The 72089-nt window shown below is 36.5% G+C and overlaps 3 protein-coding genes and 2 pseudogenes across 3 annotated transcripts in view; 2 read left to right on the top strand and 3 right to left on the bottom strand.

Annotated features, from left to right (window-relative positions):
• Positions 1 to 35262: 35262 nt before the first annotated feature.
• On the bottom strand, positions 35263 to 35378 carry LOC141604244 (5.8S ribosomal RNA; annotated as a pseudogene).
• A 601-nt stretch (positions 35379 to 35979) lies between these two features.
• On the top strand, positions 35980 to 40081 carry LOC141600400 (ubiquitin-conjugating enzyme E2 22-like). Its single transcript, XM_074420636.1, has 7 exons — positions 35980 to 36238; positions 36899 to 37018; positions 38116 to 38260; positions 38838 to 38915; positions 39089 to 39201; positions 39290 to 39393; positions 39468 to 40081. The coding sequence occupies exons 2-7, from the start codon at positions 37016 to 37018 to the stop codon at positions 39775 to 39777; spliced, it is 753 nt and encodes a 250-aa protein (XP_074276737.1). The 5' UTR covers positions 35980 to 36238; positions 36899 to 37015; the 3' UTR covers positions 39778 to 40081.
• Positions 40082 to 41049: 968 nt separating this feature from the next.
• On the bottom strand, positions 41050 to 43554 carry LOC141600399 (calmodulin). The gene is made up of 2 exons (XM_074420635.1): positions 43339 to 43554; positions 41050 to 41656 (listed from the first exon to the last, which is right to left on the bottom strand). The coding sequence occupies exons 1-2, from the start codon at positions 43412 to 43414 to the stop codon at positions 41283 to 41285; spliced, it is 450 nt and encodes a 149-aa protein (XP_074276736.1). The 5' UTR covers positions 43415 to 43554; the 3' UTR covers positions 41050 to 41282.
• A 23486-nt stretch (positions 43555 to 67040) lies between these two features.
• On the top strand, positions 67041 to 68114 carry LOC141602151 (cytosolic sulfotransferase 8-like; annotated as a pseudogene).
• Positions 68115 to 69737: 1623 nt separating this feature from the next.
• LOC141600398 (uncharacterized) overlaps positions 69738 to 72089 on the bottom strand; it is a 2913-nt gene continuing 561 nt past the window's right edge. Inside the window, exons 2-3 of the mRNA XM_074420634.1 lie at positions 71487 to 71611; positions 69738 to 70221 (exon numbers count right to left, since the gene is read on the bottom strand). Of these exons, the coding sequence (XP_074276735.1) occupies positions 70015 to 70221; positions 71487 to 71611 (332 nt within the window). The 3' untranslated portion in view covers positions 69738 to 70014. The remainder of the gene's footprint in view (positions 70222 to 71486; positions 71612 to 72089) is intronic.

Below are 72089 nucleotides of genomic sequence, written 5' to 3'. Positions count from 1 at the left end.
ACCCTCTTTGAAATGAATGAATTGACATACCCCTCCTTCACTTTGGAGTTCATTAGCTCCTTGAGGGAGTATAAGATTGAGACTCGAGAATATGTAGAATTCCGTCTCGAAAACAAGACTAGAACGATGCTCAAAGGTGAAATATTTGGGCTTACATACCATGACCGGTTCTAAATGAAACCATTTGAATTTGATGCCAAACCAATTTAGCTAGCTATCTCCGGTCGTAAGTTCACTACCTTCAAAGAGTGCCATGCCTTGTACATTCATCATCCGGGTATAAGGTATTGGCACAAGTTCGTGGCAAACACTTTGATTAGTAGGAAAGAAGCCAATCACTTGACGTAATTAGACTTTGTTTAACTTGAGTCTTTCTTGAATGTTGGCGGGAAACCCAAGAGCGATTATAATGTTCTTCAACTATTGATAAAAAGATGGTTGGAAATTGAGAATGGGAAAGAGGGTGCGGTCTTTATTGTTAATGGAGGCTTGGTGACGAGGTTGGCAAGACATTTTAACCCGGATTTCAACAAGGATAACACTTATAAAGCGGTTAAAGGAAGCCACCTTCTTGACATGAGCAACATGATTCACAAGTTTCAATGGATCAAGCATGATAACTTGGACCATAAATATGAGTGGCTCATCAAGGATGCCAAGTCCATTGTCTTACCGAGTACGATTTGTCGCATCTCTACCCGCCGGACCAACTACCTCCTCCCCGTTTCCGAGCAAGCCGAGACCATCATCAAACAACAAAAAAAACCAAGAGAAGAACCCTCCTCCTCCATTGTTACACCGCCTTATCCCTTTGCCTACCAAGAATTCAAAGCTAATGGTGCTATGGCGGGCAATGACTACTTGACGCAACTAATGCAACACATGCATAGAAAAGCTCACAATGACCGGGTGAATGCATATTACGCCCAATATCCACCCCTCCACCATCTTGCTAGGCAAGGACTCCTTGATCCTTCGAGTTCTTTGCCGGATTGGGTGGATAGGAAAGTGTTCTTTCCTAATGCTTCTCAGGATGAAGAAAGGGATACAAGGAGAGAGGAGGAAGATGATGATGAGAGCGGGGAAGGTAGGTAGTCTTGCCAAGATGATGAGGAAGAATATCAAAGTTCAAATGAAGAGAATGATGGTGAAACCTCCGGTTCAATGGAGGTAGATGATGATGATGATGATGATGATGATGTCACGATGAGTGACAATTGATATTCCTGCAATTAAAGCCAAACGAACCAAAGTAGAATATTCGGGGCATTTCGTAGCCTAAAACTACGGGAATTGCATAGAAATACGTACATAAGAGGCTCAAAAAGACTATATAAAATGCACGTATCAAATCTCCCCAAACCAAACCTTTGCTTGTCCCCAAGCAAATTATATGCAACTAACTAATGGAACGGAATAAAACTCAGAGCTAGCTACAAATCGTCTACTTAAACCAATTTAATGCAAGCAAACTAATACTTATAGCAAAAACTGTCAAATGCAAACGAGTTGTAAGATGTTTATAATAAAGTTGAACCGTCGACCTTGCAAGACCTTTGATAATGGACTCTCACGGGTCACTCTTCTCTCGTGAAGCAAAGGGTAAGAAATTATATGTAAGAGAGGAATAAATATAGTCGTTCACCTAAACTACGACGAACATAAACATGCATGCAATGTAGTATGATAGACAATTCTAGCTACCGTACACATACATTCCAACCAAATAAGGTCCCGTCACAGCCGAGGGCTTACAAAAGTATGGAAAAGTGAGGCAATAGGTAAGAAAGTCAAAACATTTATGGGAATGTGAGGTTAATAGCTAAGCTAGCATCCTAACAAAACCAAATAAAACACATCCGCTTCTTAATCCATCAAAATTAAGCACAATGCCCTTAGTTTGGCATAGAAACTCACTAAACCGTATATCAAATAACTACTCATAAGATATAGAATAAGAATATAGGAGCAAAAACCGTTAACAATCAAATTCTTTTTTCTTTTTTTTCATTTCTTTTTCTTTTCCTTTTTCTCGGTTTTTTTCTGATTTTTCCTTTCTTTTTTTTTTCTTTTTCAACTTCTTTTTCCTTCTCCATATTACCAACTCCCGATAATCAATACAAACCAAATTCGGCTCAATAAACAATATACCGCAAAAATCATCACTAAACTAGCTTGACAAGGCAGGCTATGTTTGGGATGTAGTTAAGGGTCAAAAGGCAAATTTGGTTAAATGTGGAGTTAATAGGTAAAAACGGAAGAAAAGGGATATAAGCACCTCCCTGCATGTGACACAAACCACTAACCCGAATGTATACAGGCAAAAAGCAATTGAATTTCATACTTATGCATTTTAATGATACATGTTATGCAAGGAGTAACTACTCACAATCCTACATGAACTGGTCATGAATGACACCAGTTTTAAGGCTCTAAAACTTAGAAATTATAAGTAGGTTGCCAAAATTTCAGGTCAAGTCTATTCGTTCAGCTAAATTTTAACATTAACTCGTAGATTATGCAATAAGACAAATGCTAAAAGAATATTAGTTTATGCAAGGCTTAAGCAAAAAGACTAAAAGTAGTGCAATTTCATCATCGAAATACACCGTTCCGACTCAACCTAAATGCAAAAATAAACGTGAAATTTCTGATTTTTTTCGAATTTTATATTTTTTTGAATTTTTCAATTTTTTTTTGAAAATAAAAGACAATGCAAACAAAAATGCAATAAACGTGAATGCAAAACAAATGAAAATGCAGACTCAAAGGATGCATTACCCTCCCCAAACCCAAACGGACAATGCCCTCATTGTCCTCCAGCATACACCAGCAGAATAATAGGGGAAAGGGAAAAAATACAACCAAATGCAAAACAAATAAAATAAAACGAATGGAGATGAAAAGAAAAAAAAAGAACAAAAATACTCACAATATGAACTTCCCCAAACCAGTCAGCAAACTGGGGAAGTGAGTAGTCAGCTACTACTCGTCAGTACCCTCCTCGTCAACCACCTCGTAGGTAGGGTCCTCCTCATCCTCTCCTCTTATCCTAGCACGACCCTCAGTAGCAAGCTCAGCCCTAAACCGCTCCTCCCTCTCGGCCGTGTCCTCCTCACTCTGAGGCTCAGGATACCCTTCCGTCGGGTACCGGTAAAAGAAAGGGTGTGGCCAGCCAGCTGGAACAGGACGACCTCGCATCATGTGGTACTCATAAAGAGGGAATAAGGCAAAAGCCTGACCCTGCTCCATACGAGCCACTCTTCTGCACATATCCAAAAGAAGCGCATCACGACACCCTTGGTCCATGACCTCAGGCGCCTCAAAAGTAGGAGGTGCAATAAAATTAGCCGGTAAAGCCGGCTGAGGGACAGAGGGTGTAGTTGTTGGCGTGGGCGTGGACGCGGACGCAGACGTGTGCCCAGCCTCTGTAGGTCGAGACCCCTCTCCGACTTCCCTAACAGTGGGGGAAGTACTCTTCCGTTTCCTAGAAACGGTAGGGGTGAAGTCAAGGAGGTAAGAAGGTGGTGGTAGTCTACCCGTCATAGTAGTCAAAGGTAAAAGACGGGGTAGAGAGTGTGAAGGTAAAGTCACGGACGGGGAAGTGCCTATCTTCCACGTCCGATGGTTAGCTGCCAGCCAGTTCATAGAAGACATGACTGGAATGTCGATGACATTATCCTTATCTAAAAATTTAAGACCACGGGGAAAGTCGGGGAAAAGACGGCGGGCTATGCGACTCACTAACCCACCACAAGCTATCGTGCCCGATGATTTTGACCCGGCAACGTTAAAATGCTGAGCCGTCAAATAGGCGATGTTAAAAACAAACGGGGCACCGCTATCGATGTTCAGGTACCCGGCTAAAATGGACAGCTCAGTGTTATTAACGTTGTTAGGCTCATGACGACCGAAAATGGTTTCTCCTAGCAGACGGAGAAAGTAACGGGCTGGGGGTAAGTGGACGTGAGAATCATGTCGCTGGCCGAAGGGAGTGTGTGCAAGTGTAGGCCAAATCTGAGACACGAGCTTCCTAGGAGGCTCGAGAAAACCGTCACTAACTATACCCAACCTATCCCCAAACTCAGCTAAAGTCCAAGTAAAGGTGGTGTTAAACAGTCTGAAAGTAATGCACTTGCTCCCATGGTCAGTCGCATAGGCCGCAGGGTGAAAAGCAAAAGAGCTGATGACTTCTAAGGTCGATTGTCGATAGGTAATCTCTTTCAAGGTGGCCAATCCCGACATTCCCGTCCCGTTGAGCAGCTCAACAACGGGCTCTAAAATTCCCAATTTCTCTAAGGAAGGTCGACACAAGAAACGGGTCGATGTCATATCACATTCCATCAAATTTAAAAATCGAGTGCGATGGGACGGGGATATAAATCGTGTCTACTGAAACTCAGGTAAAGTCTCCGTGGAAGTGTCAGCATTGTGCCTAGCAGCGGCACGTAAAGCAGCAGCACGAAACCACATACTCGTCCCAGAACGCGAACCAGAAGCAGCTGCAGCAGTAACAACGACAACAATAGTAACAGGGGCAGCAGGAACAGTAGTAACGACAACACCGGGAACAAGGGTAGCAGTCGTGGTGACAGCAGCGGGTGTCGACTCCGTAGTAGTGGTAGCAGTAATAACCACCGCAGCAATGGTGGTAACAGCAGGGACAATGGCGGTAGCAGGGGCCACTGTCTGAGACGGGAGATTTGGTTGAGGGGTGGGGAAGTGTCGAAATAAATTGGGGGTAATTGAAAATTGCAAATGAACAAAAGTAAAGGGAGAAGAAAACTCCCTCATGTATTATGCGTCCAATCTACTCGATCGAGAACTTTGAAGTTGCTCGATCGAGAACTTTCATCCTCATTTACTTTATCGAGGGCTTTTTCTACTCGATCGAGAGCCCCACAATTTTGCCTGCTCGATCGAGAACTTTAAACTACTCGATCGAGGTCTTTTTCTTGGACATTTGCTCGATCGAGCACAAAAAGTGTTCGATCGAGTGCTTTTCTCTTGGCACGCTTCCCGGATGATCATCATATTCCCATAACCTGCAATTTACGCAAAAATACTTCCCGCAAAAATACCAAAATAACAGTACGCAGTCTATATTCGTCCTAAACTAATTAAACTAACGTCTATTCCTAATGTCTAAATGCAATAAAAATGTCTAACAAATTCAAAATTACAAATTGTTTTTACAAGCCGAATAGCACTACGGCTCATCTTCCGAACCACTTAAACAGCCCGAAAGAGGGCTTCTGACTGGAGGAGGTCCCTTCAGCATCGGTAACCTCCGTCTTCTTTCTCCAAACCATTGAGCCTTCGGAAGGAGAATACCACGTTTTGTATTTCGCATCCTTCCGCTTTCCTTTGTCATGCTTCTTCTTTCCATGCCCCTTATGATCAGCGTCATCAAAGCTAGGTTCCAACTGCAACGCGCCAAGTCCAGCAACAGGATCTCCATTGTCCATTCCGCCAGGTCCTGCAGAAGCAAAAACAACAGAATGGTCCCCCAATTTGCTCCCAGACTGGGCCGGAGGTGTCATAACAGCAGGGTATAACTCAATAACAGTATTCGAGAGATCCATGTCGGAGTCAATAGAGGGAATAGCATTGCAGGGCATGACTTGAATGGGTGCCCTGCGAACACTGGACTAGGTGAAAGTCAAATCCTCCCCACCCACCTGAAAGGTTAGAGTCTTAGCCCCGACGTCGATTATTGCATTTGCAGTATACAAAAATGGTCTTTCCAAAATGATGGGGGTGTATGAATCTTTGGGTATGTCTAAGACTACGAAGTCAACGGGAATAAAAAATTTCCCGATCCTGACAGGAACGTCCTCTAAGACTCCTAGTGGCCGTGATAATGAACGATCGACCTTCTGAATGGTCATGTTGGTACATTGAAATTTCGTCAAACCAAGTCTCTTTGCGAGAGACAAAGGTAAGACACTAACACTACCTCCTAGGTCACACAACGCATTATCAATTAAATAGGTTCCAATATGACAGGGGATTGAGAAACTACCCGGGTCAGCCAACTTTGGTGGAGTCTTATTCTGAAGAAGTGCGGAGCACTCCCCGGTTAAAGCCACCGTCTCAGTCTCATCTACGTTCCTCTTTCGTAAAAGAATTTCTTTCATGAATTTCGAGTAAGAGGGTACCTGGGTAAGTAACTCGGCAAACGGAATGTTGACTTTAAGACTCTTCAAAAGATCAACGAATCTAACGAATTTGTGTTCCGCTTCCGTCCTCCGTAGCCGTCCCGGAAATGGAACCTAGGGTCTGTAGGAATTTTCTTTAATTGCATAATTATCGTCTAAATTAGATTTAGACGATAATTTATCATCCTCAGCATCAATATTTCTCGATTGAGTACCAGTACCACTCGATCGAGAGCTTTTCTCATTCATTTTACTCGATCGAGCACTTTAGGTTACTTGATCGAGATCCCTATTTTCTGCACTGCTCGATCGAGCGCCTAATTCTCCTTGATCGAGTACTTCCTCAGCAATTCTGCTCGATCGAACATCAAAAACCGGTCGATCGAGTGCATCTCGTGAATTAATCACACTTTCGTCAAAAGACGACTTTTCATGAACAACAACTTCAACTCCTGGTCGTGGCAAGAGCTACTATAGTATTCTTATGACTCAATTCTTTTGACTAGAGACTATTCGCCCAAGTTGGCACAACTCCTGATTAGCTTTGATTTATACTCTACGATTTCGTAAATGAGGTCAAACTGGGTATATTTTGGGTTATGATGGACTGTGGCTAAACGAAGGGAATAGGGCGATAGGAATTGTCCACCCCTTGTCAGGGTTGTTTGAAATCTCAAGGCCACTCGAGGAGTAGTTAACCGGAAATGCGTGGCCACGCTCGGAAGGTATCTATGGTAGATAATTCCGGATTAGCGATTACTCTCCCGATCGAGGAAACCACTCAAGATATGATCAAATGTAAGTACGACTTGCAAGACACCTTGAATTGAGTGGGAGATTGTAATAAGACAAGAGAATTGGTGTCGCACACTTGTCTCGGACAAGTGGGAGATTGTTGGAAAATGTGTCCTCAACAATAGTGCGATCACATGATTTAATATCATAATTAAATCTCATATAAAGAATACGTGAGGGATGATTTATTATATAATCAACTGATCGTCATTAATCGGTAATGATTGGCTGACTAGAGTTTGACATTACTGTCGTGTGACGGTGGTGGTCAGTTGATCCTTTAAGGTCACACCTAAAGGACAATTCCCTTAATGGATAAATTGATTAATTGTATGACGATACAAGGTAATCAATTCCTTAAAAGTGAACAATTTACTTGTGAGAGAGAATATTGATATCTTATTTTAATGGGATTAAATAAGATTTATTTTGGTGATAAAAATGCTTTATTACTAAAATTGCTTATTGTTTGAGAAACAATAGAGATAAGAATGAATGGTTAATTATAATTACAAGATGTTGTGAATTATAATTTTATGACCCATTTTATTTATGTGATCAAGTATCACTAGTCAATTTGTTGTATATAATTAATTTGTAAAATGATATTTATGTGATAAATATGCATTAAATTAATTAATAACATGTAAAAGACTACATGTGACATATTGTGTGACAAATGACAAATTGACAAAATAAAATGGTAGTCCATATTATGGAGGATGGACCGAATGGAGGGAGTAGTGAATCTAGTGATGGTGTAAGATTGATTTATTTTATGATAAATAATCATAGGCTTTGCTTTTGTAGCCTTACACCTATCTTACATTTTCTTACATACCTAAACATTGTGAAGACAAAAAGGAGAAAAAGCAAGATGCTCTTTTGGCTCCTACCACCCGTCCACACCTCTCCATAAGAGGACTTTTGTCCTCATTTTTCCTACACCTAATTCATTCACATCTACATGCAATAATTTGCTCATCCTTCTCTCTAGTTTTTTTCTCAAACAAGATTTTGAGATTCACAAGCATTTGTTCATCCATTCTAATATCACAATAACATTACTAGTGTAGTAATAGTAATAATATTAGAATCATTTTAAGGATACTAGTATAATAATCTAGTTAATTAGTATACTAGTTTAAGGGTAAGTCTTGGGTGCAATCTAAGGAGGATTTCTATACTTGGGATCTTGGAGGATCATCCATCACATTAAGCTTAAGAACAAGTGAAGGAAGGTGACCTTACTTGTTCCCTATATTTCGAACCATATAGCAATGTAAGGGACATTGTTTTTCTTATAAATCTTTCATTTTGTTATGCATGCACTAGATCTAAAGAACATATAATTAAGAAGTTAATTAGTTCATCATTAGAGGAGTCTAATAATAGGTATATGAACCTAACAAGTGGTATCAGAGCATAAGGATGTTGCATGCATAATCGGTTATTGTTTTTCCGAGTTAAAAAGTTAACATATAAAACTAAAAATTTGTGATTTATAAGTATAAGCCACGAAATCACCATGCATGTTATATATTCTGGTCCTAAAATATTTTTAGGTCATTTTTATGATTTATGGAAATTTATTACTCATTTTAATGATTTTTGGTTGTTTTATTACATTGTTATGACTAAAATGGGAATTAAAATGCTAAAAATAGTTAAACTAAGTTTCTGGCCTTGAAAATTTTATATGACCTCACATGCATATTTTACAAGTTGTGTGTAAAATCTCATATTAATTGGATTAATATTGCATGATTTATGATTTTTTATGAGATAAAAATGGATTAAAAGAGCTTAAATGGTTAAAAATAGTTATACTTCGAATTGGGCCATGGAATTTTAATATGTTGTCACATGCATAATTTACATAGTGTATATTTCGAGATTAAGTTATATCATTTAGCATGATTTATGAATTTTTAGAGTAAAAATGGCATAAATATTGACTATTTTGGCATAAATACCTAAAACGTATTGCATGGCATGAGAAAATTATTTTAGGTTGCATAAATATCCCACTAATCAGATCTAAAGTTATAAAAATTATTGGATTAATTTTCGGATACTTTAAATATTTTATGAGATAAAACCGATAAATTGCAACTATATTGTCTCAAAATTAATTCGAAAATTTTAACCATGATTTTTGACATTATGAGTGTCATGGAATTATTTCAGAATGTTCAAAAATGTAAAATTCAAATTTTGAAATTTTTATAATTTAATTTGGATTTATTTCATAAATATTATGATTTTAAGGTTAAAAATGAGCATAAAATTAAATCAAGTTGAATTATCGCCAAAAATTGAGTGATGACTAATTTTTGAATCCTAAAAAGTGTTAGGATAATTAATTTGAGCTTAGATGTGATTTAAGTGTTAATTAGTGATTTTAAAAGGTTATTATCACGCATTTCCATAAAACCGGGTTATATATACGATATAAGTTAAATAGGGCGATTTGGCAAATCATTTGGCATGATAGGTACATATTATAATGCTGTATATTTCAATTGTTTAATGTCTTTTATTTATATAATTTTGAATTATTTAATTTTATCTTAGTATGGCCTTAGTTTTAATCGATATTACCCGTAATGAAAGGGAATATTGATTCGGTTGTAATTTAATGTGATCTCGCATCACTTTTATTTTTATTAGTTTTTCAATTTTACAAATGTATAATAGGCATAGTTTTGTATTTTTATTATAATTTGTAATTATGGAGTATCTTCAAAGACGGTGCCATTCGGAAAGGTGATCCGACGAAGACGGTGTCTTGGGAGGCGTGCCAATTGAAGATTCAAGGGACCAAAGGAGTTGGTTTCTGAATATGTAATAGATTATTAGATTTTCTATTTAGGAAGGCCATACTAGGAATTTTATTTATTGCTTTGCATTTCTTTTAATATGTTACATGCATTGCCAAATCGCCATAACAACACATGCATATCATATCGAGTCATCGACCGTGTCAATTATAATTATCGTAGTTCACCGCTTTAGTTCACTTAAAACGTGATAGATAATAAATTGACAAGCCCTCTCACATATAATAATTGAGAAATAGCCTTAAATAGTAGAAACCCATGAAGTACCAATTTCATAAGGGAGTTGAGCCGGCTTTACCGTAATACAAACCTTGTTACATTGGCGAAGTGGGGTAGTAAAATGTTATTACATCGAAATTTGGATTGAGCTCAACGGAAGTATTCGTGACCGTAGTCGCATGTGTTCCGGGCAAAAGATAAGAATTAGAGTAATTTTTATCGACCGAGAATTCTAAAAGTAGAATCGATTAAGAGGTTAATCCACCGAGTTATATTAATAAGGGATGACTCGGCTTACCGTACCCGTATTAATATGAATTTGGATCTCGGAATCATTTATGTTAGTTGGGTGGAGGTCACTACATAGATGCTTAAATACTTGTATTAAAATATACGAGTACTATAAAACGATAGATGTTAATTAATTCCTTCATTTCCTATTTTGTAGTCAAATTTGTTTTATCAACCGCAATGGCAACTCCAATCACGTCCGCATCCGCTAGTTCCACCACGCTTACGAATGTGTCATGGCTCCGATCCTTCATGGATCGATGTAAGTTAGAAAAAAATGGGTCTAATTTCGCCGATTGAGACGCGCAACTTCGCTTGGCCGTGGAGGGTGACGACAAGCTTCGTTACCTTACCGAGGCATCTCCCACCGAACCTAATGCTAGGTCCACCGCCGCCGCTAGGTTAGCCTATGAGGTTTACCAAAAGGAGTCCGCCGCGATCAAAAACGTGTTGATCTTTGCAATGGAGGCCGAACTCCAACGAAGTGCTATAAAGATTAGCACCGCTCATGAGATCTACATGAAGCTTGTGAACATGTTTTCACGAGCTCCTAGGGTCATTCAATATGAGGCGGCTTCCGCATTCTTTGATCTTAACATCAAGGAGGGCCAAAAGGTGAGCCCTCATGTGCTCAAGTTGATGGAGCATGTTGAGACCTTGAAAATGCATAAGGTGGAAATTCCCAATGAACTCGTAATTGATCGAATTCTTCATTCCCTCAACAAAATCAAAGCATATGTTCAATTCCAGGTGAATTTTAACATGCAAGATAAGAAAGTTTCCCTTGATGAGTTGCACAAAATGCTTGTGCAAGCCGAAAGGGACATGGGGCTAAGTGTTAGCACCACCAAAGATGTGCTCAATGTCAATCGTAAGAGCAAGGGAACCTTCAAGAAGAGCGGGAAAAAGGGGAAGAAGCGAACTCCCAACAGGAATATAGCTAAAGCTTGTGAGGCTAGTACCTCCAAGCCCAAATACAGTGCCCCCACAGGGGACAAGTGCCACTATTGTTGTGGTGTTGGGCATTGGAAGAGAAACTGTTCCAAATACCTTGGCGACATCAAAGCTGGAAAGGTTATTCCAGTAGGTATATAACTATCCCTATCTTTTATGTTTCAATCTCAACCTTGGTATGATGATACAAGTTGTGATGATTACCCTTTTTATTGTAAATAGGGCCTTCTAGCAAGGACAAAGGCAAGGAGAAGCAAGCCTAGAGGATCATGAGGGAAGCTAGAGTAGCCGACCGTTGATACGGTCGTTTCTGTACCAAAAATAAATACCTAGCTACTACTAACAAAAGTCAGCGGTAAGTAGGGTCGATCTCCACAGGGAGGCGGTCACTATTCACTTGTCTACTCGGTCTGTCTGATGTCACTAATGAGGGTTTTGAATTGTTTAACTAAACTAATAAGATTAAAAGGGAATAAGAGAAATTAAAAAAGAGAGAGAGGAAACTAGAATTTCGGGTCATCAATGAACGTAATCAATTGCAGCTAAGGTCACAGATTAGTCGATGTGTCGGTCTAAGGAGCAATGAATATCTCCTTTCGGTCTCAATTCGCCCTAAAATGCTATTAGCTTAACTTTCGCCCTCACTAAAGCATCTTATTGTTCACTGCGGGTCTCACCCCTTCCAACCTTTCGGTCTAGGTCAAGGCTTACCAAGGTTAAAAAGGCTAATTGCATCGATTCAACTAGCAAGATACAATTATAGCAGCGATTAACAACATAGACAAACAACTACGACAAATCTATAAACCTAATTAGCAATTAACATTAGTCCATTGACTACCCTAATCCTAGCAAGAGAGATTAGCTAGACATAAATAAATAAAGAAATAAAAGCAAAGGGAAGAGGAATAAACATTAAATAAAATGAGAGAAAAGGGAAAGAGAATGTTACAGTGGAAAAGATCGGAAAATAGAGAGAAAATAATATCAAGCAGTAACCAGAGGAAAGTAACGTATATATGTGTCCAAGAGAGTTACAAGTGACGTTTAACCTTCCTATTTATAAGAAAATAGGATTTATTTGACCTAATGACGAAATAAAACTAAAAAGCCCAAGCCCATACGCGATTCCACTCGATCGAGTGGTTTAAAACTACTCGATCGAGTAAACCTGAACTCAAACCATTCAATCGACTGAATAATCTACTCGATCGCATAAACTGATAAACACTAAATAGACATTGTTCGATCGTGTAAAGAAAGTGTTCGATCGAACTCTTATTTGATCTAAAACCACTCGATCGACCAATAAAGTACTCGATCGAATGATATCTAACTTCAGCAGCTCAAAATCTCGTTAGTTTCAGCTTTGACTTGTCTTTTAGCTCCCGAAATGGCTTCACGCATCCCAAGACAGCTATATTTCCACTCCAAATTCACTCTTCCTCCAAATGCATGCAAAACGGACGGTAAAAGGCTCGATTTCACTACTTTATGGTCCATTCCTGCAAATAAGACAAAACAAACCAAAGTAGCATATTCGGGGCATTTCGTAGCATAAAACTACGATAATAGCATAGAAATACGTGCATAAAAAGGCCTAAAAAGACTATATAAAATGCACGTATCAAATCTCCCCAAACCAAACCTTTACTCGTCCTCGAGTAAACTAAATGCAGACTAATGGAACGGAAAAGATAACTCAGAGCTAGCTACAAATGCCCACTTAAACCAATTTAATGCAAGCAAACTAATACTTATAGCGAACAGTCAAATGCAAACGAGTTATAAGATGTATATAATAAAGCTGAACCGTCGACCTTGCAAGACCTTTAATAATGGACTCTCACGGGTCACTCTTCTCTCATGAAGCAAAGGGTAAGCATATATATGTAAGAGAGAAAGAAAAATAGTCGCTCACCTAGACTACAACCCACATAAACATGCATGCAACTAATATGATAGACAATTCTAACTACCGTACATACATTCCAACCAAACAAGGTCCTGTCACAGCCGAGGGCTTACAAAAATATGGTGAAGTGAGGCAATGGGTAAGAAAAGGCAAAACATTTATGGGAATGTGGAGGTATAGGTGATCAAGCTAGTACCTAAACAGAACCATATGGAAAAATATCCACTCTTACTCAATTATAGAATTAAGCACATGCCCTTCATTTGGCACAAAACTCACCAAACCGAACTGAAAATACTCCTCAAATGATAATGATAAAGCATAGGAGCAAAAACCGTCTCAACAATCAACATATTTTTTTTCTTCTTTCGGTTTCCTTCGAATTTTTCCTCTTTTATTTCCAACTTCTTTTTTCTTTTCTTTCTTTTCAGGTCTTTTTTTCATTTTTCAATTCTTTTTTTCATCATCCTCCTTTTATTCATAAATTACCAACTCCGAATCAATATAAGACAAGCCAAACTTGGCACAATGAAACATGTACCACAAAAGCATACATTATACTAGCTTGACAAGGCAGGCTAAATTTGGGATGTAGCTAAAGGTCAAAAGGCAAATTTGGCTAATGTGGAGTTTATGGATAAAAATGAAAGAAAAGGGAATTTGTAAGCACCTCCCTGCATGTGACACCAACCACTAACCCGAATGTATGACGGCAAAAAGCAATTGAATTTCATATTTGTGCAAATTAATGAACATGTTATGCAAGGAGTAAATACTCACAATCCTACATGAAACTGGTCATAAATGACACCAGTTTATATGGCTCTAAATCCTTAGAAATTATAAGTAGGTTGCCAAAATTATCAGGTCAAGTCTATTCGTTCAGCTAAAATTTAACATTAACTCGTAGATATATAAAAGACAAAGCTAAAAGATATATAGTTAAATGCAAGGCTAAAGCAAAGAACAATTGCAGTGCAATTTCATCATTGAAATCTATCGTTCCGACTCAACCTACATGCTAAAATAAACGTGATAATTTTTTAATTTTTAACATTTTTTCAATTTTTATGAGATTTTTCAATTTTATAAAAATAAACAACAATGCAATACGGGAATGCAATAAATGTGAAAACAGAAATGCAATAAAAACAATATGCAGACGCGGATATGGATGCATAACCTCCCCAAACCAAACTGTACAATGCCCCCATTGTACCAAAACATGGAAAGGAAATGCAAACTAAAAGAGAAAGAGTGTAGATGCAGAAAGCTTACAAGATTGCGCGAATAAGGGACCTCCCAAACCAGTAGGCAACATGGGAGGTCGCTTACATACCGCCAAGTATCGTCGTCAAGAAGCAAATCTAAGCAAAAACACTCGATAGCACTCAATCGAGAGGATTTAGTGGTCGATCGAGTGAATTGGGCACTAAAACATTCGATCGAGAAGAATAGTGGTCGATCGAGTTGTTCTCTCTTTTGCAGGTACTCGATCGAATGGAATATATGCTCGATCAAGTAGATTCATCAGCAATAGTGTTCGATCGAGTTACAAAAGTACTCGATCGAGTCTCCTTAATATATACCTGCAAAGAACGCAATAAAAACAACCCGCAAAACTAACAAAGCAAGCATACTGATATAGTTTACGGTACGGAGACCAATTATTACAACTAAAATGAAATAAAATGCAAAGTTTGAAAAACAACTAAAAATAAAATCTCTCCGGGTTGCCTCCCGGGTAGCGCTAATTTCAGACAGGTCCCAGCTCGACCTTCTTTTTCATCCAGCTGCTCCAATCAGTCACAATCAAAACAGCTCAAAGCTCTTAGCATGAGATCATATATCTGTGCATGTGCTACACAAGAGCATAAGTAGCACCATGATATAAAAATAAAATAGGAAATTGAAATATGCGACCGTTTAAGCCTAACAAATTTCCTATGATAGCTCCTAAATTTGTCAATAAAATAAAGGAGCATGGGAGCAATTAATAATCTAGGGTTTCGTTTCAAATTAACGATTTTGCGACGACAAGTACGGTGAAAAACTATTAAATTGCTTGTCCAGCTAAGAGGGGGTATAGTATTAAAATACAAAGCATGAGTCAAATGAGGCGATGTACTATTTAAACAAACAATAATAGAATTATCGTTAACTGCCTCGGTGTGGTCGCTCTCAATGATAGAATCATCGACAAAGGAAGATATTACCTCTTCCGTGTTAGGAGCAATCACTGACTCAGCTGCCTCCTCTGTGGAAACCGCCCCGTAAATCGCAGCCTCAAGCGCATCTAGCTCGGCTTTGAAAAGGGAGGACTCACCATAACCGTTGTCATCATCAAAATTGTCGTCTAAAACGAACCCAAGTAACGAATCATTGCTCACGCTGGCCAACTCAGTTGATCGAGTAGAAGCGGTACTCGATCGAAAGCTTTCTTCCTGATTTTCACTCGATCGAGTGCTTTGAACTGCTCGATCGGACGGTTTTTCTGGAAATTCACTCGATCGACTAATATATGTCACTCGATCGAGTGATTCTTGCTGTACAGTGCTAAAATCCTCGTGTAAGGCATCATCATCTGATAGAACTTCGTAATCCAAGTCATAAAAATCATCATCAGCATTAGGCAACATTGTTTCTTCATGAGAGAAACCACTCTCTGCGTAGGTAACGCAGGCTTCTTCTAATTGCCTTATTTCCGACTCAGCAGCTAGCTGAGCTATTTGAGACTCCAGCTCAATGAGTTGAGCTTCTATACATCTATCATACTCTTGCCTTTTGGATGCAAGTGCTTCCATCAAAGATTTCAGCTCCGCAATCTCTTCTTTCCGTATATTAGGAGGAGGAGCTTCTTGTTACGGTGGCCAGATAAATGGAGGCTGTTGGTAGCCTCGTTGATAGGGCAGATGTGGCGGCACAACTACAAAAGGTTGACTAGCTCGTCTACGCTGCTTGAATGCATAAACCTCGTCGTTCTCGTGAGGACAACAGTGCATTGTGCCCAGCAAACACCACATCTCCCGCAATAAATCACCTTGCGCCATATAATGGGACATAGGTGACGGGTCAAAGGTACTCAAGCCTTCCCTTTGACGATCTTTCACCTAGAACTGTCTAGGTAGGGACTGTAGGGCCTATCAAAACAAACACTCAAGGAAAAAGATAAGAACTGCCTCAAGGAATAAATTCCTTGAGGCTAAAAACAAACAAAATAAAACAAGCAAATAAATAGTTGCGTCCCCGGCAACGGCGCCAAAATTTGATACGGTCGTTTCTGTACCAAAAATAAATACCTAGCTACTACTAACAGAAGTCAGCGGTAAGTAGGGTCGATCTCCACAGGGAGGCGGTCACTATTCACTTGTCTACTCGGTCTGTCTGATGTCACTAATGGGGGTTTTGAATTGTTTAACTAAACTAATAAGATTAAAAAGGAATAAGAGAAATTAAAAAAGAGAGAGAGGAAACTAGGATTTCGGGTCATCAATGAACGTAATCAATTGCAGCTAAGGTCACAGATTAGTCGATGTGTCGGTCTAAGGAGCAATGAATATCTCCTTTCGGTCTCAATTCGCCCTAAAATGCTATTAGCTTAACTTTCGCCCTCACTAAAGCATCATATTGTTCACTGCGGGTCTCACCCCTTCCAACCTTTCGGTCTAGGTCAAGGCTTACCAAGGTTAAAAAGGCTAATTGCATCGATTCAACTAGCAAGATACAATTATAGCAGCGATTAACAACATAGACAAACAACTACGACAAATCTATAAACCTAATTAGCAATTAACATTAGTCCATTGACTACCCTAATCCTAGCAAGAGAGATTAGCTAGACATAAATAAAGAAAGAAATAAAAGCAAAGGGAAGAGGAATAAACATTAAATAAAATGAGAGAAAAGGGAAAGAGAATGTTACAGTGGAAAAGATCGGAAAATAGAGAGAAAATAATATCAAGCAGTAACCAGGGGAAAGTAACGTATATATGTGTCCAAGAGAGTTACAAGTTACGTCTAACCTTCCTATTTATAAGAAAATAGGATTTATTTGACCTAATGACGAAATAAAACTAAAAAGCCCAAGCCCATACGCGATTCCACTCGATCGAGTGGTTTAAAACTACTCGATCGAGTAAACCTGAACTCAAACCATTCGATCGACTGAATAATCTACTCGATCGAATAAACACTAAATAGACACTGTTCGATCGTGTAAAGAAAGTGTTCGATCGAACTCTTATTTGATCTAAAACCACTCGATCGACCAATAAAGTACTCGATCGAATGATATCTAACTTCAGCAGCTCAAAATCTCGTTAGTTTCAGCTTTGACTTGTCTTTTAGCTCCCGAAATGGCTTCACGCATCCCAAGATAGCTATATTTCCACTCCAAATTCACTCTTCCTCCAAATGCATGCAAAACGGACGGTAAAAGGCTCGATTTCACTACTTTATGGTCCATTCCTGCAAATAAGACAAAACAAACCAAAGTAGCATATTCGGGGCATTTCGTAGCATAAAACTACGATAATAGCATAGAAATACGTGCATAAAAAGGCCTAAAAAGACTATATAAAATGCACGTATCAACCGTGGTGATGGATCAATGGAAGCTTGGCTTTAATTTGCTTTGTCTTTAATTTTATGATGTATTTGAAGTTTTTAGAACTATTTTGATTTCCTTATGTGACTTGGAAATTGGTTTGTATCCTTTAAACACGGGTTGTATTTTGGATATTGGTGACTTGGTTTGCAACCCAAGTCACTTGTTTTATTATGTTATTTGTTCTAAAATCATCATCATATACTACTTGCATAAGTGAAACATTAGATTAACAACTCAAATTGATCAAATAGACGATTATGATGATTGGATCATTATATGTCCATAAGCTATGAATTTGATTCTCCTTATGTCATTATTACTAAAAGTAATAACTTACTTATGTAAGATCAATTATAAAGTTGTAATCAGCTTTTGAACTCATCAAGTAGGGAATTTACGATACCATATGGACACATTATTCTAAACGGATGGTCAACCAGGAGATACCTAGAATAGAGAGTCTATTAAACAGATGACATGGATAAGACTCGTATCTTATCAAGCTGCCATGTTAGCATGGCCTTTTGAATGATAATACATAGTCTAAGCAAACTACTAAATACTCCTTTAAATATATAATTTTGTGACTCACAAAACTATCTCTCAAGAAGATAGATGCATTTCTGAGAGATAGAGTGGGAGTAGATTGAATCGTCACAAACATCTCTTATAGTTGAAATGTTACTTTGTGAAAGTAATGGAATTATAGAGTGGGAGTGTAGTTGAACTATAGTCTATAAAGATAGAATGGGAGCATAGTTCAGTGGGAGTTTATCGCACATGTCTTATTGTTTAAAAATATTACTTTGTGAAAGTGATAGTATCATGACCTTGTTACATACGAGCCATTGCATTACAGTCCAAAAATGGTTACTCATAAGTAGATTTACTTTAAAGTGAGGGTCTCTTTAAAGGTAAATAGAGCTTCAGAGTACACAAATGCATAAGATTTACATAAAGATGTTGATCAAGATAAATTGTGTTAGGAATTGCCGCATTTCATTTTAATGAATGGCAAATAAAAATTCGCTTTTCTAAAATGGGAATTTAGAGAAGGAAGTGTTTGAAGCACAAAACCTTAGATAAAGATTTAAGTGTCCTAACATCTTATGCGTAGCTTTCTTAAGTGAACCTAGGATGGTCTTAAGCAAGCATTAAAGGATTATACTTTTCATGTGATAATAGTGAATGGTTTCATTCACATGATTGAAGAATCATGATTATACATAAAATTAAGTGGGAGCTAGAATCATTTTCTCCATGTCTTATATGTTGATCACATATTAGACCTGGAGAATAATGTACCAATGCTCTCTTCTGGCAAAAGTGATTGGGAGACTTGGAATGGGATGCATAATATTCTAGATTTTGAATCTATGTGAGAGAATATTGGCATAGAGTTGAGAGTCTTATGACGATAAGATCTTTCATACCTACTGTACATCAACAAGGTTAAATAGGCTACTGATGTTGATAGAAGTGGAAATACTATGATGGAATCATAGTCATTCACTGAACCTATTAAATTGTTGATCACATGAAATCGATTGCTAATGTTTCCGCCATTAGTACGATCATGTATGCCAACAGACGTACGTGCTGTGATGAACCATATGCTAGAAGCATGATAAGTCAATAACAAGTTAATTCATAAGATGGTCTTGTGAAAGTCTTAAAGAACAATTGAAGACTTGTTCAAATGTTTGGATGACAAACTAAGTTAAGTGCTGAAGGGTTGCACAAACTTTAGTTTCCAAAAGGGATTTGTCGAAATCCTAGGCTGCTTTATTGACTAAGGAGTAAGAAACTAAGAAAAGTGTTTTAGTTTCGTGCATTGCAAATTCTACAAAAGGAATTTAAGTAAATTGTGATAAAATCATCAATGTAGGGATTAAGGGCGAATCCCTCTACAAATGATTTTGTCACAAGTTATGCGATAAAAGTGGGAGCATCTTTCAAGTTAAAGAGACCAAGTCTAGTAAGAAGTCTAGAAATATACTTGGATAAATTCATGTCATTAGAGATGACATTGAATGGAAGGAAATAGCAATTTATAAAGTTGGAATATATGGATATCGGGTATATCTACTTTCCAAGTTTTTATTGCATTTAAACTAGTGTTATTAATACACTAAAGATTATAAGATATGAAGTAGTAATAGTGTATTGACTATTCATATGTGATGATCGCATTTATCGTTTGAGTTTCATTAAACTCACCCGCTACCTTGTTGTATCTGAATGGGTTGTAGAGACAAATTGAACCCCATTAAAGTGAACTGGATTGACGTGGTATTCGCCCCTAGTTACTTATATGAGGTGACGTCTCGAAGTGACTAGAGTGTGATGCGATTGATGGCAAGTTCAAGTGCCATAGAGTCATATGGGATGACTAGTCGATCACATAGGCAGACTGTATGGGACACTCTGTCGGGCAGTGACCGCTTATAGAGTTCTAGTAATTCATAAAGCCTGGTCGTGGCAAGAGCTACTATAGTATTCATATGAGTCAATTCTTTTGACTAGAGACTATTCGCCCAAGTTGGCACAACTCCTGATTAGCTTTGATTTATACTCTACGATTTCGTAAATGAGGTCAAACTGGGTATATTTTGGGTTATGATGGACTGTGGCTAAACGAAGGGAATAGGGCGATAGGAATTGTCCACCCCTTGTCAGGGTTGTTTGAAATCTCAAGGCCACTCGAGGAGTAGTTAACTGGAAATGCGTGGCCACGCTCGGAAGGTATCTATGGCGATAATTCCGGTCGACGTTACTCTCCGGATCGAGGAAACCACTCAAGATATGATCAAATCTAACGACTGCAAGACACCTTGCATTGAGTGGGAGATTGTAATAAGACAAGAGAATTGGTGTCGCACACTTGTCTCGGACAAGTGGGAGATTGTTGGAAAATGTGTCCTCAACAATAGTGCGATCACATGATTTAATATCATAATTAAATCTCATATAAAGAATACGTGAGGGATGATTTATTATATAATCAACTGATCGTCATTAATCGGTAATGATTGGCTGACTAGAGTTTGACATTACTGTCGTGTGACGGTGGTGGTCAGTTGATCCTTTAAGGTCACACCTAAAGGACAATTCCCTTAATGGATAAATTGATTAATTGTGTGACGATACAAGGTAATCAATTCCTTAAAAGTGAACAATTTACTTGTGAGAGAGAATATTGATATCTTATTTTAATGGGATTAAATAAGATTTATTTTGGTGATAAAAATGCTTTATTACTAAAATTGCTTATTGTTTGAGAAACAATAGAGATAAGAATGAATGGTTAATTATAATTACAAGATGTTGTGAATTATAATTTTATGACCCATTTTATTTATGTGATCAAGTATCACTAGTCAATTTGTTGTATATAATTAATTTGTAAAATGATATTTATGTGATAAATATGCATTAAATTAATTAATAACATGTAAAAGACTACATGTGACATATTGTGTGACAAATGACAAATTGACAAAATAAAATGGTAGTCCATATTATGGAGGATGGACCGAATGGAGGGAGTAGTGAATCTAGTGATGGTGTAAGATTGATTTATTTTATGATAAATAATCATAGGCTTTGCTTTTGTAGCCTTACACCTATCTTACATTTTCTTACATACCTAAACATTGTGAAGACAAAAAGGAGAAAAAGCAAGATGCTCTTTTGGCTCCTACCACCCTTCCACACCTCTCCATAAGAGGACTTTTGTCCTCATTTTTCCTACACCTAATTCATTCACATCTACATGCAATAATTTGCTCATCCTTCTCTCTAGTTTTTTTCTCAAACAAGATTTTGAGATTCACAAGTATTTGTTCATCCATTCTAATATCACAATAACATTACTAGTGTAGTAATAGTAATAATATTAGAATCATTTTAAGGATACTAGTATAATAATCTAGTTAATTAGTATACTAGTTTAAGGGTAAGTCTTGGGTGCAATCTAAGGAGGATTTCTATACTTGGGATCTTGGAGGATCATCCATCACATTAAGCTCAAGAACAAGTGAAGGAAGGTGACCTTATTTGTGCCCTATATTTCGAACCATATAGCAATGTAAGGGACATTGTTTTTCTTATAAATATTTCATTTTGTTATGCATGCACTAGATCTAAAGAACATATAATTAAGAAGTTAATTAGTTCATCATTAAAGAAGTCTAATAATAGGTATATGAACCTAACACATATTTATATAGAAGGGGTGAATATCAAAGGTATTCCCCTCTTCATAAGTTGCAAGCTTGAAACCCTTAGGAATGGAGTCATTTTGTCGGCTCGATTGACTAGCAATATTAGGCATCTTCGCAGATTTAGTAACGGTTGCAAAAATAGAAGTGTCTTCCTCTAAAGACTGATCTTCTGCAAATGCAAAGTTTTCTAGAACAGGTTCAAGAGTACTCAAGACTTCCTCTCGACGATTCTCTCGCAATAAGTTCTGTCTACGGCGAAAAGTCCTCTCTAGTTCAGGATCAGCTGGTACTAACTCTGACCTGTTGGACCTAGGCATAAACAAAACTAAGAGAAAATAATAAGAACGGTCTCAAGGAATTAAAAATCCCTTGAGACTAAGACAAACTAAAATAGAACAAGCAAATAAAATAGTTGCCTCCCCGGCAACGGCGCCAAAATTTGACACGGCTGTCGCAACCCTATCAAAAATAAATCAACCGGCTCTAACTAATATAGCAGAGGTAAGTCGGGTATCGTACTCCACAATGAGGCGGTCACTACCTACTTGTTATTCAGTCTGTCTACGGCCACAAAGTTGGGGGGGGGGGGGGTGATTGAGTTGGTTAACTAAACTAACGGACTGAAATTAAAAGCAATAAAAGAAACAGCAGTTAAAATAGCGAAATGAAATAAAGATGTGATCAAATAGAGAGAGAAATGCCAGGATGTCGATTCACCATGATATTACACAAATCAGTTAAAGGTAGGTCAGTCGGTCTGATGTGAGAAGGGTAGTGGAAAGGTCCTTCCGGTCCGCTATCCACCCTAGATTCTTCCAAAATAGCTTCCGCTCTGATTAGGGTAGTCTATTGTTCATAACAGGTCTGTCCATTCCAATCTTCCGATCTAGGTCTGAATTTAACCAGTTTAATTACTTCGCTCGCGTGCACTCAACCTAATAACTACTGTTAAATTGCTATAAAACAATTCTCATATCTAAAACCTCCTAAACTAGTTATCGCGTCATTGTTTTACAATCATGGCTCCCCTAATCCTAGCACTAAAGGAATTAGCTACTCATGATGATAATTAAAACAACAACAATTAATAAGGCAATAGAAAACATGATATAAAGAATGATTAAAGAGAAATCGCATAAACTAATAACAATACTAATAAAAACAGAAATTAAAGAACAAGAAATTAAATATGCAAAAGGAGAATTAAATTGAATAAAAGGGAGAAAGAAAGATTACAAAAGTTCGGATCCGGGAAATGAAGAGCAAAGTACGTTGACAAGATTAATTCTCCAAACTAATGTAAACTGAATGTTTAAGGTAAAGATGAGATAACCTAAACCTAATGACGTCTTTCCTTTATATAGGAAAGATATTTATTATTCAACACGCAACTTAAGAAAATAAAATACATAAGTTCACGCGAAACAAATCTCGCGTTCAGATAACAAAGTGGTCGATCGAGTACTTTCAGATTCCTCGATCGAACAACCTCCAGCATAAACCTCTCGATCAAGTACAAAGACTACTCGATCGAGGACCTCCATTAAGCCACCTATCGATCGAGCTCATCAGGGTCTCGATCGAAGACTGTTCACCATCCACAAGCTCTCGATCGAGCATATCAGCCACTCAAACTTCTCGATCGAGTACACTGCCACTGAAATAGACCAAAGGACGTATAGTTTATCTTCCAAGGCGACTTCACACATCCCGAGACAGTGATATTTCCGCTCCAATTCTTCCGTCTCCTAAATGCAAGCTAAAAGGACAGTATAAGGCTCGATTCTGCTTCTTTCAGGTCCATTCCTGCAATTAAAGCCAAACGAACCAAAGTAGAATATTCGGGGCATTTCGTAGCCTAAAACTACGGGAATTGTATAGAAATACGTGCATAAGAGGCTCAAAAAAACTATATAAAATGCACGTATCACGTATCATGACCTTTGCCTCGGTGGAAGGCACAATAAGCTTCAGAATTGTGGGACCTTTTCCGTTGTTCCAACGGTGGTTCTAGAGTAGGACCAATAGGACTCAGTTTCCCTTGGGCCGTAAGTCTTTCTAGGGTATATGCATAAGTACACCCTATATCAGTGAATGCTCTTGGGCCAGAGCGATGCGGTTTCTTAGAAGTTCCTCCCGAGAAACTAATTGCTTGAATATGATTGGCAGTAGCTGGGGTCCTTACCTTAGATGATGAGGCACCTTGGTATCCCTTGGGCTTTTCTGTCTCATTTTTCTGGAAATCATCCTCAATTCTTATCCCGACTCGAATAAGTTCCTTAAACGAGCCAAAGTTTTGATACTTGATCTCGTTTCGATAGGCGGGTCAAAGATTGTTTACGAACCTATAAACCATTTCGATTTCATCTGGCTTCTTAGCCAACTTCACACTTTCGGCACGCCACCCTGCAAAGAAGTCGGTAAATCCCTCCTTTTCCTTCTGCACCATAACCTCTAGTGTTCTCGTGTTGGTCCGAATTTCTACATTATCGGCATAGTGCTTACAGAACTCCACTGTAATATCTTCGAATGTATGGAAGTTCTTAAGCTCAAGATTATAGAACCACGCCTTCGGGTGTTCTTCTAAGGATTGGGCAAAGATTTGGGTGAGCATATCAGCAGGTACTCCCCTTAGTGCCAAGTACTCCTTGTAGGACTTAACATGATAAACTGGGTCTTATGTGCCCTTAAACTTGGGAATGTCTATGAACACAAAATTGGTAGGTAACTTATCCAAAACTGGAGCATAGGTCCTAGCATTTTCGAAATGGATGCTCTCCCCTCGGGAGAGTTTCATCTGGTCTTCAACCAACTTAAGCCTTTTCTCGAATTCAGTAGGTGGAGGAGTCACTGGTTCTTCCACGACGAGCTTGGTCTCAATAACAGTCAAACGAGCCATTACTTGTTCCAAAGTATCATTCATCTTAGTCATTAGAGCTTCCATTGCTTTCTTTCTGGTCAGAGGTGGCCTTTCTACAAGAAAAACCCCGAACTAATCAATACTTGAACCAAAACCACCTGCACAGTTAAGGACTTGACTCACAGACTTGACCGTTGACTCAAACATGACTCAATGACATACTTAGACCCGGGAAACGAGCTAGGTGGCTCATTTGTAAGGGGTCTCACATGTGGAGGGGGTCTTAGACCTAACTAGGACTATGACTCGACTCAAACTAACTTCTTGACTTATAACTGACACCGACTCGGTGTGACTAACCCGTGATTGAACCAAACATGGTCCATGGGCCCATGAAAAATGCCTAGTATGGTCTACATGGGACGTTTTTTTGTGCTTTGACTCGGACCAACTGGTCGACATGCATGACTGGGACCCAAGAGTGAGCTTGGGTGACCCAACTAGGTCGTGTTCTAGACAAGACATGGTTCACTTGAACCCTAGACAAGGCTAGACATGACTAACATAGACAACCATAAGCCTAACTAGGCCAAACCTCACCTGACTAACTCAAACTCTATTCTAGGTTCGGGTTAGGTTCGGAACACGGTTCATTTGAATTTCGAAATCGAGGAGGATTGAATTAAAAATAAGCTTTTAAATGGGCAGCATGCCGGCTATAAAAGGCTTATTTTGGTCAAAATTCTATTCCTAATTGGGCAGCATTCCGACTTTAAAGCATTCTTTTTTCAAAAGAGGTAAGTTCGAAAGTTCGGGTTTGAAAACATGGACTATTTTTCGAAAAAATAGGTTGAACACGATTCAAATTTCGAAAAACAAAACGGGTTTCTTTTTTTTTTTTTTAAAAACGTGATTTTCAAAAAAAAGGAAAATAAATGACTTGACACGGGAATCACATAGCAAGTAGTCATTCTCATACGAGCATGAATGCATGAATCCTAGACTCAACTAAGTCTCGGTCGATCTTCTAATTTGGGTCTATGCCAATGATCCCACTCCTAGATGGTCGGCAAAGGCATCACTACCTAGGTTGAAAGTGGTATTCTTGAGCCTAAAACTCACATCATGGGTCCCCTTGTCATGGGTGAAGGAGCTCAAAAACTCAAGGGTGAGGTTATGGTAGCTTATCTCGTCCAAGTTGTACAAACCCTCCAATCCGAGAACCGTAAAGATGTTATACACCTCCTTCTCTATCCCTAAGGCCTCCAAGGTACTTACCAATGTGCACTTGGTCGGGGCCATCCTCCTAGTGGCTAGCACCTCAAAACTATCCCGGAGCTCCTCACTCCCAAAAGCTATTGACGGGTGTGGATGTGGGAATTTGATGTATCCACGGGGGTTTTTCAAACACAAAGAGTCGCCACCGAATTTTAAGGAAAACTCAGAAATCGTTTTAGAGAAAAAGGATTCGCGTGAAATTACGTGTTGGGAAGCTCGTTCAAACACCCAACCCCGCCCGTTGTAAACAACGGCCTCTACTAATGTCAAACAATGACCAGTGTAATTAAACTAGTATTTGTCGATATGCTTCCAATCATATTAAACCCTAACCTGTGACAATCATTCTAGATGGTTTAAATGCACATAACTTCGTCAAGTGATTTAAACATGTGAGTTCATTAAGCTATTCTAGCATAAATAAACAAACAAAGATAAGAAAGAAACTTGTTACTCAAGCGGCGCTGCAACAAACATGGGTTAGATCACAATAACAATTGCAATAAAACCAATAAGCAAACAAGGCATTAGCAAACACCTAAAGCAACGAAACAAAGGCCTCTTGGCCGAACGCCATACACGGCCAACATGTCCTACTACGGGTACATACATGACCTATTCTAAATCAAGTCGGGTTGCAAACACGTGACATGTGATAACATAATCATATGCAAATGAAAAGAAGCAAACATGCATCTAAATCAAACAATTGTTTCACAAACGATTGGCATATGAACAAGGCAAATTAGAGGACTAATTCTTAGTCTAAAACGGCCTAGAAAACCATGCCTAAGGACATCATACATGACATCAATCGACAAAGCAAACAAACATGATGATAATTGAACAAACATGCTAACGGTTTCAATTAAAACAATTAAATCTCAACATGCTCATCTAATCATGTGAATCATGTTAATCATACATAAATTAGACTAATTCTTAACCTAGAAAACCGAGCCATATGAGACAAACACACGGCCTGCATGTGAGACAAACAAATCGACACAAACAATTCTAATTCATGCGATTTCACACAATTCTTATTAATTAAACTTAATTAATTAAACTAACATGTGAACAAGCAACTGAATTAAATCATACAAACATGCATAATCTAATTTAAACAAACAAATCTCATGTTCATGCATTCATCTCATAAGTCATGTTAACATACGAAGTAAAATTAAACAATTTCATTATTCAATCCAATTAACCATAAATTAACAAATTAATATTACAAGATGCAAACTTTGAAATAAAAATACTAATTAAACATAAAAAGCATGTTATAATTTCAAATTTGAAACATGAAAATTAAATTAACATAGATCTAAAAATACGAGAAGAAATCTAGCATAATTAACGATAATCATGTGAAAACAATTCATATAACAATATAAATCGTCTAATTCCTAATAGAAATTAATCCACACGATTAAAAGGCCATCCATCGGCATACATCATCATACAAAATCCCGTTCTCCTTCATAATTATCAACAATAAAATAATTACCGTAAATTAAACATAATTAATACGATAAAACGATAATTAATGAAAGTAAATAACTTTAAGAGAAGAAAGGAGAGATTTTTGGCACCCTCGGCTTACATTTATCTCGGATGCAAGCTTCTTGGTACGTCTACGATGGTTTTCAAATCAATAATCGAAATCAAACTTTGAAATAAACAAACACGCTTCATGTGTTTTCCCGAACTTGCGCAGCGATTTTCAAACGATCACCACGACTTCAATACTCAGCGATTTTTCAAACCTAAAGATGTGTTTTGGAATCCCTGAAGATCAAAGTTTTCAAATTTGGCAAAAAACCAGACCTAAATTGCTTTTAAGACGATTAAAAACAATGATGAACAAGGGCTGACAGAAACGCGAGCAAGGGTAAAGAATTGAGCAAATTAATGCTCAAAACCTTACCTATGTTGTTGTAAGAGGACACAAATCAATCAAGGGCACTACCTAAATTGTGTATGCAAAATTTGGTGAATTGTAATGGTATTTTGAGGTGGTTTCGAAGCAAATTTTGAAAGGTAGGCAGGAGCACTCTGTTTTTGCGGTTCGTGCTCAAGGAAGAAGATGAAGATCTTCCTTGAGTTTTTATCAACGCTTGAAGCTATGGCTTATGTTCTTTGTGATCTCTAATATATCAATTTTTTGTCCCCCCCCCCCCCCCCTTTCGAATGAGGCAAACGAAGCTTATATAGCTAGGTATTAGGGTTCAAAGACGGGTTGAAGATTAGGAAAGTTGCAAAAACTCGGTTTTGAAAAGTGATCTTATGCAACGATTTCTCTATATTTTTTTGATCTCTTTGGCTGGCAATGGTAAGTATAGAGATATAGGGAATCTCTTACTTGATGGGCAAGACTAGGGAAGAGCTTGGAGCTCAAGAAAGACCTCCAAAGCTCAAGCAAAAACAGAGCACGGGTAAGGCTCAGGTTGGGTTTGTTTGAGCTCGTTGGGCACAGTTTTGGGGTTGGTTTAGATGGATTATAGACCACGGTTAATGGTAGATATGTGGTCTAGGTAAGGGTTAAGGATTTGGGTCAAATAAGAGAGGAATTGGTGCGGGTTTGGGCTCGAAAAACAGAGCACGGGATTGGTGTATGGGGCTGCTTGGGACGTGTTTTGGAGAGGAGAAAAGAAGGGTTTTGGCTGGGCTATGGTGGGGTTCGAATATTGGACTATGGGGGAATGGATTGGGTCAAAGATTGCCTTGAAATTCGTGCCAAAACTCGGCCCAAAATCGCGTCAAAAATCGCTTCTTAAAACGCTTCAAAAACGGGTTTAAAAACCACTTTAAAAACTCGAACTTTCAAATTAAATAAAACGATAAATAAAAACCGTCACAAAAAATCACATTTGATCTTTTTAAACCAAAAAAAATCAAAATAAGCAAACTTGATTTTTAAACCAAAATCAATTAAAAGCTTTTAAAAACAATTTATAACGATAAATAGTAAATAAAAACTCCCGACTCGAATTACATTCAAATCGAATGAAATAAATTACATTTATTTCAAAAATAATCAAATCTTAAATAAATGAAATAAAAACTTTATTCCATAAATTTTCAAAGCACAAATGTAAAGAAACAAATAACCATTTATTTCAAAACAAATCGAAATGTCAATTTAAATAACAATTTAAATTAACCGAAACTATCGACGTAAACTTTCTTGACATCCATGTGACGTATCCGTATCACGAGCACGTCATTTAAGAATATATGTATCCTATCGTCATCGGGTGGCTGGCGGGTTCTCTATAAATTCCAATATCGGCAGATACGGGTATATACAACGGGTAGCTCGGGAGGGTGATAGCGGGTGGTGCCTCTTGTTGAGGTTGGCGGGCATTCCTTCCACGGCCGGTTCTAGCGTTCCTTGACATGCTACAAGAGAGAATCACACACAAGATATGGAATGGGAAAGGTAAGAATTTGAAGCCAATTTTGGATATGAACGAAGATTTTCTCTACTTCTCAAATTGATGGATACCAAAAAAAAAAAGAATTTCCAATATAGTTCCCTTTGTATTTTAACCAACCTTTCAAAATTTTCTTATGTTACAAATTCTTTTCCGGAAATTAAAGATTCTTGTGACATAATACAGTTTTAAAACATGACTTTAATTACATGTATTATTCTTATTCATCATCCAACTTGTCAAACTTTGACTCAACCATGACACACTACACCTTAAAGTTTCACTTAAGCGGTTACAGGTTATTATTATCAACAAAATTTTGTTAAAATTGATTAATATAAAATTTAGCTTGTCAAAATTTAAAAGAAATCCGGGCAAGTGAAATGCTTCTTTGCCATTTTAAAGTCTTTAAGTCGAACAACTTTTCAAGAGTAAGGTTACTTCAAACATCATGGTTTGGAGTTTTGAGAAGTCACAAGTAAGTAGCAACACAAGTAGTGAGCGTAAAATTAAAATTTGACATGGTTAGTGTTGGATTTTCAAGAATTTGAGACAAAATTTCCTTTAATCCCTCTTATAGAATAGTAACAACGATAAAATTCTCAACCCCACAACATAGTAAAATTACCTTTAAGACATAAAATGAATTGTTCATGGGAGTTTTAGGAGAAGTTGGAAAATTTCACCCAAGTTTTAAGACGAAATTGGTTTCATTTTAGGACCACATACTACATTATCAACCAAGATAGTAGTCTAATAAGGCAATTAAACTAAGTTTTACTCATGAAAAATCAAAATTTGGGCATAACTTGTCTAAAATTTGAAAATTTAAGACGAAGTTTTTAAGACGAAATTTTCACATATTAAACAAGATACATTCATGACAACAAAAGCTAAGCCTTTGTTGTCCAATTATACACAACAACAATCACCAAAATTCCATTATTGACTCAAGAATACCATTTTCGAGTTCACCAATGGTGGACAAAATTTCATCACAAAAATTCGATTTTTATCGACAATAATGGTGTAGAAAACTTACTAGTATCATGAATTAAGCAAAATGAACAACTAATTAGCGAAACTCAAAAGATATAAGAGTAGATCTAAAGAAAACTCAAATTGGGGAAAAAGATGGAAGAGGATGAATAAGCTTATCTTGACCAATTAGTGGAATTAGGTGAGAAAAGTGGAGTAATAGGATGAATTCCAAGCAAATTAGAACAACAATGGAGGTTTTTGGGGAATTTTGGTGAGGAAAGAGATGATGATATGAAGATATGAAGATAAGAATGAAAATTGGAGGAGATAAGGGCTTTTAGCCGAGTAGTCCAACCCGTGTGAACACACTCGGTCGGGTGCCGAGTGTACTCGGTCGAGTGGAAGACCCACTCGGTCGAGTGACGGGTTTTTCCAGAATGTGTTGGAATATGTGTCTTCCGACAATAATGCGACCACAACTGTCGATCATGATGATCACATGTTTAAGTCTCATTTTAAGAATACATGTGGGAAGTAATATTTTACAGTCAACTGGTCCACACATATCGGTAATGATTGGTCGACTAGAGTTTGACATTCGTCGTGCGACGGTGGTGATCAGTTGATCCCCTTAGGTCATACCTAAAGGATAACACTCTTAATTGATTATTTAATTGATCGTATGTCGATGCGAGTTAATTAAATTACTTAAAATTGACGGACGATTTTGGAAGTAATATTTACGTGTCTCTAGGGGTGTTCACCGGTCCAAAACCGGACCGGACCGGATGAACCCGCGGACCGGATAACCACATATCCCAAGACCGCGGACCGGACCGGTTAGAAGGGGACCCGGACCGGACCGGACCGGAACCCTTTAGGTCCAGTTTTTTCCGGGTTGGACCGGACCGGTACTAATTTATAAGGCAAATTTAGTTTTATTTTTTAATGTGGACCGGACCGGACCGGACCGGAGACCGGTCACCATATTTTTTGGGACCCGGAGACCGGACCGGTATGTATCAGGTCTGGACCGGACCGGACCGGTCGGTCCGGTTTGCCGGTCCGGACCACTTTTTGTTCACCCCTACGTGTCTCATTGTAATTTGATTAAATAAGATACGGTCTAAGTAATATAATTGTTTTATTACTTAGATGAAATTATTGTTTACTGAAACAATTGAAACGGAATGAATAAACTATTATAAATACAGAATGTTGTAGTTTATAATTCGGGAAAACTTTTTGGTACAAGTAATTATTAATTACTAGGTTAATTTTATAAGTGACATATTTTATAAATATGTTGATTTTTAATTGTTAAAAATACATTTTATACACATAATGTCTTGGAACATGTTACATGTGACGAATTGACAAAATAATGTGTAAAATGGACTTTCCATTTTACACAAAATGTACCGAAAAAAATAGGGTGGATTAGGGTATTAAGTGTGCTTTATATTTTATTTAAAAGTGTAATCATCACACTAATACCTACTCTTACATACCTACATTTTATGGGTAGAAGAAAGTGCCATGCATTGGCCTTGTTTCCTTCCCCTTACCCGGTTTTGTCATAGAGAAAAGACCAAAGGTTTTTCTCTATATTTTTCCTAATATACACTACAATAATTAGTGTGTATTCATTCATTCACTTTCATTATCAAAATAACTTATAGAAGTTTAGAAAGAGAAAATAAAAACTCCAAAATTCATCCTCTCTTGGCCGAAAATTCAAGAGGACAAAAAAATATTTTGGGTCAATTTTATTAAGATTAGTATTGTTCTAGTAATAATAATATTAGTCTTTTAAGAGGTTATCTTGGGTATAAATCCTTGGGAGGGATTCTAAGCTTGAATCCTTGTTCATCCAATATTAGGAAGCTCAAGAACAAGTGAGAAGGAGATCTTACTTGTGCCCTTTAATCCGAAATACCCATAGTAAGAATGACGATTTCTTCCCTTTTCTAATAATGTTTGCATGTATAAAATCACTATTTATTTTATGACTAAATAGATTATCACATATATGAATATGTTAAGTAATGAGATATATATTTCTAACATGTGTAACCTCCTGGAATTGGGTCCACTCGGTCGAGTCAAGGGTCCACTCGGTCGAATGCTTGCTTACTCGGTCGAGTTGGTACTCGCACTCGGTCAAGTGATTCCGTTGGGTCTAAATTCTCAATAAAATCTTATCGATGGATTTCCTGCAAGACAATACAAGGTTCGGGAGCCCACCGTCTATCGGTGACTCGTCCCGAGTTAGCTCATGCGACATCAAGATCGCCGCCCTTTATCTACTACATCCATACTCGCACTTACTCTACCAAAATGATCACAATATATATACTAACGGTAGCATTATCAAGCGTTAGATAATGTTAGACTCTTGCACTTACTCTACCAAAATGTTAGACTCTTGTATTATCAAGCGTTAGAATGGAATTATCATCTTCCAAAAGGTGTCATGGCTGTAATTTACTCATCAAATTTTCTGTATCTTACCATAAACATGCGAAACTCATAACATGCAAGATTCTAACAACAATCATATCATTCATGCAATCACACAACATTGTCTAGTCACCCTAACTTGTAACCACCCACGTAGTGACCAACCGAGGCAATATGCACTAGTTTTGATATGAGGGCGTCCACTCATCCAAAACCGATCTCCTAGTGTACTCATGTCGGGTTCATTTTATTAGACTCACTTAGGTTCAATTTGGTTCATTCGTTTAGGTTCCAAAATTGAAGCTCTGATACCACTTTGTAACACCCTCTTCTTACCCGGCCAAGGTAATTGGGAGATGTTACCTTCTTGGTTTCCCGAGGCGGTGAAATCGGAGTCGCAATTGAGAAATAATTAACATAAATGAAGTGCTTAGTGGATTACATAAACATAAATGAATAAATGAAATGAATAATACAACTCATGACTACTAAACTAATCTAATCAACTATGCTCGACTCGAATGTCATCACGGCTCGTCCCTTCTCCCGCATGCTACCAAGGCTAACCTGAAAATAACTGCTCCCCATATGATCGGAAATATCATATGGATCGACACAGACCATCCCGGAAATAGGTGACATTTACACGGACACAACAAACGTCAGTTTCAATACAAAAACATAAGACATGACTCGATAAGTGTAGACGCGACATAATTATGTGAATGAGACTCGATTATGCAATTACCATATCAGTACCGGGACACGCCCAGGCGTACTCACAACCACCGATGCCAGGGACACGCCCACGACACCACACCTCACACAAAGGTACCGGGACATGCCCAGACGTACCGGGTCCGGAAGCCAACCGGATCCCTGCCAGACGTTGTGCCTCAACCACACGAGTCCCTCCGTGACTCAAGCCATTAATGTGCACATCCCCTTGAAGTGGGAAGCTCCAAGGGGCGACCCGAGCGAAAGACGGTTTCCCAACTGTCTTACGTCTCCTCAATAATCAAGTACCACCACCAAAGACTCCCAACACAACACATTCACAACCATACATGATAAGTGGAAGAACAACATTAAACATATGACTCTTTCATGAATCCAATCCTACATGTTATGAATAACAACCCTTCAACTACTCACATGACATGCCAACCGACTAATGAATATACTAACAAGGAGAGACACCCAAATATGCATACACAATATTGAAACCGAGTAGGATAACCTACCTTTTAGCATAATCCATAAGCTAATCGAAATCACCAAGTATCCATCTCATAAAACCGTCTCATCCTACATAAATCATATAATAACTATCACAAATCACTCTATACTATAATACAACATAAAACCCCTCATTATTAGTCACTAATTACTCATTTTACATAACTAAATATTAATTAATCTCTCTTAGTAAACTCTAACTCGAGATTAACATAAGACAAAGAGGAAAAGGTGAGATTTCGACTTACAAAGGTAGATCGGGGATTAGGAGGGGTGTTCCATCATTAATCTAAGCTTGAAGGCCAAGGGAGAGGTTTAGGGAACATTTTTTTGAGAGAGGGAAGAGTGTTTTAGAGTAAGAAGGAAGAAGAAGAAGAATGAAGGGGATAAGGTTTGGATAGGATGAAATCCCGAAATATCATTTCTCAGGTACAGCACGGCACCACTCGACCGAGTGACCGGTTCACTCGACCGAGTGGCACTCACTCGGTCGAGTATACTCCTCACTCGACCGAGTGTCAACTCACTTGGTCCACAAAGGGTTCTACTCAGTCCACTGGAAGTCTACTAGGTCTAGTTTAGATCTTACTTGGTCTCGTAGGAGGGGTCATCCTTTACTTCCGAGTATACGTGGGTTCCCTCACGTGTCCCTAGGTCCTTTGTGGACCCCAAATTATCCGAGTATTACAGTAAGTTTCTTTTCCTCTGCTTATTGATATCCTTAAATTCAGCGGGTAGCCCCTCCTGACCTGGGATCGCAACGGTTTGGTTGCAACAAGGCAACATCAAAGGGTCCTTCGAGCTCACGTTAGCACCGTGATGCGCGACGGGTTGCTTGCTTAGCCGAGGCCTTGTTCACCACCTATCGCCGCGGCATCCCGATACCGAGGGCTCCAATTTTAGGCCAACCGCGACCGGTGAGTCACGGGAGACCATCCTCCTTCCCCTCCACTCGGGATGGATTTAGGGGAGACGCGATGCGTGACGCCCAGGCAGACGTGCCCTTAGCCGAAGCTTCGGGCGCAACTTGCGTTCAAAAACTCGATGGTTCACGGGATTCTGCAATTCACACCAAGTATCGCATTTCGCTACGTTAATATTGGACTCTTTTTAATCGCTCGGAAAAAAATTTCTTTAATAATATAGATAGATAGATATAGATTTGTATTATATAACAGTAGGTCGTGGTATAGACGGGTGGGGCGAACAGACGGGTAAAGACCTCTAATAAAATGGGTAGGGGGACAAGGTGGGGCACCCCCATGTACTTCCTACTTTATGGCAAATGGTTATTTTGTGAGGGAAAATGGTATCCGTCTATATGTATAGACGGATAGTGTCCGTCTATAATGAGAATTTGTGATTGATTGACATAATCAAAGCTAGGGGACAAAAACAATACCAACTTGTTAGGTGGCTCCCACTTTCAAATTCATTCCGAACAACCAAAAAATACTGCAAAAACTAATTTCATTTCATTTACTCCCTCCATTCAACAATTATCACCCCATTTCTCCATTATATGTGAGAGGTATTATATTGAAATGGGGTGATAATTATTGAATGGAGGGAGTAATATTTATTTCTTTAAAAACAAAAACCAAATCCTCTAACGACTATATACTCCTAAATAATTCAAAAAAAAAAAAAAAGAAATTTGTGTAACGTCTATAAATCAGAAAGGCGTCTGTACCAACACGTCCTTTCAATTAATTTAATCCATTAAATCATTCAAAAGATACCCACCAATTAAACTTTTTTTTTTAATTTTAATATTATGCGGGGCCTTTATGTCATTATATATTAATTCATCCACAAAATTATCTATCAATTCCAAAATCTCACCAATTTTGTAAAATAATACTCATTGTAATCATAATTGTAATTTGGTCCAACACAATTATTTGAAGGCGCCTCTTTTTCTCTCATTTCTCTTCATACACTTCACTTCATATAAGGTTTTTCTTCTTTTATATTTCCCTTTATTTTTGTTTATTTTCATTTATTTTTATTGGTTTATTAATTTTTGATTCAAGATTTAGTCTTTGTGGTGTAATGAGATGAATTCTAGTAATTTTTACCCCTTTTTGTTTCTGGGTTTTGGTAAATTTGTAAGATTACATTGTTGTTTATTAGTTTGATGTGTCAAATTGCCTGTTTTAAGTTTGATTGTTGAATTAGGGTTTTGGGTATTGATTTAATTTTGATCTAGGGTTTCTTTGTTTTTGGGTGCAATTGGGTCTTTTTACTATTTTATATTTGGCTAATTAGTCATTGGATTCTTGTTTAATTCTTAGCTAAACTAAGTGGGAATATTGACAAGGGTAAAAAATTTGAATTCTTTTTGTTTGTTGACTTACAATTTTACCATGGTTTAAAGATTTGTGCTCATCAAATCTTTTGACTTTTCAGGATTGTATTTTGATTCTTTAGTAGTAATAAAGTTTGGATGCTTTTGTATTTAGATTTATTTAAGAATTTAATTCTAAAATCTGGATATCGAGTGATCATTTGTTTGGTGCATGCTAATTAATAATGCAGAGTATCATATTAGCATGCTAAATAGGTGTTTGAATGATTAATGTTTTCATTAGTGCTAAATTGGTGTTCCTGTGTAGGTGACCCTGCTGAAGCCACTTTCCTGGTGGTGGTCATAGCCTCGTAGGTGCTTCAGCGCGGTACAGGGAGAGAGCAGGATCTTTTATCAAACTAACTTGTCAGGATAATTTGTGCTCATGGTAATGCTCTTCTTTCATCATCTATACATGTTTTTGTAAAGCATTTTTACTGATTAAATGATGGCCTATGTCCCTCAGAAATCAGAATCAGTTTTGTATCGAAATGTTTGGCTCGGTTATTCTTTGAAAAATCTTCCTTTTTTGGCTTTAAATGAAGCATTTAGGCGTCTACTTATCTATAGATCATTGTCAAGATACGGGTAACCAAGATAAGGTTAGGAGTCGGAGAACATAGATAATAGCCTTATGTTGAGACGTTGAGTTGTGTTCCTTTCTCCATGGCTACATGGGTGTTCACAATGCCTACACATGTTCACATTTATGGAATTGTTAAAAGGAAAATATTGTGTTTTAGTGTGGTCGAGATCTTAATTATGGATTGATTTTGCCAATCATATTGCATCATAATCACGGTATTAATTATTAAGTATTGGGTTCAGTGTTGATTGTGGAATCTATTGTTGTGGCCTGAATTTGGTATTGCATCATAAATGTCGTCATGGTAACCTTCAAAACTCCATGAATTTACCGCGATGTTATGTTGTAGTGTAAATTATAATGCTTTCAAATGGGAGAGAGCGAAAGATTAACATTTGGTATTGCATCATAAATGTCGTTGTGGTAACCTTCAAAACTCCATGAATTGACCGCGATGCTATGTCGTAGTGTAAATTTAATGCTTTCAAATGGGAGAGAGCGAAAGATTGAGTTATATGTAAATGTGTGATAGTGATGATCTCTGAACCCTGATGATAAAATAGGAATGCTCATTCTGTTAGTCGAGAGAGTAATGTTGCACTACACTACTGCACTGTCTTGAATCTTGATCAATAAAACTTGCTTGTTTTTATCTCGGAATTCATCAGATACACAAGAGATTCTACTGCATTTCTATTTGTAAGAAGTTGGGATCGGTCATCACTGATTTGTTCAGTGACTTCATTTACAGCAATTGCTCACCTCGTAGAGATAATATCAGATATAAAAAGCTCGCGAATTAATTTTTCATTCTTCACACTTCATAGAGATAATATCAGATATAAGAAGCTCCCGAATTTGGCACAGCTGAAAGAGTTTTTTTTTCCCCCTTTTTCCAGGCTACCAATGAAAATCTTCCACCAAATGTGATCAAGCAGCTCGCGAAAGAATTGAAGAACCTTGATGAAACACCTCCAGAAGGAATTAAAGTGGGTGTTAATGATGATGACTTCACAACCATATTTGCTGATATTGATGGACCAGGTATGTTACCACTACTTACCAGCAACTTGATGTGGCATTAGGTTGGACCTTAACTTTCAAGATAGAGTTTCCAACTCTGGTGTAGTTATTAGAGATATACTGATTTTCTCGTTTTCCTTCTAATGAGGAAACGAAACTAAGCTAATTTTTATAATTTGACCAACCTATTGTATTCTTTTGGTTGTAATGAGCTTGGTTGGACCTTTACTTACTACACAAGGGTTCTATGAGTAAACATTTACTTCAAAATGAATGTTGATTTGTAGATTACCAACCTGTTTTAGGGCCAACTTACCTCTTTGCTTTCGGATCCACCAAAGTAGGTTGAACCTCTTCTTAGTTATATATATACTTGAAATAAACTTTTTTATGTAATATAAGCAAAAGGAACATGAACTGAGACATAGAAGTAGCATGATTTGAATTTAAGTGTGACTTAAGTGGTTAAGCCTTTCAAGTTTTGTTTGATTGAATATTAATTGGAGATATTGAACATTGGTTAAAGTAAGTCAGCTTCCGATGGCTTGAGTGGTAAGCAAAACTTCTGGAAACTGAACTCTGATCTTGAATTCTGCAGCTGGGACACCATATGAAAATGGTGTCTTTCGCATGAAGTTGATATTGTCAAGTGATTTCCCCTATTCACCACCTAAAGGTATCTATTTAATTTTTTTTGTGTACAATTTTTATTCAATTTATGATTTCGGCTATATGGTGCATCCTTGGTTAAGCGTGCTTAGAGTGAGGATTTAGAGGCAGTTTTATGTTGTAAAGAAGCAAGCTCTTTATTTAATTGCTCGTTGACGGTTCTTTCGATTGTGGTTGCAGGTTACTTTCTTACGAAGATTTTCCACCCAAATATATCAAATGCGGGTGAAATTTGTGTGAACACCTTAAAAAAGGATTGGAATCCTACCTTGGGTTTACGCCATGTTCTTTTGGTATGTGGAATAGACTGATTTTCTTTGTATGTACGCCGTGTCCTTGGACTCGTCAATCAATTGTGCTTAATTTATCTTCCTGAATCAGGTCATAAGATGTTTACTCATAGAACCCTTTCCAGAGTCAGCTTTGAACGAGCAAGCTGGCAAGATGTTACTCGAAGATTACGAGGAGTATGCAAGACTTGCTAGGTAGTTCCGGTTCTCCTCTTGAACATATATATTTTCTGATTGAACTCTACAATGTGATTTGGTTGTTCTGGCAGGCTATACACAGGAATTCATGCTAAGCCCAAATCCAAACCAAAGCAAGGAGCCATATCTGAGTCAACCACCGCCTTGAACGTCGACCAGAAAAATACCTTGGCTCAGAAGGGTGAGTTAAAGAATCCACTTGCAAACACTGGTGCGGCCCCAACATCAACAGCCACCAGCAAAGGATCTAGTGGCCCATCAAACGAGAATGGAGCTGCTGTTGGGCTTGACGCTGCACCGCCTGCAGCATTTAAAAAGGAAGGCGCGTTGAAGGAGAAGAAAAAGATAGATGCAAGAAAGAAAAGCCTGAAAAGATTGTGATATAATACATTGTTACCGACAGAATAATATCTCGTGATTGTCTTCCACAACCTTTCAGTGCGGTGATCCCTTTTGGTTGGCGGTCATAAGAGATGAGAGGGAGTCGAAGGCCATAACGATATGGACTAAATGTACTGTATGAATATTGTTGTTAGTTGAATGGGAAACGGCTTTCAATTCACTTATATTTTTGCTGTCCATTAGCCAGTCTTTTATTCTGATTCACTTCATGTCTTGCTACATTGCAATTGTACTAATCTCCATTCTTTCCGCTTAATAGAAGCCTTTATTCCTGTTTTGTTAACACCAACTCCCTCTTTGCAATGTACTAATCTCCACACTAGATATTTTTAGTGAGGTTTTTTACTCGAAAAGAAAAAAGCTAAACAAATGATTATTCTGAGGTAAATCAAAAAGGAAAAAGTTAAACAAATGACTATTAACAAAGTAGTAAATTGCAGATACTGTTTTCATAAGCTCTAACATCATGTGTTGAACATTTTTTTCACAGTTCATGAACTACTCGAAAGATCAGCAACTTTGAGAAGGAGCTTTGAAACAACTTTTGCAGAGGTGCCTGAAGCAATTGACTTTTACAAAAGAGCTGCAAAACTTTGAAAAAGAGCTCCGAAACAATCAGTTGTATAGGTTAAAGAGAAGTGTATCGTGTATTTTCTTTTGTTAATTTCAATAACAGCGCTCAAGGTTAAACAAGAATATGCCTCGGCCATACAAAAGATGATGAAAAAAAGCCCCGCGTTAATGTTTCTAAAAAATCTCGCAAGAACAAAAAAAGTGCACTTCCATAGTTCCATACTCAAGTGACAGCTAAACTGAACCTTAAGACCAATGTTTTCAGGATCGAGATTCTACTTTGGATCGAAAAAGGGTGGCAGGATCGGATCGCAGGATCAAATCAATAGCTCGGATAAACAAGTTTATATAAACAATTTGGTACAGTATAATATGTGATTGTATAATGTTAAAAGTTTATTTAAGGACATGAATGTCTTAATAATCATATCAATATATTACATATACCTTTAATTTAGAGTTGTAAGTATAGAAGAACAACCAACTCACAAATTTATAACACAAAAAAACATTTTACGATCCTGAACGATCCTACCATCAATCCTGTACGATCCTACCCGATTCTGTACCGATCCTACCACCAAAACGATCCTATGACAATTTGAATCGTTTTCCACTTTTTGGATCGTAGGATCCGGATCGCGATTTTAACAACAATGGCTAAGACACGATGAATCATTACATAAAACAAGAAACACTAATTAAACAAACCACAATCATAAAACAGAAGTCTAAAAATCAAGTTCCATGACGAAAACCTATAGATCCGATAATAACCTCTCTGATTCTATGATTTCTAAACCTTTTCTAAAATCAGTGAGGGGATTTTAAAGAAAGAACCACAAGAATTCAGAGAATCAGATTTAAGTAATCACTAAGCCATTTTACAAAGTAGACTTCTTTATAAAACCTCACTTCGCCATCATCACTTTAACAAACTCATCATAGTTGATTTGCCCATCACCATCGACATCAGCCTCCCGGATCATCTCATCAACTTCTTCATCCGTTAACTTCTCGCCCAAGTTTGTCATGACATGGCGCAGCTCAGCTGCAGAGATGAACCCATTCTGGTCCTTGTCAAAAACTCGGAAAGCCTCCTTCAGTTCCTCCTCGGAATCTGTATCTTTCATCTTGCGGGCCATCAGGTTGAGAAACTCGGGAAAGTCAATGGTGCCATTGCCATCAGCATCAACCTCATTTATCATGTCCTGAAGCTCAGCCTCAGTTGGGTTCTGACCTAGAGACCTCATGACGGTTCCAAGCTCCTTGGTTGTGATGCAGCCTGCCATACAAAACAAACGATGAGTACTGGGTGAGACGGTTTAGCCTGTAATACCAATCCAAACACTGACGTACTCCTCGAATTAATTGTGAGTATCACATATTAACCAGCTCATATAATTTTCCAAAAGAACATACAAATTGTCAAGCTGGTAGCTAATAGGAGGGCCCTTTCACAATAATGGTCGTTTAAACACATTTGGCGAAATCAAAGTCATATTGAAATAGTAATCATACTCTCACATCCAAAAATCAATAACCAAAACAATATTGTTACCACACCTATCAAATTGGCATTAACAATTGACCAACAATGCAACTCACTTGTACTTGTCATTTCTATCTAGAAAAAAAAAAAAAAAAAGACTTGTTGACGTCATCAATCAATGCTACCCATATTCTATAACCCATTCTGCCCAACTTAGCAATTTGGAACTAGCAGAACGACAAAATCATCAGTCAACAAATACTTGCACACGCATAAGTTAAAAATGGACATAAAAGAGACAAGGGTTAAGTGGTACTTGAATAAGACAACCCGTGAGGGCAGAATACACGTTACGGATGAACTAATGCTCAGACTTCCACGAAGTTTCATGGGTTTTACTTCATAATAATGTTCTAATTCTAGCTTCATCGATTAAGCATAACAATGAACACAATTGCAGACAAGGTGAGTCAGCACATAATAACAATCAAGTCTCTTACAACAAGAAGTCAACAACCGACACCTAGAGCAAAGCTCCAGTACGAAAATAATTTGGGATTGACTAACACGAATGGTGGTCAGAGCCTCACAAGAGTCCACCATAAGGATTATATAAGGATAAGGGAAAACAAATTAATATTGGAAGCTCTCACCAAAGATCGTCAGAAAGAAATCTAACCCTAATACAACCAACACAGTAGCAAAATCGAGCAAAAGTATAAACTCATTGCATGATCAGACAAGAAAATATCCGGCCAAAAATCAACATAAAACTATTATTAAGACATTAAATTGCTTGTCAAGTAGCATAAATATAGCCATGTCCAAGAGTCAAACGCTCCAACATCGTGTAACATAGATTCCAACATAGAAGAAGGCACCGGCCATGGAACATATGAGAATAAACAAAAGGTGAAATAATGGAGCAGATTCAAACATTATGACAAAAGAAAACACTTGATTTTGAACTTGTTCACAAATATAGCAATGACCAACATTCCCAAGACCATGTCATGTGCAACACCTACAGCCAAGTCGAGGTAGCATAGATTCCTAAATCCTAACTTATTCCAAAAAGTCGTTCTGAATATCTTCAACAACAACCACCACCACCGAAAGTGCATATCTCCATCAAAATTCGAATTAACTACGATAATCTCCATCAACATATTAGGGATCTTAACCCTAATATCATAATAAATTTAATTTAACGAACTAAACAAACGCTTGGTTAAACAGATACTTTATACCACCAAATATTACCATATAACCCTAAGATTACAAAGTATCAGCTATATCACCGTACCAACACCGTAATTTAACAAAATCAATGATGAACCGCACAAATAATTATTTCTTAACCTATCAATCAAGAAGCATAACATCAAAAAACAAGTAGAGTAGCAGATCTTTAGCATTTATGAAACACAATTCATATTCAAGAACAAAAGAAAAAAGAGATCTGGGAAACGAACCATCGCCATCCTTGTCGAACAAGCTAAAGGCCTCCTTAAACTCAGAGATCTGGTCATCTGTCAATTGTTCCGCCATCTTCTTTTCTTGGTTTTGCTTGCCTTTCTATTTCTTCTCTCTCTCCCCTCTCCTTTTCCCTTTTACTTCTCAACCCTTCTTTTCTTCTTATTGCTCTCCCTCTTCAAAAATTATTAACTTACCTTCTCTTTTCATTTTTCTTTTACAAATCAATCAATCAATACTATATATTAAATCCAGAAATCAAGGGACTTCAATGTAATTAAAAAAAGTTATACAAATTAATTATACTATATAGTTTTAAATTAATAAGACTGTGTGATAATCCGATTAAGGGATCTCAATGCAAATATTATATAGTTTGGGTTAAAATTAAATTATATAGAAGCTTGGTAATTTTCTTAAACATGGTCAATTTCCTTAAAATAAAATAATTAATTAAGATGGTCAATTTCCTTAAAATAAATTATACTATATTGTATAATTCTTTCGATTTGATTTAATACATATATGTAATATATTTATATAAATATATAATCCTCTTAAAATTGCATGCCTAAGTAGTAAAAGTAATTTCGTCAGTAAAGAAAAGAATTATAATAACATTGGATATAATTATATGATAGTAATCACTCATTTGAATAGTAAAAGTAACAATATTATCAGCGAGATTAGTGAAAGTGGTAGAAACAACAACGGAGATCTTGAAATAATCAATATTAATGCGCAATAGTGAAAGTAACAATAATTACGGCAGAAGTAGTGAAATTATCAATATTAATGCGGCAAAAGAGTGACAAAGAATAATAATTACGGCGGGAGTAGAGAAAGTAACAATGATTACGGGCAAGTACTGAAATGTTATTACTATTGTTTCATTAATAAGAGTAAAATATTAATAGCGAGAGTAGTGAGTTTGTCTCAAAATTTATTTCATCGTAATTTTAGGATATGTCATATAAAAATATATTAATGACAAATTTATGAGTTATGCAACTTTAAATAATTTTATTTAATGAAAAAAAAATTAATGGTAAGTAGAGGTAGCCCGACTTCAATTTAATTAAAGAAAGTTATACAAATTAATTATACTATATAGTTTTAAATCAATAGCACCGTGTGATGGACCCGATTAAGGGATCTCAATGCAAATATTATATAGTATGGGTTAAAATTAAATTATATAGAAGCTTGGTAATTTTCCTAAACATTTGTAAGAGACTAAAACATGGTTAATTTTCTTAAAATAAAATAATGTAATTAATTAAGATGGTGGTCAATTTCAAGGAGACTAAAAGAAAAAGAAGATGCTTGGTAATTTTCCTAAATATTTATAGAAGATGGTCAATTTCCTTAAAATAAAATAATTAATTAGTATAAATATGTACACTTATGGTATTAATTATTATCATCATAAAATTATATATTAAATTTAAGATCTATGCAATTTCATTAAACTTTATAGTTTATTAGATGTATAGAGATGTTAATTATTTAACATACAATACAAAAATATAATATAAGTAGGTTATAAATAATTCAAGTTAGATTCCATAATATATAATATTGCATAATTCTTTCGATTTGATTTAATGCATATATGTAAAATATTTATATAAATACATAATCTTCTTAAAAATTGCATGTCTAAGTAGTAAAAGTAATTTCGTCAGTAAAGAAAAGAATTATAATAACATTGGATACGTTATATGATAGTAATCACTCATTTGAATAGTAAAAGTAACAATATTATCAGCGATATTAGTGAAAGTGGTAGAAACAACAACGGGAGTAGTGAAATAATCAATATTAATGCGGCAATAAGCGGGAGTAGTGAAATTATCAATATTAATGCGGCAGTAATGACAGTAACAATAATTACGGCGGGAGTAGTGAAAGTAACAATGATTACGGCCAAGTATGAAATGTTATTACTATTGTTTCATTAATAAGAGTAAAATATTAATAGCGGGAGTAGTGAATTTGTCTCAAAATTTATTTCATCGTAATTTTAGGATATGTCATAGAAAAATATATTAATGATAAATTTATGGGTTATGCAACTTTAAGTAATTTTATTTAATAAAAAAAATTAATGGTAAGTAGAGGTAGCCCGGGCGAAGCCGGACACCAATACTAGTCTTATTTAAAAATTTAGAATCATTTTTTAGAAATAGATATTTATCAACTCGGGTCCGGATTGCATAGAGTAAGGTTATTTTCATTTTCATATTCGTCTCGGGTTAATCCAATTGGGTATATTGAGTTTTTTCTTTAAAGGTAGGTTAATCGAAATAACTTATAACAAACCCGCGGGTGAAAGCCATAAAAGAAAGACAAAACATTCAAATTACCATAGTAAAATCAAGAGAACCAAGGACAAAAGAAACTCTCAAAAGAAACGTTATCCTTGGGTCATATTGAGTTGCCGACTAAGGTTATCCTTGGTAGCTGGTTAAGATAAATTTTGAGGATTTTTTTGTCAAAAACTAACTTATATTTAGGGATATTTTGTAAAAAGACTACTTTACATTTTTTTTTTTGGAATATTCCACAGTGTACCCTGTGTTTTTCGGTTTTCTATGTTGTACCCTTACCTTTTTGAAATTCACTAAAACTTGTGAGAGACAGTTTTTTAATAAATTATTGAGAGACCAAACTTCTGTACCCTTTTATTTGTATTTCGTGACCCTTTTATTGATGATCGTGACATAGGAATTTCGTACCTATTTACGTAATAAATGTACTCATTTTATCATTAATCATGATTTGTACCTATTTTACTACCTTTAGTACCACTTTTCTTAAAATTGTAAAATAATCTTTTAATAAACTTATTTAGAGACCGTCTCTCAAGGACCTACTTTATGGTGTACCCGTAAACTTCTTATTAATTTCTCAATCATGACCTCTTTCAAATCTTCATTAACTTAACCACTATCAAACAAATGTACTTTCACCTTTATTTTGACTAGTAATGTTGTATCACCATACTATATTAGAAGCATCACAAATTACTTTTAATAAGCACAAACTATTATTAAAAACTTCAATTATTAAACATGAAATGGTTGTGGAGATTTGATGAATTTGAGTTAAATTCGATTATTACTTAGTTGGTTAATGGTAATTCAGCGAACTAATAAATAAATGAGTTGGTTATTGAGTAATTGGACTGATAAATAGATGATTTAATAGATCATTTAAGAAACTAAGTTACAAAGACAATAAACAAGGTCATGATATAGACTAATGTATAGAGTTTAGGGATACACCATAGAATTAAAAAAAAAATGTAGGGGTACAACATAGAAAACTGAAAAACTCGGGGGTATACTATAGAATATCCTTTTTTTGTTTTTTACTATTCTGTTTTCTTTATTTTTGGCCAATAACTACTTATGCTAAGAATCTAGACAAATTTGGTCAGTTTTCCAGCTTAAGCCAATCACCTTTGACTCTTTTATATTTTAAACTTGCTTAGGCACGATTTTGGCAATTCATAGTTTACTTACGCTTAACTTTAGTATATGTTAGTGAAGAGTTAGGAACGATAAACACCTAAAAGGGGGAGGGTGTGAATTAGGTGTACCTTTTTAAAATTTTGTTCTTAACTTAGTTAGTTGATAACTTAAGTAAAGAACCTTGAAGTACAAACCTTGAGAAACTTAATAGAATGTAAGTTCACAAGATGGTACAACCGTTTTATGTCACAGTATAGCTGACTGTGACACAGAACTTGACTAGATATAAGCGAGAAATAGCGAAATGAAATAACGTAAAAGTAAATGAACAAACAAACAACATTTTAAAAAATTGGTTCAGCCTCTACTCTGAGGCCTACGTCCAACCGTTATTTTATTGCTTGTTTAGAAATTTACTCAAACTTACTAAACCTCTTACAATGAAAATAACTCGCCAACCTACTCCGGTTGCAGTCAAACTTAAAGCTACTCCGCTTCAAGAGTTTATGGATTCTATCTCAAGGTGCTCTTTGAATCTCAAGAGTTCATTTAATGAACATGGAGATCACAATTAAGACTTAACACGAGAATCATGGAACAAACTCATTATGTCACAGTACAACGAACTGATACTTGGAGGTTTACAGCTTTTCGAAAACAAATGAAGACTTTAAAAATCTAAAAACGTTTTGCAAATACTTGAAGAATAAAGCATTAAATGCACAAATGATTTGCAAGGTTTTACAATAAATGCTTTGGAAAGTCTTGAGAAATAAATGAGACTAAGACACTCTATTTATAATGGATTTGATCTCAAGTAAGTACAACTTAGGAAAATTAAATCCAATATAAAATTGGGTTTTTTATCAAACACAACCTTTTAAAAAAAATTTCTTCCACCACCTTTAAAATTTTTTTTTGTAAAACACAACCTTAAATAAATTTTTTGTTGTCAAACACGACTTTTTGGCTGAAGGACTTAACATTTTACAATGGGGTAACTTTCAATCGATGTTTGGGATAGCAAACGATGTCGGTTTGAGGTGTTCTTGGACTCGTTGGAAAGGTGGAAATACAAACTTTCCATAGGTTATCAACACGATGGTCAAAAGTAGCCTTATGTGGGGTCTATTGTTGTGTAAAGTAAGGCTGGTCGGAGAGATTAGCGAGTGGTCGGGGATTTTTAGTGGGTCTTTTAAAGAGGTTATGATGCTTTGTTTGGTCTGAAATTTGGTATGTAGGTAGCGGGGAGTGCAAGGTAGGTCTTAGTTGTGTTGTTTGTGGTGGTTGTTGGTTACAAGTGGTGGTTCTAGAGGAGTTAATTTGAAGGTAAAAAACATTCAAAAGAATGTCAAAGTAAGATTTCTTTTTTGTGGGTCAATTCACTCACCTCAAACCAGCACTTACAACAAACAACCACAAAACACAACACAACTACGGCCTACCTTACACTCCCCGCTACCTACATACCAATTTTTAGACCAAACAAAGCATCATAACCTCTTTAAAAGACCCACTAAAAATCCCCGACCACCCGCTAATCTCTCCGACCAGCCTTACTTTACACATCAATAGACCCTACATAAGGCCGCCTTTGACCATCGTATTGATAACCCCTGGAAAGCTTGTATTTTCACCTTTCCAACGAGTCCAAAAACGTCTCAAACCGACATCATTTGCTATCTCAAACATCGACTGAAAGTTACCCCATTACAAAATGTTAAGTCCTTCGGCCAAAAAGTCGTGTTTGACAACAAAAAAATTATTAAAGGTTGTGTTTTACAAACTTTTTTTTTTAAAGGTGGTGTTTTGAAGATTTTGTTTTTTAAAGGTTGTGTTTGACAAAAAACCCTATAAAATTAGTAGCCTTTGAGTGATGGTAAGTGTTAGACTTTAGGCTTGGGGCTTAAGTTATTGAAGAAATAAAAAAACTTAGGCCAAAACACTCAACATGTGACCTTTTACCAAAATGGCAAAAAAACTTTTCTAGCTTTAAAAGTTTGACAAGTTCAACTTACCATTTTTGTAAAAGGTAATTGCACAAATCTAGAGGTTTAATCAATGTGGATTTGTGACTTAAAATTTCAGATTTGTTTTCAAGCTTTTGAAGATTCAAATGCTAAGATTTGAAATTTGTAAAATTTTTAACACTTAAACATTTCGATTAAAAATATCCTCCATACGGTAGTATCAGAAAACACAGTGCAGTGCACTTTTACATGGTTTTGCAGCTCCTTGACATAAGTGAGAGTGTTACAGTTACTCTTACAATTTTAGACTAAGGCTAGGATAATATCTTTGTCTTGACTTCTTGATTGCTTCATCTTGATCATCTTGAAAGTCCATTTGATTGCTTCAATTACTAAACAAGTTCAACTAAAATCAAATAATCAAATAACAAAGGGACTTGACATCATCAACCAAATGTGTTCTAACAGTTAGTAGTTATTATTGAAATGTGAAAATATAAATTATGCTTATCTGAAGTTAAATTGTGTGTTGAACGTAGTTAATCATTGTTGTTTGATGTTAACAGAGTTATGTGCAATAGGTTAATGTCGCTAAATCAACTATATCTCGCCATACTTTTAGCAATGTAGTTTTTGACCAAAAAAAAAAAACAAAGGTAGTCTAAAGCAAGAAAAATAGTATAAGGTAATTATTTTACAAATACCCCTTAACATAAGGTAGTTTTTGACAAAAAAAAAAACTCATATTTTAATAATTAACTAGATTTCATGCCTGGGCGTTAGGTGACTAAACAATAATTTTGAAACATTTATCATGAGATTAATGTTTAAAATGAATTGGCTTTTCAAGAAGGTATTGTAACACTCCCATCTACCAAAGTGTCTTACCAAGGCCTACCTGCTTAGCAAATGGATGTGCTACCATCTTGGTTGCCCGAGGTAGAGTATAACAAATAGAGCATAAAAGAACATTTAATTAAAGGTGAATAAAAGTTTAGTCAGATATAAACCACGATACCAAAAATCTAAAACTGAAAATACAAATCCAATAAAGTGATCGTCTAATATAATGTTGACACAACAACAGAAGCTAGCTAGACTCGACAATCCTCTCATCCATCTCGCGATAAGCTCAATCAACCAAAACCTGCTAGATATCTGCTTACTATCCCCCAATGGATCACCGCAGGTTTTGCAACAATGAAAAGGGGTCAGTCAACTGCACAATAAAACATGACTACAACAACAATAATAAACCATCCAATCCAATCCAATCCAATCCAATCCTGTAACAACACAATCTCCAACTTCCATGTACATTATCTGAACCGCGGTCCAGATCTGCCAGGTTACCCATCGTAACAGGTACCTACACCGTCAGTGGGAGACCGCAACCTTGCCACCTAAGCCCCGCTCATCGTAACGAGCGATCCCAAATCATTAATGTGCACATCCCCCTTGTGACGGAAGCCACAAGTGGCGAACATGGGGGTGAAGACCATCTCCCGACAATGGCTCCACAATCAATACCAATGATACCAATAATACCAAGTGACCACAATATTATCACAATAGGAAATCATACAATCACCACATCACTTAACAACAATCCTACAAAGGACTGAGGCCCTGTTCTTTCTGTTGTAAATCATATTTTAAATATCACATATTTTGGTTTAAAGTTTTAGTCATAAAACTTAAAGATCTTATGCATGCAAAACTAGAATAAGAGTAAGGAAAAATCGTTTCATACCATATGAATATTTCGGCTATTTGGGCACCAACAAGATCTCCTACTTGTTAGTTCTTGAGCTATAATGAATATTAGGATGATCCTCCAAAAATCCCAAAGTAGAGATTCTCCTCTTGATTGCACCCAAGATTATCCCTTATCCCCACTAAATAATATTAGCTAGATATTAGTTTAGTAGTTTACCTTAAAATTGATTACTAATACTCATATATTACATTAATAATATTAGTAATTTGATTTGAACAATTTTAATCAAGATTTCTCAAGTTTTTGAGAAAAATCAAGGAGAGAAGAGAAAATGCATGTGAATGAATAATAATAAGAGAAAAAAAAACTCTCTAAATGATGATGGTAGAGGGTGGACGGTTTTGGTAGTCCAATGTAGGGCATCTTACTTTTCCTTTTTGTCTTCACAAGAAAATAGATGTGTAAGATGTGTAAGACTAGTTGTGGGTAGGCATCATTATGTCATTTTATCAAATAAAATAAAACAACCATAACCCACTAACACACCCTCCATTTTCGGTCCATATACATAAAATGGACTACCATTTTATTTTGTCAATTTGTCATTTGTCACACAATATGTCACATGTAGTATAATACATGTTATTAATTAATTTAATGCATATTTATCACATAAATATCATTTCATGAATTAATTAAATTACATACAACAAATTGACTAGTGATACTTGATACATAAATAAAATGGGTCATATAATTATAATTCACAACATCTTGTAATTATAATTAACCATTCATTCTTATCTCTATTGTTTCTCAAACAATAAATAATTTTAGTAACAAAGCATTTTATTACTAAAATAAATCTCATTTAATCCCATTACAATAAGATGATTATTCTCTCTCACAAATTGAATTGTTCAATTTTAAGGAATTGATCAACTTGCATCGTCATACAATTAATCAACTTTATAGATAAGGGCATCATCCTTTAGGTGTGACCTTAAGGGATCAATCGACCACCACCGTCCCCACACGATAACGTCAAACTCTAGCAAGCCAATCGTTACCGATTAATGTAGATCAGTTGACTATAAAATGAATCATCCCTTACGTATTCTTAAAATGAGATTTAAAAATGTGATCAATATGATCGACAATTGTGATCGCATTATTGTCGGAGGACACATATTCCAACACTTTCTGGCTTATTTTCAGCCCATTTCGATTGATTGGCTCTATTATTGATTGATTCAAATTTTGACCTCTCCATTGATTGATTGATTTAGTTCGGCTCCATTCGATTCAGATTTTAGCTCATTTCAGCTCCATTCGATTCGATTCACTCGGCTCCATTAAGTTCAAATTTCATTTCAAACTTTACCCATCTTAAATTTAATAGTTATTATTAATTTTGTTATCAATAATACTATTTTTTTAGTATTATTATTTTTTATTCTTTATTATTATTATTATTATAATTATAATTAATAATATTGTTAATAATAATGTTATTAATAATTTATTTATTATAATTACTATTATAATTATTATTATTATTATTATTAAAATGAATAATAATGTTACTAATGTTAATATTGTTGTTGTTGTTGTTGTTGTTGTTGTTGTTGTTGTTGTTAAAATGAATAATAATGTTATTAATGTTAATATTATTAATATTATTGTTGTTATTATAATTATTATTGGTATTATTATTAAAATTAATAACATTTATTATTAATATTATTGATGGGGCACGCCCAACCGACTTGACCCACTAGCCAATACGGGGTCATACAAGTCAACACGCTTGCCAACATGGTTACGGATTCGCTTGGTACCCTACGAATCACAAATCGTTAAAAGCGAATTCTATCAAGTTGATTACTGAAAATACATATAACACATTTTCTATAACCAAATCGCGAATCGGTAAGGCGTATTCATAGCGAATCTGGTAACCATGCTTGTCAAGCCATCATTTGAGGTACACATAGAAACCTATAAATACCTCATTATTCACCAATCAATGGTAAAATAATTCTCACCAACAACTTCCTCTCTCTAGAAGTAAGACTACTCGAGCTACTATGAGAGGGCAAGGAGACCTTAGCTTCAAGCAAGGTCCCGACTATCCACCAATACCGTAAGGCATCAGAGAAGGACCTATTGCGAACCCTATGAGGCCCTATTTGTTACGCGTGAAAGAACCATTCGAAGAGAGCAAGCATAGGCTCGAAGTGCCATCGTCTGAGAGGAGCGCGTTGACCCGGCCCGGATTCGAGCAACGCTTACTTGAGTGTTTTTATTAGTAAAAAATTACTATTTTTTCATTAATATAATTTATGATTATTCATATATAATATTATAATTTTTTTCTTAAAAATATTAATATTAGTATAATTAGTATTATACTATGAATATTAGTATTATTATAGTTGATAATAACAATATTATTATTATTATTATTATTATTATTATTATTATTATTATTATTATTATTATTATTTGATTCGATTGATTTAGTTCAATTCAAACTCAATTGACTTTATTCGATTCGATTGATTGATTCACTCAACTCTATTGATTCGATTGAGTCGGCTTAGCTCCATTGATTGATTGATTCGATTGCTCCATTCGATTCGATTCGGCTCGATTCGATTGGCTCATTCCATTCGATTGATTCGGCTTTAAAAAGCCAGAAAGAACATGGGCTGAGTAGGGAAACCCTACCTTATTCGTAAATTCTAAAAGACGATAATCAAGCAAGTTAGAACTGCTCCTCTACGAACTCGTCACTTAACAAAGGTAACCAAACAATACTAATCACAACCATCACTAACTAACCATTTTCCAAAGACCAACCCAATCTAGGGTTTGCAATGAGATCGACTTAAAGCAAAAAGGTAGAAATCTAGGACTTACAAACTGATAGACGCACGAACTACGAAAACCGAACACCGAAATGATAGATCCTCGCTTGATAGTTGATTAGGGTGACTAAGGAGTGAAATAGGTTGTAAAACTGATTATGAAATGTTAATGATGACGGAAACGTTTAATATGTACTACTTAATCATTCTAATCAAAATCGCGGAAAATAATCCGTCAAACCGGGTACTCGGTCGAGTACCTGACATACTCGACCGAGTTCCTCACTACTCGGTCGAGTGCACCCAAGATAGTAGCTTGTCTAAAAGACACTCGACGACCCACTCGGTCAAGTACAGCCTACTCGACCGAGTTCACTGTGCCCAGAAATCTGTGGTATTACAGGTATAGCCTATGAACTGTTAAAGTCATTGCACTAAATTGTGAAATGGAGGTAGCGTCATGACAATGAACACCATTTAAAATAGTTTTTTTTTTAACAGAACCTTATTACGCTAAAACTTGTGCAAATAAAAGACAAATTATGAAGCTATTCTGCTCTTATAAGACAAATTATGAAGTTCCTATTAGTTTGAATGAATGTTTCACTGAAATCTATATTTTAAAAAACAAAAAAAATCTATTGAGGATTATAGTCTTAGGTAAATCATCAAAAGTTGATACGGAATTTTGCGGAACCGGCGATGAAAAAGAATTAAGAACAATAATGAAGGAGGATATTTGCTTCGAAATCCACCGAGATCTCGAATTACTGAGATATTTGCGCAAAATATACCTATATCCCGAATAATCAGTGTTTTAAGTTAAAAATCTATTTAACTTGAAGTGGTGTAATAAATTAAAGACTTATTTAAGTTAATACGAAATTTGAAGTATGTTTCAAATCTGAGATCGTGACCAAACTGAATGGTTTTCCGATTTTGTTTCACAACTTCAATGAAAAAATAATGAATACAATCAATCCTATTTATTACTTGTAAAACGTATCTGACTGAGGCTAGCTTTAACGACTCCTAATTCCTCCGACTACTAAACTTTAATGACACACAATTGCCTTATTTTAATCTTATTAGATTAAGTTCAATTAAAAGCTAATTCTAATAGAACTATGTATGATACATGACACATTTTTCATGTATCACAGTAGTGGATGAATTTCTTTAAATAAGTTTAATATTTATATGATTCTTCACTTCATCCATTTAAGCCCATTGTTACCAAATTCACTATGAATACTACCAATAACAATTTCTCTTTAGCCCTTTAAAATGTACGTTATATGTTTTCAGTAATAAACAAATGGTAATGATAAATACAGTCCCAAAATGGATTTAAGAACTAAATTACTTCCCAAAATGGAATTAAATTAGGAATTTAAGACACAATTACGCGTAAATTGATGCCATTAATGCTTAATTTAAGGTTTTCATTCCTTTTTTGCCACTTTAAATACAACCCTAAGGACTATATTTATCATTTTCCATAAACAAATTCGCACTTACGAATCCGTGATTCTTAAAATAACCGAGCAAATCCGGTAATATAACCAGCCCACTAAATTAGCATGACCTTAAATTATAGTCCATGCATTACGCTGAAATAGACCCTTTCAACTTTTGGCAAGGAAACGGGGAAGAAGTTGAGTTTGACTTTTTATTTGTTAATTGTATGCATGGGCTCTCTCTTTAGAAGACTTAGAAGTCACGATCTTCATCTATTTACGTCGGTCAGTTACATGCATTCCTATACATATATACCAACCAACCCACTTAATAGCTAGTGCGTTGTAGACAGGGGCGAACCCAGGGTTAGAAGTTTGGGGTAGCGAAAATATTAAGGGTTTCAGATACAATAGAAGTCACGAAAAAATGTGTTGAACATAAACAAATTTTAATTACAAACGCACAATCAACAATCAAATGAACACTCCATACTAATTTAAAATGTCATTTTATTATTCACAACTGAACTTTATTTTATGTGCGACTATAATTCAAAAATGCTTGTTCACATATCACCTTAAAAAATGTGTACCCATTCCTACGTATTAACTTAAGATTTTTACATTACAATTCGGCAACTTATTTTCATTTTATTTTCGGTACACATTTGATACTTAACGATCTAGAAAACTTTAACCATTAAAAAAACATATTAAACATATTTATTGTAAATTATAAAGCCGTTAAAATAGGAAACAAATTCTCTACTCCCTAGTACACGATAGAATGGAGGTTCCTAATTTGAGAAACAACAATAAATAAAAATTATACTGGAATATTACCGTAGCAAGGATCGAACCCTAGACTGACGTTTGGAGATCCACTTGTTTTAACCGCTGAACCACCCCTGTTTCAATGCTTTGCCTATGCGTTTTATTGTACTTACTCGTTAAATACTCAGATTTGGGGTAGCAAATATCATCGTCGAAACTGACTTTTTTTTCTTTGGGGTAGCGGCTGCTACCCCTTGCTACTTACTAGGTTCGCCCATGGTTGTAGACTTGTAGTGGAACTGATTCACAATATTACAAGACCGTCACAAAGATTCTTGTTAACCGTCTTAAGCCTTTTATGCACTCTCTGATCTCCCCTAACCAAGGGAGCTCCATCCCGGGTCGAGGAACGGATGCCAACTTCATCATTGCCTCCGAGATCCTCCACTCCATGCACACTTCCAAGAGCAAACTTGGCTGGTTTGCTCTTAAACTTGATCTTGAGAAGGCGTTTGACAGACTTGAGTGGGACTTTGTCCGATCTTGCCTTATAGCAGTTAACATTGACCCCGAAACCATCTCTCTCATTATGAGTCGCATCTCTACAACTTCTGCCTTTGTGACCTTCAATGGCACTCCTCTTGATACTTTCACCCCTTCCCGTGGAATCAGACAAGGTGACCCCCTCTCCCCCTACCTTTTCATCATTTGTATGGAGGCCCTCTCCCGCCTCATTCACCAGGCTTGCAACAATAGCGATTGGATCCCCTTTCCCCTTGGAAAAGGTGGTGTCTCCTTCTCTCATCTTCTCTTTGCCGATGACATCCTTGTCTTTGGTAGAACCTCTGAGAGAAATTTGTGTGCCCTTCAGGATACCATCCTCTCCTTCTGTTCTGACTCGGGTCAAAAGATAAACTGCTCCAAAAGCAAGATCACTTTCTCAAAGCTTACACCCCCTAGCGAGGTCACTCTCTTCGAAGACGCCCTTGGCATCAAGAAAACCAACACCTTGGGTACCTATCTCGGTTTCCCTCTCCTCAGTAAAAAAACCAAAGCGTTCTGATTTAAACTACATTTTAGACAACATAAAATCCAAACTTGCTTCTTGGAAATCTAAGTTCCTTTCTAGAGCCGGTAGGATCTGTCTTATCAAATCTACTATTAACGCCATACCCAATCATGCAATGCAATGCATTCGTCTCCCTTCCTCCATCCTTCGCGACATCGACAAGACCACTAGGAGCTTCCTTTGGTCTAGTCAGTCCGCTAACAAACTCCATCTTACTAACTGGGACCTTGTCACCCTCCCCCTTTCTCTTGGCGGCCTTGGAATTAAGGCCGCTGAACCTCTAAATGATGCTCTCTCAACCAAACTCTGTTCTAATGTCCTCCTCAACAACTCCTCCACCGCTGCTAAGACCATCCACAGTAAATACTGTACCCCCACCCGGCACTCCTTCTCTCGGGGATCCCATGTCTGGAAGAACATTGGAAGAGGGTGGAACATTCTGAAAGATCACCTCCTCTGGTCTATTGGTGATGGCTCCACCATCAGCCTTTGGGATGACCCTTGGCTCGATCTTGGATCTCTCAGAACCCTCGTTCTTGGCCCCCTTAGTCTTTCCTCCTCCTCTGCTAAATTAAGCTCTATTATTTCCAATGGAGTTTGGGCCCTTGACTCTCTTGACTTTGTCCTCCCCGATCTCATCACCAGCACCATTCTCTCCACCCCCATCCCGACCACACCCAGACCTGATGTCCTCTCCACTTCTCTTGCCCCTAAAGGCAAATTCTCCATCAGTGATGCATACTCCTCTCTGTGCCACCCTAACCCAACCACTGCCCTTCCCCCCTTCCCTGCCGACTTGAACTGGCTTTGGGATATCCCCACCCAACCTCGTATCAAAGTTTTCCTCTGGCTTGTGTGGTGGAACAAGTTACCGCACAAGGCCTCCCTCTTTGGTAGGAAAATCCTGCCCTCTTCGTCCTGCTCCCTTTGTCCAAACCCCTCTATACCTGAGACCTCTCTTCATGCCCTTCGTGACTGTAGCTTCGCCTCCCATTCTTGGTCCATCCTCAATGTCACTAGTTCCTTTTTTGATGCTGACCTCCACCACCGGATTTATGATAATCGCACCTCTCATCCCCTAGTTGGGCTACCCTCTTTACCTTCGTCCTCTGGCGCCTCTGGCTTCGCCGTTGTGATTTAACCTTTTCCCCCTCCCCTTCCCTTTCCTCTTCCTCCCCTTCCTCTTTCTGTGCCTCGGTTGCTTCCCAATCCTTTGCCTGGTCCCGCGCCTCTGACTGTTCCCCCTCTGCCCCTATCACGAGTTCCACCCACCTTGATGCCTTTTGCTATCCTTTGAGCTGGGCCCCTCCGCCGCTTGGTTGGTTTAAAACCAACGTTGACGCGGCCTTCTCCCCCTCTTCTTCCTTAGCTAGCCTGGGGTGTGTCATCAGAGACGGTTTTGGTAATTGGGTTTTAGGTTGGTCCACCCGCTTCCTTGGTCCTAACCCCTTCCTTTGTGAGGTCCTTGCCATTCGGGATGGGATTTTTCGCTCTAGAGTCCTTGTGAGCAATGTCTTGATTGCCTCTGATTGTCTTGATGCGGTTACCTCTATTTTATGCCCCTCTGCCCCTTGTGGTCCTTTTACTAACATCATTCTTGAGTGTAGGACCCTCTTGCAGGACTCCCCGCATTTGAAGCTTGTTTTTGAGAAGAGATCGGCAAACCGGGTTGCGGATGCCATTGCCCATCACTCCATTAGTGACTCTAGTGATTTGTTAGGCTGTTTTGAGTGGGACTTGCCCCCTCCTTTTGTTGTAGATCTTTGTATGTCGGACTCTGTTGTGGCATGTGCGCCTCTTTCCCCTGACCCGCCCCCGTGATGTACTCATAACTCTTTGTTCTCATTTATATTATTGTTCCTTTGTTCCAAAAAAAAAAAAAAATATTACTACATAAGCGCAATCAATCAATCAATACTATATATTAATTCCAGAAACCAAGGGACTTCAATGTAATTAAAGAAAGTTATACAAATTAATTATACTATATAGTTTTAAATCACTAGCACCGTGTGATGGACCCGATTAAGGGATCTCAATGCAAATATTATATAGTTTGGGTTAAAATTAAATTAAATTATATAGAAGTTTGGTAATTTTCCTAAACATTTGCAAGAGACTAAAACATGACCAATTTCCTTAAAATAAAATAATTAATTAAGATGGTCAATTTCCTTAAAATAAAATAATTAATTAAGATGGTCAATTTCAAGGAAACTAAAAGAAAGAAGATGTTTGGTAATTTTCCTAAATATTTATAGAAGACTAGAAGATGGTCAATTCCTTAAAATAAAATATAATTAATTAGTATAAATATGCACACTCATGGTATTAATTATTATCATCATAAAATTATATATTAAATTTAAAATCTATGCAATTTTATTAAACTTTATAGTTTATTAGATGTATGGAGAGATTTAATTATTTAACATACAAAAATATAATATAAGTAGGTAATAAATAATTCAAGTTAGATTCCATAATATATAATATAATATAATTCTTTCGATTTGATTTAATGCGTATATGTAATATATTTATATAAATATATAATCCTCTTAAAATTGCATGCCTAAGTAGTAAAAGTAATTTCGTCAGTAAAGAAAAGAATGATAGTAACATTGATATAGTTATATGATAGTAATCACTCATTTGAATAGTAAAAGTAACAACAATATTATTAGCGAGATTAGTGAAAGTGGTAGAAACAACCACGTGAGTAGTGAAAGTAACAATGATTACGGGAAAATAGTGAAATGTTATTACTATTGTTTCATTAATAAGAGTAAAATATTTATAGCGGGGTAGTGAATTTGTCTCAAAATTTATTTCATCGTAATTCTAGGATATGTCATAGAAAAATATATTAATGATAAATTTATGGGTTATGCAACTTTAAGTAATTTTATTTAATGAAAAAAAAAATTAATGGTAAGTAGAGGTAGCCCGGGCGAAGCCGGGCACCAATACTAGTGATATTCTATTGCAATAGCAGAATCAATCAGTTACTAGTGCCTTGTAGTGGACTTGCTCACTTGATTCACCAGTAAGGCAGTAATACGACTTCAAGTTCAAGTACGCTAAACTAGCAACGATGATTCCTTATACGCAACTATGTTTCATCATCCTACACCTTTAAACAACACAAGATTCTTTTGAGGTTACTCGGCCAGAGCGTAACAGAGTAGTAATTGTATTTATATTGACTATAATAAATAAGAATATGAATATATAAATCCTTATTGTTTATGTAAGGAAAACTCATACCTTTAAAATGAGAAACACGGTATTATCAGATATTTAGTCTGCTTAGCTTTCTAATATGAATTTGAATTGATAATATGATTACCTCTAACCAATTGTGATCATAGATTATTGTTTTTATCTCTCGACATATATGAAGTAGAACAACGGCCAACAAAAAAAAAAAATAAGAAAGGAAAATATATTAAAGAAGGAATATACTATACATAAAGAGTTCGGAGAGTTATTAAGGGCAAGGCTAAGAGCCTAAGATCGTGTATAAGTTAGAATATGTCACCTAAACAATGGATCGAGGCTAACCTAAGTAATTTATAGGAAATTTGTTAAATTCAACAAACCAAGGAGGCTAACCTAAGTAATTTATAGGAAACTAGTTTTTGAACCCGTGCATTGCACGGGTGGTAACGAAATTTATTATTAAAAGTAAAAACTTATACATTTTTTTAATGTAGTAGATAACTAAATTTTAGAAAATTTTACTTTGTCTATCCATACACTTTTATTAAGTTTATGTTACTTAATTTTATTCGAATTACTCTGTTTTTTTTTCCTGGACTTTTTAATTTATGAGAGGTGAAATCTGAAAAGTGGATATATAATTGTTGTAGATTTCATAAACATGTTAATTTACGCAATATACATTTAATTTTACTCGTTGTTGTACGCTCTCTTTTTTTCATATTACCTCTCTTGTTTATTCTCCTCTCAATTCTCTACCTTCTATCTCATTTACTCTCCCACCCACCATCGCTTGGACACTGGAAGCAACGTTCGTCATCACTGACCGACTACCTGGAGATCCACCAGCAGACCCTCAGTGGTGACCGCACCAAACACTTCGGACTACGACGTCCCTCTCAACCCATATCTCAACAACCCCCACAACTAACCACCCCTGTAAATCATCCTACATCCTCCAACTACCCTACCCCTTCTTGCCCATCATCCCCTACGTCTCTCTCAACCCATATCTCAACAACCTCCACAACTAACCACCTCTGTAAACCGTGTTCTACGTCCTCTAACTACCATAACCCATCTTGCTGTCACCATGCCCTACGTCCCATACCTCCAGCGTAACTACCATCGTCCCCAGCCCCGAAGCCTAACCCTGCTCCGTCGTCTGTCAAGTTATGGGGTGGTTGGTGGGGCAGCAGGTAGGGCTTGTGTGGTGGTTTTATTTTCAGGATTTTTAAGGTTTTTGATTAATAATTTGCCCTTTCTTTGTGTATGAGATCGAAATAACTGGTGTAAAGTCAGAATAACGCGGAAAAAATGTGTAGGATTTAACATTTTGTGTGGAGGAATGAATTCAATAATCTGACAATCAAACAACTTCTTATTTCCTAATGATCATCATTTTTCTATTCTCATAATTTACCAACAACACTTAATGAGAAAGATTGTTGTTTGCTCCGTAAGAAAATTCTAATAAGAAAAAAAACTTACCAAGAGTAATAAATTTGTTTAGACCATATACAGACCAACTAAATAAAAATAAGACGATAGAATTAAAGATTTGGCAAAATAAAGTTCAATTTAATCTTTGTTCACACAACCTTCGATATTGTAATTTTTATTTCCGCATTATCAAGCATTGTACAAACTTTTTAATAAGTTATTAATAATATTATTTAATCTTTTCGCTGCACTCTGCTATTTTCTCCTTTATTATCTCGAGTGATATCGTTTCGATGCCCTGACTCGTACCAAGTCGTGTGTCTTGGCACGGGGGCACACGTTCATTTCATACCCGAAGAAATAAGAACATGATAGTGGGCTCAAGGATGAGAAGTAAGTTGAAGTTTGGAGACACAATAGATAATATTGACATTATTCTCAAGACAAATTAAATTTGATTGTGTCGGAACTAAACCTCAAACCCACAATTGAGACCGCGGGACTGTAGCGAATTTCATAAACATAATGCATCTGGAGACTTTGGCACAATTTATAATTCTATGGAAGTTGCAAGTAAGGCTAACATCGTAACAGAGAAAATGTCGATGTGATCAAATAAATCATCTTGTAATTTTTGTTGTTGAAAGTAACCGAATTTCACAATCATGGAACTATATATACTTGAATTACTGGACAGCCTTTGAAACTTGACAATATACTGCAACAAACACCAATGATGAGGTGCGTCGTACGTGTTTTGCAATATGGTAGATGGTCTAAGTCAGGTTAAAATAGATTTTGTAAACTATTTGCAGAAAGGAGGGAGTATAAAAGTATAAAACATATGCAGGATATCTATTTTAATGTGGATATGCTTTGTGTTGTGATCATATGGTAAAATGATATGATGTATAAATAGTTTCGTAAAATGAGATAAAACTAATCTCTTAAAATTGAACAAACCAAATGATCGTATAAAATGAATCATAATATTTCACCCAAAGATTTTCTAATGTAACATATTTCTTCAAGTAATCCTTACGGAAATGGTTATAATGATATACTACTTTGAAAGTTGACAGTTATTTGATAAGATTGCAATTTGAGAATTGAGTTCAACCCAATCTAAATGAAAATAATTTGACCTTCGCACCATCTTTAAAGATCTTTCAATCTGTTGTGTAATTTAGACTTTAAAGTTTGAATCTCGTCATTCATTGTTGTTAACACCAATAAAAACTCGTACAAAGTAAAAAAAAATGGACAAACTGCTTCATCTGTCATAGTTGTTGCTGTCATATATACTACGAAATATTTTGCGGAATCTGACAAACTGAAAGGAACATTAAGAATTTAGTTATGAACAAATACTAAGGCGAAACTAACAAAAAAATGTTATTCAGCAATAGATTTAAATTATTCTAAAATGTAACACGGATCATACTCTATTCACTATAGCAACAAATCAACAATACAATACTATACATCAAATAACTTATGAATAGAAAGATCATAGATGTATGAACAAACCCGCGCAACTTGAGTCATGACATTAAAAAAAACTTTTTGGCAGTGATCCAAGTGTATGCTTACTAACTTTGTTTGTGGAATATTACGGAGTATGTATTTATATTGGCCATCAATCATCATGAATGCAAAACGGATGTGCATTGAAATAACTTCACAAACCTATAATAAGACGGTCTCATTTCGCAAGACGAACATTTTCTGTAAAAATCCATTCGTCTTGCTAACCGTAAGAGATTGTTTTTTTTTTTGTTTTTTGAAATGAACCGTAAAAATAACGTAATCAACGAAGATTTGTTAAATAAGCCGGGTAAATAAGAAGATGAAAACAGAAGTAGTTACTTTTTCTTTGGTATTTTGAACTTCCATTTCTTAAACCTTCTATATTGTTCCCTAATAATAGTTCCATAATAATTAAACCGTAAAATATCAAAATATTAAGATTTGGAATTTGACAGTTATGGCAAGAAAAGATATTTTCACATTGTTTCGCATATTTTGTGGAGGGTGTTTTGCAACCTTAATTTGATTTGATTTGATTTCCATTTTTTTACAATTATATATTTAATATCCATATATGGGCTTTACTTACCAAACAAAGAACTGAATTAAGCTGCTCTTGACACGTGGCTAATGAATTAAGACGATGACATGTGGCAGATGGTTTCTGCTTTAATATAATATATGATTTGTTAAATTCAACAAACCAATTGACGATAGAGGGAGTAACCCTTGCCTTATAAAATGATAAGGCTTCTCCTCTTTTATCAATGTGGGACAACACTCACATGTGAAACTTTGGATTTCTTCACAAAATTACATGTATGTGTTCGATAATTTACAAAAAATTGAAACGTGAATTCGTGAAAGTACCAACTTAATTAATAATTGAGTATGGTTCTAACTTGCTGATTTGTTTTGAATAATCACAAATTCTCATTTGTGACGGGTATCGCAAGCTTGCGACAGGTCAACTTGAACCATGTGGGGTAGATAAGACAAAAGTAGAATGTCTAGGGAGTAGCAATCTGTTTTGATTGTCTTATCTAACCACATGGGTATTATTACTTGACCCGTCGCAAGTTTGTGAGAGGATGAGAGTAGCAAGCCCCCCCATGGGGTGTTCAGCTACGCGGTTATGACCGTGTTGGACAACATAGGTCGTCAGGTCAGTAATAATAAGGAAGTCGTCTTGAGGACTAGGGAACTTTTGCATGAGCAAGGGAAGAATAGTCAGCATCCTTGTTTGTACTGCAGCGATGAGAATGCTGATGCTACGTTCTTGCTACAACAAAGCACTAATTGATCCAACGGCCGGGTTTGTTACCGGTCCATTTCATCATCATGCATCCGTTATATATATAGATAAATAATTGGATGGAAAGCCATTAATATAATAATGATACGGAGAAATAACACTAATAAGTACCGGAGGTGTATTTCCCTCCCCTCCCCTTCTCTTCCTTTCCCTTCCCTCCTTCCCCCTCCCCTCCCTTTCCCTCCTTTTTTCCTATCCAAACACACCCTTAGTGGCTGCCAAAGTGATGAGTGTTCAGAAGAGAATAAGAGTAGCAAGCCCCCCCATGGGGTGTTCAGCTACGCGGTTATGACCGTGTTGGACAATATAGGTCGTCAGGTCAGTAATAAGCAGATCGTCATGCTGACAAGGGAACTTTTGCATAAGCAAGGGGATCGTCAGCATCCCTGTTTGTACTGCAGTGATGAGAACGCTAAGGGTGTGTTTGGATAGCAAGAGTGGAGAGAAAGGGAGGGGAGGGGGAAGGAGGGAATGGAAAGGGAGAGAAGGGAAGGGGAGGGGGAATGGGTTGTGGATGTTTGGATATAATTTCTCTCCAAATCTTGCCTATGGTGGAGAGATTTTGATTAGGCATGGAGGAAGGAAATTGGATCCCTCCAAATCTCCCCCCCTCCATTTACCTCCACCCTCATTTGTCATACAAACAAGGGATTTTAAATCCCCTACTCTTCCTCCCTTTCTTTTCCCTCCAAATCGTTCAATCCAAACACACCCTAATGCTACTTTCTTGATGCAACGCCAACCAAGCACTAATTGATCCATTATATATGGATGAATGATCGGGTGGAAAACCATATAATAATAATAATTACTGGAGGTGTACTGTAGTACAACTACAAATCTGTTATAAACGGGAGTAATAATAACACTAATAAGTACTGGAGGTGTATTACAGTACAACTACAAACTACTGTCATGAACGGAAAGATATAAATAAATGAATTTTCTTTAGAAAACCTTAATATTTAATGAGTTTTATACTATTATATTATAGTATTATTGTTTTATTTATGTGCATTTTTTTTTAATGTTCATACAGAACTTCATAAACTCCATTACTAAATCAACAATATAAGTAATCAATTTCAGAAGGACATTCACAATAGTAGTTTCTTATAAATTAAATCAAGGGATATTCTACATAATACCTCTCAATTTTTCGACTTTCTACATGGTACCCCTATACTTTTTAAAACGTACATGTTATCCCTAATTGTTGTCATTATCACTAAGTGTACCCCTAAACTTTATTTTCCATCAATTAAACTCAGTTTTAGGCGTTAGGTAATGACTTGGACGCGTAACCAAACTGGTCATTTATTATCCCATGACATAAGGACTCTTTTAGGCTGAATATCCATCTCGATCCTAATATTTATTGATATATATGGGCTAAAAAAATTTTGACGGAAAATTTATTGATTTCTTGCCAAATTATCACGTCCAAAGATGGATATGGAGCCTAATAGAATCCTTATGTCATGGGATGATAAATGACAAGCTTGGTTACGCGTCCAAGTAATCACTTAACGCCTAAAACCGAGTTTAATTGACGGAAAATAAAGTTTAGGGGTACACTTAGTGATAATGACAACAATTAGGGGTATCATGTATGTTTTAAAAAGTGTCGGGGTACCATGTAGAAAGTCAAAAAATTGAGGGGTTCTATGTAGAATATTCCTTAAATCAATTAGTTAGTGTTCATCAAATTTTTGGTTTTGGCCCAAAGGGCAAGACAAGGAAAAGGAGAGAGCTAATGATTTGATGATAAGTTGACGAAACTTATTGTAGAGTATCAAATTGTTAAGCAAAAATAATTCCAAAATAAAAAGATAAACAATTGACTGAGACACCCAAAATGAAAAAGGAAACAAATGACCGGGACGGAAGGGTAATGGACCAAAGCAAATGACTCCTAAATGTTCATGTAGTTCTTACTATCGTGAAACAGTTGGTTTCTCTTGTGACGGTCACAAATGTGACCACTTTAAGATAAAAAATAAAAAGTAACCATTCATAAGAGATTACCTATTGAACAGTCCGTCTTGCTTAAGACCGCCTTATTTCAGACCGGATTAAGACCTCTCACAAGTGAAAAGCCACATGAGTGGTGGGACACCCCCATGTGCTTTCCCACTCACACCCTAAATGGGTTTTTTTGTGAGAGGAAATGGTATCCGTCTGACCATTTAAGACGGATATGACGGTCTGAAATAAGAATTTGTGATTAAATAATGATCACATTTTCTCATTAAAATAATCACATTTGAGTTGGGACGAAAAAGAGCCCGTCACATATGAGAATTTGCAATCGTGAAATAGGATCAAGTATCAATCATTGCAACTCTCAACACAATTTCACTACAGAAAAAAGAACTTATTTGTAATATTACCAAAGGGTAATATTGTTACTGTATGAGAATTTGTTTCCTTAAAGAAGCCAATAATTTGAGTTAAGAGAATGCTACCTTTCACCTAACAAGGATTTGTTCCATGTCATGTAAGTTGACTATGAATAATCAGTCGCACATTCTGAATGAGCAAGGAGAAAAGAAGAGCAACCAATTTAATCATTTTACCTTACTCCATAGTAATACCAAAATTGAAGAATAATGAGTCATTTTATTTTACTTCATCGAATTCACATAGTGTAAAAATGACTACATAACTAAATGAATACATTAACTCCAAAACTAATTTCCACACTCTTTCCCTTGTATAATTATAGAGGGCAGAGTTGGGAAGTCACCATCCGATACAATGAATGCGCCAAAACAGGGCTCTAAGGTTCCAGAGACATCCTTAAATATCAGACTTACAGAGCATAACTAGATTAAACCAGAATGAATCAAGATCAGGCAGAAGAAGAAATACTTGTGCCCAAACAGGAAGTTCAACACATGATCCAATGTCTTCCCAAGGCTACTTACATAGGCACTAAGCTACTCATGTATCAAGGCACATGGTACCATGACGGCCACATTAAGAACGTCCTTGCCTTTCAAAGGCACTTCCAAGCTCGAGACACCGATCTCATCATCGCAAGCCTACCTAGGACTGGGAGCACATGGTTAAAGTCTATGCTCTTTGCCATAGTCAACCGTAAGCAACACACCAGTAATCAAAGTCCCCTACTTGTTAATCACCCACATGAGCTAGTGTATAGCTTAGAGACAGATGTCTACGCTGACGCCTTTGTCTACCCTCGCCCACACCATCTTAGTGAGCTTCCCTCGCCTAGGCTTCTTAGTACCTACTTATCCTGCACCTCACTTCCTGAGTCAATCAAGACTTCAGATTGTCGAATTTTGTACATTAGCCGGAACCCATTGGATATGCTTGTATCCCTATATTACTTTTCTATGAATGTTATTAGAAAGTACCTTTCGGCAAATATTTGGAGGCGGATAATGGGGGTGTTTTATAAACCTCCGAGCATGGAGGATTTCTTTCAAGCTTTATATGATGAGAAATTTCCATTTGGACCTTTTTTCGAGCACGTAATTGGGTATTGGAACATGAGTTTAGAGCGGCCAGACAAGGTCTTGTTCCTTAAGTATGAAGACATGAAGGAAGATCCATCGCTTCACTTGAAGAAATTGGCTGAATTTGTGGGTGTGCCGTTTTCTGACCAAGAGGAAACAGAAGGAGTCATAACACAAATAGTAGAGATGTGCAGCATTAAGAATATGAAAGAGTTGGAGGTTAATAATAGTGGGGTGATCAACAAACTGTTTGAGAAGAAAGCCTATTTTAGGAAAGGAATGGTAGGAGATTGGACACATCATCTTAGTCCTGCCATGGTAGAGAGCATGACGAAACTTATGGCTGAAAAATTTGAGGGAACTGGTTTGACCTTCAAATTGGCTTTATAACTCTTCCCGGGTTTAGTTCAGTTCATTTTATGCGCTAGTTAGTTCAAATTGGTTTCCTGGCTTTTCATGGGTCACTTTATAAGTTCATAAATGTATTTTTCAGTCTCGTGCAAGAATTTATAACCGTTCCTAAAAGCAGAAGGAATTCTCATAACTCAACAAATAGCCTATTACTACAAATACTGTTTTTCATTTGAAGGAGCAGAAAGATAACCGTTGAGTGTTGATCTGTATAAATAAATAAATGTAATTGGGAAAAACAGTATGCTAGCTAAAAAATAGTACAAAACATACCCGGAATAAGGTTTAAATTGCAAGGCACAACTGCTTCATCAAGTTTAGCATTAGCTTTCAGAATTCAACTCCAGTGCCACTGGGGTGGAAAAATAGAAACCCAGCTTTAGTTTAAGACGAATCGAACCGGAGTATTTGTATCCCTAAAAAGAGTGAATCCAAATGAATGGGAAATGTACTGAATCCAAATGAATGGAATGAGTAATATTCTACAGAAGTAAAGAAGAAATTAACGATTACAAAGTACATACCCGCAATCAAGTTGCTATCATAGAGCATAACTGCTTCCACTGGTCAACGCACAGCATGCAAATATGCAATATGAAGGACATTCCATGGCAATTGAACTGTAAAAACAGGATTGTCACCAGACTCGCCACTACCCAATTTCGTCCTCTTGAACATTCAATAGGAGTTAGACCGAGATTGCACTTAGGAGCATAAGCATGAGCTTGATGTTATTTGGAGTGAAGCCAAATCGAAAATGAGCACCTCTCATACAAGTTAAAAGTTACATAAGCGATAGGTCCAAGAATCTCGGATCTAATGTCTCAAAGTGCGCTCTAGCCGGAAAGCTACCGTAATGGTCTCTATTTCCCCACAATAACAATAACAATAACAAGTACGGAGTACAATTTAGTTTTCTAATGTGATGTTACAACGCAACATTACTCACTGCCTCACTAATCTAGTTGTGCTTCTAAATAGCGTGATGTAACAATTAGACATTATTGTGATTCTTGATGTACAGTAGGCTTTTTTTTTTTTTTAATATCATCATCCAAAAATAGTTTCTTTGTGTGTTCAACCCACAGGTAAGGTTGCATAATCCAACCTTCCTTACCTGCATCAGGTGAGAACCTTGTATCAATTGTGTTATTTTCTTGTTATATAGAGCAAATTTGGGATGCTAACACAACTTATGGTCAAACGACGTTAGTGGGTTGAAAGAGGGGGTAATGGCGGAACTATTACTCCCATATTGCGGTAATATATTACCGTAGGGAGGAGGTGTAGCTACTACCCCCAAACCATTGTCCTTCCTTAATTCAACCCTCAGTCACTTTTCTCCATTACCTGGTAACAATTATAATCCTAAGCAAGCCCTAATTTCTGAATGTTTCTCCACCAAAACGTCCAAATATATTGGTAAATTGGAAAATTGCCTGACCAACTTATTTGTTACAGCATGTCTTGCTCCAATCGCCACAAAAAGAGGAAAGCCGGAAAGAGATATTTTGTCATTGCTGTAAAGTTACAGGAGCAAAATATATATCTCGATTCTCGACCACTTCCCCCCAGTCCCAATATCAGAGTGAGAATGACATAGAATGAAAAAAAAAATGGACATGTTGTTCCATTAATCAGACATTTTTGCGAAATGAACAGCATGACCAGCGGTCCAACATTTGATAAAACAATTGATGTTAAAACATATACTACATTGGTTCCAAAGCAACTAGATGACGTAAACCAACGAAAAATGTAGGCTGTTGTTTCCAATGAGAGAAAAGTCGTACTTCCTAGCCGCATCATGTAGAAAATGCCAGAAGCATGTAAGTTATTTCTAGCTAATGAAAGGCTTCACTAGAAATATTTCCCTTAAAAAATAAAAAATAAAATTAGAATGCACAATAAGATGACATACTTAAAGATCATTCCAAATGTTAAAAGCAGTGCCAGAACTGTTATAATTGGCAATACCATCTTGGCACCCTAAAAGAAAAGCTGTCCTTACAGGATCAACATTCACCATAGCATGGGCTGTCCCACTTGGGCTACCAGCAACAGCAACCTCGTCTTCTGCGATTATCACTTCAGCATAACCCTGGCCAACTACTTCACTGTTCTCCAGCTGTGATGTACAGATGATTCAATGCAAATAAGTGTCGGAAGAACAAGGTGAATCAGTTTGAAAATGTATTAGACAAAGAAAACATGTTTCAAAATGACTGACAAGTTAATGCCATGCTCACAACCTCAAAAGCCACGAAACATGGATTTAAATATCCACAACCATACTGAAACTCAACCGAGTTATCAATGTTTTGAAGGTTACCGCCACTGCATTTTGAGGCGATATTGGATATATCTATTGCGAAACAACCGAGATCAAAAACCAGTTTCGAAATTAAGTCTTAAACCAAGATTTAATACCATGCCAAGAAAGGATTCCAACAAATGGGTAGCAATTTGAAGGCCAGAAAAATGTCAGTCAGTGTTCAGTGTAAAGTCTACAGAAGCCGTACATGACGTCTCACGAAAACAATACTCAATTAGACTTCAATTTACAGAGATAAACTTATATTCATTTTCCTTTCAACAGGCCAAATGTGAAATACTGCCATTCAAACCCATGTTACTCCGATATTCACTTTGGCCGCGTGCCATGTGTATGACACTTGAAGTATCCGACACGACACGACATTTCGACACTTCATCTTAGACCAAGAAATTGGAAATTTTGCGGAAAATAAGGCTACATGTCAGCTAAATGCATTTTCTCTATTATCTTCTCTCCCCTTTATGCAATAGAGCTTCTAACGCTTAAAGATTTGTTGTTAGCGCTTTCACTCTCAAAAGCAACATAGCAAAAATTATAGTACTACGTGAGAAGAACAATGAAATTTACAGTACTACGTGAATAGTTTCTAAATGGAACCAAAGACTCCCTATTCTTTGGCCTTAGGAAGTTGGGATATGATGTAGCAAAAAAAATGGGTCACAAAACTATCTAACCTTATTATATCGTAAGGTATGAGTAAGCTAATAAAACCTAAACGTCATTTGTCATCTGGAAACAGTCTCGCCATAAGTAGAGCCTTTGAAGCCGAGGGCATTATTGTTGTGTCAGAACATAATGAAAAAGATCCATTTCCAATGCAGTAGTCTAGGTTTTTAAGTTCAAATATTATTTTAATATAGTAAAACAAAATGGCTTGTTCATTTCACAATCCTTTAAAAAGGTAATACTAGTGTAAAGATGCATCATAATAGAGTAACAAGGCATCAAATCAGAAGATTCCCCATGGTCTTTGACGATACATCTAAGATCACACAATACAACTTCACTTCATGACACTAACAAGATATATAATCCAGACATCGATTCAACATTACCCTGAATTTGAGACGCGCTCCCCAAAGGATGAATGTCTCATTGCAAGTGTAGTGCCTGTGATTTCCCCTCATACCTCCTGGCCGAATTTCACCAACATGAACTGAAGCACAACTCACAGCCCCACCTAAGCAATCAAACAATAATCTTATTAGTTACGAGCCATAGCAATTGAATATATAGCAGATTGGCAGCAGTAAACCCATCATCAACTCCTCTCTATTTTTAACCCATCTCTTCAGTTAGTTCCTTACAAATACCAAACCACCACAACAAAAACAACAACAATGCCGACAACAACAACAACAATGCCGATATTCGACAATACGACCTCAGTAAAATAATTCACATTCTTCATTTATTTGATTATTTCTACCAACTCAAGTATTAGAATTTCTTGTATGTTATCGGATTCAAGTCATAATATCATACTTAAATATCACAACTACATAGACTATTAATTGTCACTATTCTAATTGTCAACTGGTTAAGGCATCCACATTATCATCATAATTCGTAATACAAATGAAAATTTCAACTTTTTCTGTTAAAAATCATCGAACTTTCCAAGAATACTAATGAAAAACAGCCCCAGAAAAGAATAC

The sequence above is a fragment of the Silene latifolia genome, chromosome 9 (genome assembly GCF_048544455.1).
Source record: "Silene latifolia isolate original U9 population chromosome 9, ASM4854445v1, whole genome shotgun sequence".
Classification (NCBI taxonomy): Eukaryota; Viridiplantae; Streptophyta; class Magnoliopsida; order Caryophyllales; family Caryophyllaceae; genus Silene; species Silene latifolia.
This window is presented reverse-complemented; position numbering and strand designations above follow the sequence as displayed.

Excerpts from the sequence above, each read along its gene's own strand:
- LOC141600400 (XM_074420636.1), top strand. Across the intron at positions 38,916-39,088 it reads CCCCTATTCACCACCTAAAG|GTTACTTTCTTACGAAGATT; the intron begins GTATCTATTTAA and ends TTGTGGTTGCAG. Across the intron at positions 39,394-39,467 it reads GAGTATGCAAGACTTGCTAG|GCTATACACAGGAATTCATG; the intron begins GTAGTTCCGGTT and ends TTGTTCTGGCAG.
- LOC141600399 (XM_074420635.1), bottom strand. The coding sequence starts at position 43,414 with ATGGCGGAACAATTGACAGATGACCAGATCTCTGAGTTTAAGGAGGCC. Across the intron at positions 41,657-43,338 it reads GTTCGACAAGGATGGCGATG|GCTGCATCACAACCAAGGAG; the intron begins GTTCGTTTCCCA and ends TTTGTATGGCAG.